Here is a 60,948-nt window from a genome sequence, read left to right as displayed (position 1 = left end):
CCAGCCAAACTGACCTTGAATGTTGACAAGGATGGGACATCCACACTTCCACTGGGCCACTTCCTCCACCACCTCCTCACCCTCGTGACTAGAGGCAGCTCCCTTAGCCTGCCCTTGTGTGCCAAGTCCTGGGCTGGGCTTATACCCCACACATCAATACCCCTCTCCAGGACTGTGGAGACCAAGGGGGGACAGAGGAATTCATAAGCATGCACTCAATCTCAAAAAAGAGAGGAAGAAAGAAATTTTGCTGTTAGTTTTTTGGTTTATTGGTTTGGTTTTTTAAGATTTATTTCCCAACATTGAAAAGAACCTCCTATGAAGCAGCTAGAAGGGACCTCCATGTGAAGGCCAGCACTTTTTCCTGGCCAAACTGCGATCTGCTGCTTTGCCAAAGAAACAACTGCCTTCATTCTTGGCTTGGTCTGCTAATGTTCTTTATGCAAAGCTGACTTGACTTATCTATCTGGGATTGTTTTGTCCTCAGACTGAAGCAACCCCACCTCCAATCCCCAGGAACCTCAGTGTCCCTCTCTTGGGGATAACTCCTGTCACCTCAGTGCAGTAGCCTGGTGAAAGCCAAGTCAATTCATGTCCTTTCCCTGTGGCTCAGAGCAGAGGAGCTCCAGGAAGGGTGGGAAAGGGATGAGAAGGAAGGGCTCATATAATGCAAGGCAATCAACAAATGATTGCTGATGCCGGGAGATGGAATGGGTGAACCAGTGGGACAGGCCCCATGTGGAGGCTGGGACTCCATAATATTCCCTAGCACGCTTGCAAAGTAGAAATTCCTAGGGCTCCATGGCTTCATTTTGATAACTTTACTCTGTTTAATAAAACTCAAACTGTTGATGTTATAGCCTAAATACTCCAGGATGCAAGGTGGCACCAGTAAAGCAAGATGTGGACATGGAACTGGAAAGTTTCTAAAAAACACCTCCTACTTGAGGAATCACGGGAGCACAGGTGCTGTGGCCAAAGTACCAAAGAAGGAGGACGATAGCATTTTCATCCTTGTTGCTTATTTTTCAGCCAGGCAGGTGCGGACTTTGAGCCGCCAGAACTCCTGGAGGCACGCGCTGGATGTCGTCCCTCGCATGTTGGCCATGGATCTCAGGGTGCAAGGGCTGATGCTCCTCCTTCTCCTCTTTCCCCTCCTCCTCCTCCTCCTGCACCGTCGGCTGCCATTTCTCATGGCCAGGGGAATTGACTCCCTCTCTGGCCGCTGCTGGATGTGTCTCTGTGCTGTCCCACACAAAGATGGATGTGCACCCAGCTCACTGCCCCGCTGGCTCCCTGGCACCCCGAAGTCCCCGCGCTGGCACAGAGCCAAGCTCTGCATGGCCATGACCAGGGAATTGAGGGAGGCGGCACTCATGACATAGGAGGGATTTTCATCCTCCTCTCCCTCCTCTTCCGTGGCCTCCTCCTGGCACATGCCTTCCTCTTCAGCCATCACTGCAAAGGACCCTGCTGCCGTCCCTTACAAAGGTGGGCTGCCATCCACCCCACTGCTCTGGCTTTTCTTCCTTCCAGACATTCATCAAGGGCCCCAGAGCTGGGTGGACAGAGGGGCAGCTGCAGAGGGCCCTGCTTCTATAGTGCCAGAGCACTCAGGGCACTGGTGACATCACAAACAGCCACTGTGACTGGGCCATGAGCGTGGCCCTGTACATGGGGTTATGGTGGGCCTGAAAAGTGCCTGGATGTAGGAGAAGCAGGAGCATGGGAGCTGAGGGACCCTTTTTCCTGGAGCCCATCCCACCTGCCATGCTGTTGTACAAGAAAGGCTGTTCCTTGGGCACGGGGACTGCCTGCCATCTCCCCTCAGGAGCCCTTGGCTCTAGCACCCTCCTCATCCCATACCTGGGGTTGCCTCAACATGACCCTGGCAATAACATTCCAAGAGCATGAAAAAACCTGCAGGTTTCCAGGAAGAAGGAAAAGCCTACCTGCTACCTTCAGTCTGAGGGTCCCCCTCATGCGGTTCTCTCCTTTACAGACAAACCTTAACACTGACTTTTTGGTTTTAATCTCTAGGGATATTTTCAGTGCTCTCACACATTGTGGTCCACTTCCTGCAATCATCTGGGAATTTCACCATGGCTAAGGCAAAGTTAAAGCACAACTCACAGAGCTCCAGTCTTGCTCACACAAGTAACACAACATGGATTAGGCTACTGTTCCAACAACATGGAATAACTGGGAAAGGGGCTGTAGGGCAGCACAGGAGCTTCATGGATTGTAGTGACATCAGTTTCTCAAGCGTAGAGAGCAATGACACAGAATGTGTGTGACTATGATCTGCTCTGCTGACCAGCTAACACTGAGCTAAGAGAAAGAAGGGATATTTTGTCCTTCAGCATCCCAGTAAACTCATGTGTATATAAGGATTTGATTAATTCTAACTGGTAGCATATGAATATTTTTGAAAAAGTCAGAAGAGACATTTGGTTAACTCTGGAATGACAAAGGACAAAATCAAAGACAGCTCCTTCAGAATTGAAAAGGAATGAGTCACAAATATCTGCTCCAAAACACAAGGCTTCAAAAATCAAGGACAAAGCACTGTTGGCAGCATCATGGTAACCCATGAGGAGTGCATGAAAGAGGTAACCCATGAGGAGTGCATTGGCTTCCAGTTCAGGCAGATAATGTGACTGGTACCACAAGAATGCAATAGGTACAAGGAGATGAACACAGAGAAGTCCTCACTGGGAGGAACAAAACCCAGGTGAATGACAGTTTATGACTTCTACCTTTACCATCCAGATAGCGTCCACTGTTGTCCCTATCAACCAAGTACTTTGGTGTTGCGCTTTCTCAGTGTGCCTGTCTCCTCTGAATCACTGGCTTTTTGCTTTTCCAGTGCTGCATTTTCATGTTCTGACTCCGCAGACAGGTCCTCTTGGCTTGTCTCTTCTACTTCACTGCAGCTCTCAGAGTGGAATCCAGCATTCTCTGCTATGACAGCAGGATCATCATCACAGCAACAGCAGCACTCCTCAGTGCTCTGGCTGGCAGGAAGGTCACTCTTCTCCTCCCTGACGAGAGTTACATCATCCTCTTTCTGCATTAAATCCTGACCACCCATTCCCGTGGTGAGATCACTTAGCAGGGTTTCAGCATAAGGATACTCCTCATCTTCCATGCCCTCCATTCTTTCTGCCAGCTCTTCTGGAGAAGGCTGGCTCAGGTCAGGGTAATCTACAAGGATTGTGTCCTGTTTGCGCTTGAAGCAATCGGAGTTGTCATAGACAGGATAGGTCTCTTCTGGATAACCTTAGGAATAAAGGGATATGCAGCTTGGAGTATTACCAGCATTTAAAAGTAGTCCTGACCTCAGTGGTGGATGTAAGTTGGCCAGGACAGTTGTTTTTTTTCTGCCAGTGCAAGTGTCAGCTCTTTAATGCCATGTACATATCACAGGGTTAAATCCATGGCAAGAATGTGCAAAGCATGTCATCTTGGGAGACAATGAAAAAAAAAAAAAAACTCACTTACTTTTAGGGAGCCAGGATATCAATCCTGACTTTCAGGAGTGAAAGCTGAGCTTTGCTGGAAGCTATGGGGGCTAACAGGTAAAAATGGTGTGTCTTAGATCTTTAAATGAGTCCTGCTTTTTTTTCTGCCTACAGACTGACTGATACATGGTTTGAACAGCATTACTGAGAAAGCTGAAAAAACAGATACATCAATGACTTTGTGCATTTCATTTTAGAAATTACATCATTAACTTGACTTTATGAACAGAGCTCAAGGCCACCGTTTATGCTTTATGTTTTGGATAATTTTTGAAAGCTTTTTAAAAAGCAAGAAATTAAGTCTGAATTTAAAATTATGATACAGAGCAGCTTAATTAAGATATCTTGAAAACACATTTATGTCGCAGGTAAACACCAAGGAATGGAAAGGACATTAAAATAAATAGTTTTAAAAAGACTTCCTGGAGTTGACTTTTACAACACTGGAGCTAACGAGGAGTGACTAATCAAAAGTATAAACTATAAATTATCTAAAAAATACTGATTCTGATTTCCAAGGGTTTTATGATTGCCATGAAATCCAGCCCAGCACAGAAAGGGGAAGATATAAACCCGAGCCCCAGCCACAGATGGAGCATACCTGAGTATTCATATGTCACTTTGGGCAGCAGATAGTGCAGTGTTTACACTAAAAGAAACGTTGGAGACCTCAGAGTCTATTTTTTCTGTTATGGTTGGGGAAAACAAAAAAAGCCAAGTAACCTCTTGCACAGTTTTGAACACTGGCTTCTGGAAAAGGAAGGCCAAAGTTAACGAAATCTTTGACAGGATCTGGAACTGTGAGTAATCTTTCTCCAATTTTCCATATAAGGATAATGGTAAGAAAGGCTCTCGCTTACCTTCCCAATCTGCCATGTAAGGAGCTTCCTCAGCTTCCTTCTCAGGAGAGATGTCATCTATGAACTTTCCTTCTTTCATAACTCTAGTAATTTCTCGGAGTTGTTGAAGTAACATTTTTTCCTGGTCTGTTGTAACATTTTGAGTCCTGCTAGAAAATATCAGGCACCAGAATTTAGTCTACTGTTATTATAATCTATGAAAAAAGTTTGAACCCAACTGTTTGCTCCATGCCAGCAGCACAGTCTGGAGAAATCTACTGAGGAGTGTGTGCTCTGCATTTCAGCTGGGTATAGTTTATCCCTTTATCCAAAAAGCCTGCATTTTAAAACAGGTGAAGGGAGGCAGGTAAAGCCAATGTGAGAGCAAGATGAAAGTGACACACAAGAAAGAGTTACACTACAAAAGACACTACAGGAATTTCTTGCCTTTAAAAGTGTGTTAGGTAACAAGAATTAGGATGCAGTGCCTTGTTTGACATATTATAAGGAAATTAAATTCTGAATCTGTGCTATGTATGTAGCTTGTGAGGCAGATCAAAATTCCTCACAGTCATTAGTTTCAAGACTCTAAAATCTCTCATTATGACTACTGAATTTGTAGTTGGACAGATCATTCTGTCATTTTAGACAGTGAACAATGCAGCCTGGTGGGGAGGTGGTGGGAAAAACAGGAAGGAAGATTTAAGAATGGAAAGAAGATGTTACATTTAACTGTAACTTGCCCTTTAGAATCAGAGGGAGAGGACTGAGATTTTTATCAGATTGAAAGCAAACTTTTGACTGGTTCTACACTGCTGGATCTAGTAATTATTACTGCTTAGGTAATACAACTGCTGCTGTAACAAAAATGCTTCCAACAGCTAAGATAATTTAATCATTACACGTTATCTTTTCTGAAAAAAAAAGGGCTTCTGAAAATCTTATGGACAAAAAGGTAGTATTTGGAGGGGGTGCTCTGCAGTCTGCTAACTCAGTAGGCCAGAAGGAGAAAGACACTGGCTGCCACCAGGGCTGAACACAGTTCTAACCAATGGTGCATGTTTCATCTTGAGTTTAAAATTATATCTTGAGGTTTAAGTCATTCTTGAGCAGTAACGCCAGTTCAAGCCACTCCCCTGGTGCTCTTCTGGTTCCAGTCAGGAGCTGTTGCCCCCAGTTACTTGAAAGGGTGGCCCTTGGCACACACAGGATGCTGAACTGTGGGTGGTATGTGAGGTCAGACAGATGATCTCTGGTGATCTCTGGTGTGGAGAGCAGACAGACAGATAATCCCCAAGAGTAGATTTACTGTGTAGGCTGCTCAGTGAATCGTACGGAAGAGATGGGGAGAGAGGAGCTGGAAGCAGGTTTTGGCTTTAGGTGGTTAATATCTATGCAAATCTCATTTTAATTACCAGAATTCTAATAAACTTGCAATGTCCCTCTTCAGGGAGGCACATCCCTCTTCAGTGTCCCTCAATGTTCCTCTTACCAGCTGCTGGGACTGGAGCAGCACTCCAAGAGGTACTTTGTGCCACTCTGCCTAAATGGGAATGAGGGTGACATGATGGCCACTCCACTAAGGGCAGCAAAGTCACACTGGCTTTAAAGTAAGATCAGCATCCTGCTGCTGGTTGGTGTGATGGTGGTGGAAGTGCTTATCCTGGGTTGGATTTTGTGCACAGCTGCAAGCACAGGTGTCTGTAACTGAACATAGCCCAGAAGCTGGTTTGATTAGCACCTACCTAGATTAAACTGCTTCACCGAGATCAGGCAAAACATCCCTTTTCTGCATTTCCACTAAGGAACACCTGGCCCCACAGTTTGAAAAGTTGATATCCCAACACTCATATATCTCCCAGGCTATCCCCCAAGCTGTGGTGGCAATCTGTTCCACAAACAGCTGAAGGTATGAGCCAGCATCTTCCCAAAAGCCTGGTTTATGCAGATGTGGAATCTGAGATGTGAATTAAGAAGCCCACAAAAAGGAATGGCTTCATCAGCCTTTGACCAAAGCTGTGACAGAATTGCTGAACTAATCCTCCTTTTACAGACAAAACTGTACCCAATTTGAATATGTATCACTTGGCTGAAGACAGAGAGGCCTATCTCTTTAGCACATTGGGCAGATAAGCTAGCTCAGATAACAGGATCAATCAATGCAGCTGCATCACTGTGGCATTTCATACAGGAAAAACCCTAATATGTGGGATACTCTCATTAGAAAACACTCCTGTCTTACTGTAACACAAGGGCTCTGTATTTCAGAACATTCCTCCAAATACCTTGCTTAAAAGGCAGATTTCCTTGCAGAGGGAGAGAAACTAAAGCCCACGTGCTATTTTGACTTTATTTAAGGCCTCTGGGAAGACTTACTGTAGGTTGCTGGCAGTGTGTAAGACATCTGGCTGCCTGCACATGGGAGATTTACCAGGATATAATGCACTTAGGAATACTAAGAGGATAACAGATGCAGAAGGTTTACAGTGCAAGAAAAGGTCATTCTTTTTGCTCTCTGTATTTGTAGTTCCAATACAAGTACTGTTTTTCATAATGGCAACACTTACACTTTATAGAGTCCCAAAGAGCTCACTAACAGGTGAAGTAAAGGTTCCTTATTCTTACTCTGAGATTAGAATATTTCCTGAAGAGACATCATGACTGCAGGGAAAATAATCTAAATAATCTAAAATGGCATCTCAGACCTGTTAACTGGTATTTTTTAGCTTTGTGATTTAAAGTAATCACTATCAAAATGCAGCTACATCCCAAAAAATGGCACCCCACAGAGCCTCTCACTCTTCCATACCACCTTTGCTCAGTTTAGGATTAAAAAAATGAAGTTTTTTCAGTTGACAGCCTGGTAAACGGGACTTTAAAAACAGGTAGGTGATCTGCATTATTTCTACCTCTTAACCAAACTACCAGAAATAGAAATTTTTGGCAGCATTACTGAGGACCTGGCCGGGCAGTTCTTTCTTCCTCTTGCTTTCTTCACCTTGCTTCTCATTCTTCCTACAACATGCTAAGCCTTATTAAAAGTACCTGTACTTGTACTTTTTGATACTTCTGCATTTCTGGAAGGTTGCTGCTCTACTTAATGGTGTAGCAATTCCAACTGGTATGCTGGTTTGGAAGGAGGTCTCCTCAGTTGGTTTGGAGGTTGGTCTTCAAACCTCATAAAAAAAAGCAAATCCCAAGTTTCTGGTTGCTACTTTCTCCAACAAAGGCTGGCTGTTACTTTGCCATACCTGTGGTAAAGGGCTCTAGTCTCATCTGGGGTCTTAGTTGAAACTTGATACCAGTTATTTCTGTCTCTGACTTTTCTGTTTTTAAGGGTTTCTGTTTAACTGCAGATCAATAAATAAAGCTCAAGTAATTTTTACTCTCTTACTCTTTCCTTTTTGTTTAAAACTATCAATATCCAGATTAAATAAGCCTAGCTCAGTACTCTAACTACACTTTCTAACCATAGGTTATTTTAATAGATTTATCCAGCATTAGTGAAATTAATGAGTAGATTAAGAAAGCTTCAAAGTGTTTGAAAACAGCTATTTGCTCCATCAGGAGGTGCCTTTCAACTCCTTTTCAAAGAGGCAACATACAAAATTCTTCATTAGATTCAGATTCTCATTCCCCCTGAGACTTTTAGACCCATCTCTATAAATAGTCTGGTTAAACAAAGAAGGGAAGTTCTACTAAATAGAGGCTTTGGGCCAATAACACAGGAGTAGAACAAATACTGGATCAGACCCTAAACCGATTTTCTCAGTAAAAAAAATATTCCATCCTGAGAATCAGCACAATATCTGGGCAGCTCATAAGCCTACTTCTGTCAGCTTAGAGGTGCATGTAGAGCATTGTGTCAGCTCTCCAGAAAAGAGATGAGTAGCAGTCAAAGCAGGATCCTTCTGTTCCACCAACAAAACCAGGGCAGTTTAGAGGGTCTCCCACTGGGACCTGGCTGAACATGGGCAAGTTGGGCACCTTGTTTGCCCGAGACAGTGCAGGGGCACTTTTGCACAAAGTGGGCAAAACTGCACTCAAAGAGAAGTGGTTCCAGGCAGAAATGAACAAAATGTGCGTGTTGAGCACAGAATTCCTACAGGATTGGTTAAAACAGGCCTTGGCTGATCCAGACAAAGTTAACATGATTTACAACCAGAACAGCTCTCACTTTTTGCCTTTGTACTTATGGTATTTCAGTTTTCCCAGTGCAGTTATGCAGTGTCCTATTGACCTGTTCTTTTTACTCCTTATGAAAAACAGAAACTTGTTTCCAGTGTTTCTTCGTAACATAGATTGATGATATCAGATTTGTAGGAAACATTAATAAACATAATAAAATTTGGAATGCTGATTTTACAACCCTTTGTCTTTTATATTTAGAAGCAAATACACGAATTTAGAGTGGAACTAAGTTATGTAATCAGATTATGATACAATTCTGCCTTAAAGAAAAATGTTATGGTTATTCTAACAGGAATTTACATAGATTATAACAGCATTTCAATTTAGGAAAATAATCCACAGAACTGGAAAAGAAAAATTCAGGATATAATTTTGGTCACATAAAACAGGCTATTTTATGTACTTTAAAAATGTAGATGGTTTATCTTCTGTTTACATATACCTGTCATTTTCTTCCAAATAACACACTGTACAAAGTGGGGAGACAGGGATAATTGCTTTCCTGGTTAAGGAAAATGAAGTTGGAAAAAATAATTTATGTTATATATAGCTACTGAAAAGAGAAAAACTGCAGAACAAGAATCGGAATGTGTAAAATCAAACTTCTATAATTTGAAGTAGCAATAAAAATGTTATTTTAATATAGATCATGCAAGAAAGTTTAATTTCCAATCTGGACTAGAACCTCTCCTAAAAATACTCTAATTTGAAACACACCTGTCATTCATAGGTCCTACTCTGTTGATCAATTTTTCCATTGCTTCTTCTGTCTCTCTCAGTCTTTCCTGGAGTTGAGTGAGCTCATAGTCAGCTGTAAAACAAAACAAAAATTCCCCAAATCTGTCAGTAGGAGCCTGGGAAATGTATCCCTGTCCCATTATCACTGGTAGCAAATGCTGTACCAAACCAAACTGGCAGTGAACAAACTAAAAGTTTCAGCTTACAGAGTTCTACCTACTTTTCCTGGCCTAAGGTGGTGAAGAATATTACAAATATTACACACAGCTAAGCATCACTAAGGCCACAATGGAACTTCAACACAGCAGGAATGGAGAAATCCATCAACAAACATCCTGTTTTTAGAAAGATCCCTATTCTGCACAGATTGTCATTACTTCGTGCAACACTGATGTAATTATTTTGCATGTCTGAGGCTTTAAAAAAAGAGGAAGGGCAGTTGGCAAAGAGAAAGGAAGTTACTTGCTCCAAGTCACTATGTAAGTGGTGACTCAGTCTTCAGGTTCCTAATCCAGTGACCTGACCCCAGCTCTGCTACAGCTTGCCATGAATGCTTTAGGAATATAAATGAAGAGCTCTAGAAAAAGGCACTGTTAGTGCTTTGGGATACACTGATGGCAAATTTAACTTACTGTAAAGTTACTTTCTCTCACCAAGCATCAGAGAAAAAAAAATACAATTACCATTGCTAATATATTGCCCAAAAATGCCAGGCACAATGCAGTACAAGTTGCACTGGAGGCACAATCTACAGCACTGAGTACATTAGGTATTCCTAATATGTGCATAAATGTCAAGAAAATTACAGCTGTGTTAAGAGAATTACCTTCCTGTTACCACTCTCTATTAAGCCCTGAGGACTTTTCTTTCCTATTACAGTTTAGGCAGCTAAACACAACACATTTAAATACTGTAATGGTAACTACTCTTCCAATCCTCAATAGTAAGCTTATTAATTTATCTAATAAGTGCCTACAAATACTTGAATCTATCTCACTAATGTTTAGGTAAAATCAAATTAACATTTCAGAATGCTATTTGCTCTCCTTACTGCATGCATGAGAACACGGCATTGCAAAAAAAGGGACAAATTAGGGAAGTACCTGATAATGGCTAAGAATTCACCAATTCAAAAAAATTAAACTAGCTTTCATGGTATCTTTCTGTGCTCTTACTAGACTATTAGGGATTATACAATAATTATAGCTGGACATCCTATTATCCATTTTTAATCATTAGTGACACAGCTTTTCAGCAAATCCATGCAGTTAATTCAGCAAACCTCATGAAAAGCCATTCATTCCAGAGGGGCTTGGGATCAGGCTGCTATCACAGCCTCATGGGCTGAATGAGATTAGAAAGTGACAGTGCAGTAATTCTTTATAACTCTTGCTCATTCCAACACAGAAGATTCTGGCTTAGTTTTTGGTTTGGATTTTTTGGGGGGCGGGGCTGGAGGGAACATCAGCTTTACAGTGCACCCAGAACTTGAAGAACTCTGTTGGAGGATTACAGAGTCGACAGCTGCACAGATACAACTCAGAGCCATACTCACTGATTTTCCTCTTCATGTTCCCGGGTGTAGCAGTGGGGCATTTCCGCTCTGCAGGAGTAGTTCTTCCCTTGGAAGCCAGCTGATGGGGACAAGAACATGGCCCTTCTATTACAACAATATGGATAGATAAGCCCCAGAAGCAATGGAGAAAAATACAGAAAGCTGTATTTTGGCATATGAAATATGCCAGAAGATAGCCATGGAAAAGCACACCCAGCAGCAAAACCATGAAAGGTGCCTGGAAGATTTTGCCAGCTGAAAACTCCCATCAGACTCTTGGAACAAATAACAACATGTGACATACACAGTACATATACTGTGTAGCCACATAAACAAGGAAAAGAACACTACATGTATATTCCAAATTAATCTAACATTACTCTAAACATGCACATCTTCCAGGGGAAAAAATCCTTAAAAAAATTTAAGAGGCCAGAGGCCAATGGATGATCAGAGAAATCCTTCCCTGCATTCTTAGCTACAGTCTTTGCTACAGCAAAACCCACAGGATACTCCAATGTTTTGACCACCAGGCAAAGGTCCAGCATAAGAATTTTTTTAAGCACAGCTGAAATGGAACAAGGTACTGACATGAGTATAAATATTTTTTTCTAAGTTTTTTAAGTAATTTCCCTGACTTTGCAATTTATGCTGTTCTTACCTTAAATAAAATGTACAGAATATATAAGAAGATGCCAAATCCATATATAGGGATAATCTGTCCCACAAGACCTCTTCCACTTCCACCAGTGCTTCCACTACCACCTCCACCTGCCTTGGCTTTGGCAACTGCTTCAGTAAGGTGAGACCTTGGGAAATGAGGGACAGCTCGGCCGTCGGGAGTGGCATGGGAATGCATCCTCGGTGGAAAGCGACTGAGCTTCCCTGCAGAAAAACACACAGTGGTCATTTCCCTTCTGTTATTTTCCACCCTTTTACCTGTAGCATAAACCTGCAGCAGGTGCAAGTGACCTGTTTTTTCTGCTTGAAAATTCACCACCACTGATGAATAAGTAACTTGCTGGACTAAGTCTGTAAACTCAGTCCTCAGTCTCTTGTGATGTGCAGTGCTAGGAGTTAGGTTTTACTTAAAGCCATTTACTCCTAGCATTTTACTCCTACACAATTAGGAGTGGAATCACACAATTAAAATCTCTTGATTTTAAGCAGAGAAAGAGCTGGCAGGGCAATTAACAAAACATGGATTCAATAGGTATGTTCTTGTCCAAATACCCAAGAGATCAGCATCTCCAGTGGGATGAAATGCCAGATTCCTACTCATTTCTCTCCTCAAGATCCCCCAGCAACATACCAATTTTCCTGTGAGCCTGTTCTTTCAATATTGCCCAAAGGCATTTAATGTATAAATGTATTAATGTCCAAACCATTATCCACCTAACACCCTGACACATGACTGCAGTGTTTGCCCAGCACAGATTTTTGGTTATTGCCATAAGAAATAGTATTTTATCTGATTTTACCAAGTGAGTAATGAAAGATGAAGAAAACTGGTGTTACCTCAAGCTGTTCTCCTTAAAAAGGTCTAAGGCAAAGCAAGTGTGAGAAAGGAGATTGAATATAGCCCAGGACATATTATCTTTGGCATTTTAGAGGGCAAAAATTTTAGAGGTTTCTAACCTTTCTAGGCGGAGCTAATTTAACACAAGAAAGGAGAGCAAGCATGAATTGAAGTACTGATGCCAGAGTAAGACTGCAGAGAGCCTGAAATGGTGCTGCAAATGATTTTACACCAGTGAAGGGAGCACAAACCCCAATAAATTCAAGTTCATGCATTATTCTATTTTCTTGCTGCCATCAATTCAACAATATTGCCGTGAAATTCACTATTTTACTCCTCTATGCAGTTGACATCTTGCTTTCCATCTCCATATCCAGCTTGGATGTGCATCTGCACTCCCCTCCACCGAGTTACTCAGCTACTCTGCCATGGAATCTGGTGGTGGGAGGAATCTGAATGGAAGCACCAGTGCTGGGGATTGCCAGGCTGGGCTGCAGCTCACCCCCTGATCCCAGCTGGAAAACTGCTCCTCCCTGGCAGACATGGCCTGGATGCTGCTGCCTGGTGCTGGGACAGGCTGCCTGTGCTTGCAGAAAGAAAATGAAAAGCAGGTTTGAAGCAGCGCTGCAAACAACTGACTTTACTTCTGTGAGTATTTGCAGCTGCAAATACTTTTATGAGACACAAGAGAAAAATTTAATTAACATTTGGTCTTGCTAGGAAACACCATCACAGGCAGCTAAATTCCTGAGCACAGAAAATTGCAGTAAACACTTACTAGGAAGTGATATCAATAATTCATGAAGTTCCACTATTAAAAACACATTTTTCTTGTAGATGATAGCACGCATTCCATGAGTTCTTTAGTGTAACTGCCAGGGTACACTACCACTGACCAAACCCACTCTCAGATTAGCCTGATTTCGAGGAAGCTGTTATCATGCACTTAAATTTTAGTGAATTATTCAAAGTCTGTGATGGAAAGCATAGCATCTTATTTACAAGAAAGTCCCCCTGCTCCAGCAGCAATGCCCTGTAGCAGTAGGTCACTGTGGAAACGAGTGTGATGTCGTGCAGATGAAGCAGCAGGGTAGGTAAACAGTTATAAAATGTCTTGTACTTATGCAAATATTATTTATTTTTTAAAAAAGAGAGAGATATTAAGAAAGCAGAAAATAACTGACAAAGGTGAAACTGTATGCGAAGTGAATAGTTTTCTAAATTATTCACAAGGCCTCATTTGTGCTTTAAAAGATTCAATTCAATTAAATACAATCAGGCCAAGAGGACAGACACTAGATATTTCATTATCTAGATAATTTTAAGGGGGAATTTCATGGCTCCTATTTCTAAATCTACCCTGTTGATTTTAAACTTCTATAATTATTTCCTTAATAAACAATACTATCTTCCATAGATTTTTTTTTTTATTGTGAAGGACCTATGCAAATTACACAGGAAATTGAGGGCACAGGCAACTTGAAAACAACATATCCACAAAGCTCATAAAGGCATAGTATATAAATGGAAAATGTAATGATTTAGGGGCACTGTGACTTGAACAAGATTCCACACTTCCAGGGTGAAACAAGCCACTTTTAAATGGAGGCAATAACATACTGTCCATGGAGAAAATCAAGTGACACTTGAGAAGCACAGAAGGGCACGTGTTGGGTCCTTGTTTGCTGCCCTACCCAGCTGCCAGTGGGGACATTTTCCTGTTGTGGGAGTGCTGTGGGAAGAGCACTAACTCCCTGTAGCTTTGGAGGGAGTGCTGCCCTGCTTTTGAAATATTTCTCAACTCCCCCGTGACAGCTCGAGGGCTGCCATCATGCAGACTGATTGCTGTGTAACTCCCACCAACCACACCCTACCCGGCTTTGCAATCTTTTTACCTAGGTTTTATCCTGGACATTTAATAATTATGTCAGTCTTAATGCTTCAAATCAATTTTGCAAACCAGCTACAGGGCAAGCAGATCATGTTTTGCTTAACCCAGTCCCTTCAATAGCCTGAAGTCCAAAAATGAAATTATGCCCCAGCAAACATTTGTGTTGCTTAAAAGGCTGTTTTCTGAATGTAGATGAAGTCCTTAATGGCATTTTCAAATGAGAATTACTGTGGGGGTTTTAATCTTGTAACAATATTAACACTCAACTGAAAAGAAGCAAATCTTAAAAACTGTGTTTACAACAGAATTAATACAATAACCAAGCAGATTATGATAGACCATTTAAGCACCTTTTTTTCCATGAAAGCTGTTACATGTTCTACTTAATGGGTTTTAGAAATTGCTACTGAGCCCAACTCAACTATTTTTATAAAGTTATTTAGACTTATGTTACTGTACTATCCAGCAGCTCTTAGTCTAGAGAATATGTCTCTCTGGCACATCATTCTCCTCAGGACAACAGCAGGCAACTGATGTGCACGTTGCACACATTCAAGTTGAGCAAGAGGGTTAGCTGAACTATCATATATTTTTTTGTAAAGCTGATGCCACTTGATTGTTTGTAAGAAAGCAAAGTCTGCTGCTGTCATGGAGCTGTAAGATTTATCTGAAACTACCTTAACTAACTTAGAGAGTAGCTTTACAAAATGCATGGCATATATTTTGAACATTAGACTTAAAATGTACTTTTAAAACTGCTAGTTTTAATTCTAATGCCTGTCTATGTAGTCAACTAGGAATGTGATACAAACACAAGTTCTTTAACTAAGCTTTGTCATATACAAGAAATTATTACTGTGAAAAAGAACAACATTCCTGTCTGGAAGATAAAATTAACTTCTATAGTTCAATGCTCACCATTTTCCTAAAAAAAGACCTCTGAAAATGACTTTATTAGAGAAAGTTCCATTCCCATGCCTAAAGCCTGTTTTGATAAAAAGCCTTCTGGTAACATTGAGTTCTAACAGTACTAAACTTTAGGCATGTTTTACTCAGAGACATTTTGCCCCCAAGACTACCATAAGCACTTTATTAACTTCAAGAATGACATGATTACCTCAAGCCCCTGAAACTCTTGCCAGGTAACTGCAGTTACCAGTGCACTGAAGAGGACAACTAATGACAGAAATATGAATTGAGCGATTCAATCAAGATTTATTCTCCAATAAAAAAATAACTTCAGGTGAAATACAGTTTGGTCTGCAGAGCAGGTGTAATGAAATCCTTGCTATCAAATTGAAAACACGGACTATAAACTCTCACCTGAAGCTGACCAGCTGAGGTGAGTTATTACATCCTCAGCCAAAGACAGGTGCTGGGGTGCAACAGGGGAAGCAATGCTGAGGGCCTGTGATCTCTGCAGGAATGATGGGAAGTACTTACAATATTGAGGATTTAAAGAGTATTTATGGTACCTACTTTAAGCATTTAACTTTTGCTGTGATTAAGCCACCCTACCATAGCACTGCTCAGAGCCAGCTGTGCTAGGATAGGTATGAACATTATTCATTTGACAGATGGCACTGAAAATAATTGGAGGACAAGTTTGTTGCTGGGTTCTTTTAAAGCTAGTTTTTCTGTCAGATCAACCTGCAGCCATGGGAAGGAGCACAACATTAACTGACAACTGCTTTTGACTACACTGCTGTGGGAAAATGGTCAAATTCCATCATCAGGTACCACTGTGGGATCAGCTGGGAGCTGTGCAGGGGCAGAAGTTAATGGGGGGGCAGATACCAACCTCCCAGAGCACCTGCTCCCATCCCTGCTTCAGGCAGGTGACTCCACTGGCCATTAAAAAAAAAAAAAAAAACATAAAAGACCTTTATGGGTTTTCAGTGTGAGGAGATGCTGCAATGGAACTGTACACCTGCAGATCTACAGCGCTGACCCACCTATTTTCAAGTTCTTAAAGACCAGAAATACACATGGTAACCGTCAAAGGGCTGTCCTGACATGGAAATCCTGTCTCTGGCTTAATGTAACATTGTTTTAGCAGTAACTTCAGCCTGAAGGTCCTCAGAAAACCCTGAAATGAAACACTAAATGGAATCTATGTTGCTGAAGAGCGCAGACACGGAAGGAAGGATGGACAAGACACTGTCACTGAACAAGTCCCTGTGGGACAGCATCCTGAAGAACTTGTAAGCTCCCTGCCAAGACTAGGGGTTATGATACCAGCTACTCTTGTGAAGTGCCTTGGGCAAAAATAACCTCTAGAGTTAAAGGCAACGGGCATAAAAAGGATGGGAGATGCTTGTACGAACCCATTCCTCGAGAACTTAGGGAGAGGACATGCAGAGTGGGAGGGCAGGCACAAAGCACACAGCTGGGGGGCTGCATGGACGTGAACCTAAAATCAGCCCCCACGTGGCCACAGCATCAGGAGAATCCGGTGCACGGAAACAAGCGTTTAAAGCGCTGGCATAGGAAACTGAACAATGAAGACGATTCAAATGAATTTTTATTTCGTATGCAACAACAAAAAAGCATTCCATACACAAAATAATAAAATAATGAAGGGATGCATTGCAATAAAAAAACAAACCAAACAAACAAACTAACAAACAACAAGAAAAAAACACCCACCAAAAACAAAGAAACAAACAAAACCAAAAAAAAAAAAAAAACAAACAAAAAAAAAAAAAAAAAAAAAAAAAAAAACAAAAAAACAAAAAAAACCAAAAAAAACCCCAAAAAACCAAAAACAACAAAACAAAACAAAAACAGCAACGAAAAAAAGTGGAATGAACATGACATTTTTCACGCAGCTTTAATACCCCGCACATAAATAAAATGATATGTTGAGGTTTTTAAGCTATTTAAGGAGAGGAGAGTAGATGACAGCGGTAACCATGAATGGATCCTCCGGCACTCCGCAGGTCGCTAAGGGATGAGCAGGGGGCAGACACGCACCGAGGGGGAACTAGGCTACGCTTCCATTGCGGGCCGCGGAGCTCCCGGCCCCTCAGGGAGCCCCCACAGCCCGCCCCGGGCTCACCCCCGGCGGCACCGCGCCGGGCGGGACAGGGGAGGAGCGGCTCTTACCCTCGGGCGGCGCGGCTCCGGGCTCCTGCCTGCCGCCGGCCCGGGGCAGGAAGGTGCGCGGCAGGAGCAGGGAGACGCAGAGCACCAGGCAGGACACGGCGGCCACCCGGCAGCACGTCCAGGCCGCCATGGCGCCGGGCCGCGCAGCCGCGCGCAGGCGCGGGGAGCCCGAGGGCAGCGCTGAGGGGAGCGCGGGAACGCGCCTCGGGAACGCGCCTCGGGGAACGGGCCTCGGGAAACGGGCCTCGGGAACGCGCCTCGGGGAACGCGCCTCGGGAACGCGCCCCGGGAACGCGCCTCGGGAACGCGCCCCGGGGAACGGGCCTCGGGAACGCGCCTCGGGGAACGGGCCGCGGGAACGCGCCCCGGGGAACGGGCCTCGGGAATGTGCTGGGATCGCCTCGGGAACGCGCCTCGGGAACGGGCCTCGGGGAACGGGCCTCGGGGAACGGGCCTCGGGAACGCGCCTCGGGAACGCGCCCCGGGGAACGGGCCTCGGGAACGCGCCTCGGGGAACGGGCCGGGAATGTGCTGGGATGGCTGTGGATCCCGCTGGAACGAGGCTGCGGCTTCGCGCAACAGCCCTGAGGCTCTGGAGGCCCTGAGGACAGGACATGGGTCTCCCTTCTCCTCCTTCCACCGCCTCAAGGGAGGCTGCAGGAAAGATGGAGAGGGGCTCTTCACGGGCACCGACAGCACCCGGAGGAGTGGCTTCAAGCTGGCTTAGATGTCTTTAGGGTTATACCTGAAAGACGTATTCTAATGTCTTTACAAATATGCCCACGGGTGAAGGAAGGTCTGGTTGCTGCTGTCTGGAATGGGTCCTAGTGTCTCTAGCGACTTTGGGCAGCGGGTTTGCTGCAGAGCGCAGACAGCTGACACAGAGAAAGGAATGAACTTTGGGGGGAAGCAGTCGGGGTAATATTCATGCGGTGGGCTGTTCGGGAAGGCTTTGCCTTCCTCCTGCCTCAGCCAGTGGGGAAAGGAAGAGGGCAACATGCGGCCGGGAATCAGGATTGAAGGAGGCTGCTCCCTCCAAGATGGAGAGGAGGAAAACCCAGGGTGTGCCTGGTGGAGTCTCTTCTTTTATTCAAATAAAGTTGAAGGACTCCTCTGTCTCCTTTTTGGACATAAACCTGTAGTGTTTGTGGATTTTCCCGGACTCGAATGACCTCAGGTAACCCCACCAGGGAATTAAATGACCTCAAGTAACCCCACGAGGTTATTCAGGCCGTTCTGTGATTTTTCCTTACCCCCCAAACCCATTCCCCAGGCTCTGGTCCCTTCTTGCTTGTGGCACTTTGAACTTTCTGGTGGAGAAGAATAAAAAAAATCTCTGTGCCCTGTTTTGTGCAGGGTCTCAGCTGGAGGCAGTGATGGCAAGGACAGGGCATGGGGTGCCCAAGGCTTGGAGCATCCATGGCAGCGTGGTTCCCATTCTCCCTGGCCTCAGGAGGGGCCAGGACCCTTCCTGTGGCCGGGCTGCTGGAGCTGGGGCAGCCAGGCTGCAAGGGCAAGAAGGCAGCTTGGATAAAAGCACTGCTTAAGGCCATGGCTAACCTGGATTCTCCATGTGGATCTGTTTCCTTCCTATGAGCATAGAAAAGTCCAGACCATATCTAAGCTTAATTCAATTTACTGCAAAGATCTAAAACATTCAAAATTAAAAATGTGCATATCTTTTCAAAAGAGGGCGTGAAATACTCTCCTTGTCAGTGCATTTGTTTAGGGTGCTGCTGTGCAAAGTCATCCTGAAACCAGCTCTCTACTGCACTAACAATAAAAAAAAATCGAAGAAGGAAGTTCAGTGTTTGTACTTGTTCATTTTCACCGACTTAAGCAAAAAACTGCCAGTCATGTCAAATTAAATTATATGGTTTTGTATTTCCATTATATTTATATTACACTGTATTACTGTAGTTGAATTAGACTATTTTCCATGGGGTCTGGGCTGTGACTACTGAATTTAACTCACTTTACGCAAGAGCTACCCTTAATTAGACTTGAGCTGAGAGCAGAATTGCTTTGACTAACGCTGCAGACCACTATGGCAGCAGAATACCACAGGCTCTTAAATGACTTCAGAAGAGATATCCACTGTGTGAACAGCTGGACCTGGATGGCCAGTTCCAGAAATCCTTCTCAGTGAGCACCTCGACCCTGGGGAGACAGCAGTCCTTGGTCAGGCCCCACCAACCCTTACAAACCAGCCTGGCTGCACTGTCTCCTTCCACAGCTCCTTCACCCATCACTTGTTCACCGGGTTTCAGGCTTCTCACAGTAGGATTTCTGCACTGTTCCTGGAAATGAGAACTGTGGCAGTTTTTGTTTTGGTGTCTGTGCCTCTTTTCTAAACTTGTCAGCAACTCTTGATGCCTCCAGAGGCCAAGTTAACAAGTAAGGGCATCAAAAGGAGCATTGCCTTGATCAGAAATGTGTCATCAGTTCACAAACAACAAACAATTCCTTCATTCCATCATGAAAAATACATTGTTGTTCTCTGGCAGTTTATAATATTCAGAAACAAGACTTACGTAGCAAAATACCCTCCAGCCAGTGTAATAGATATTCAGCAAGTATCAATAAAAAAAAAATCTCCAAAAAATATTTATTTTGAACTTCTAGACAGGAATTCTAGAAAGTAATTTAATTTTATTGCTATTTATTTAACCCTCCTGTTTTCCCACCTACCTGTCTCCCTGCTATCACATGTTTACTGACTTTCCCAGTTTCTCTTTATTGTGGGACAAAGCTGTAGGGGCAATTTAGCCAGTATGAATCAGAGGTGAGTTTTCTCCTTGTTTTTAAGCCTTTTCCTTAAGGATGTTCTAGGGCTATTTTATTTTGCAAGAAAGCTCAAAACCCAGCAAATGACAGTGGGAGTTGTGGAAATTGCAAATGTTCGTGCTGCTTTCCACACTGGCAATATCAGCATTGAAGCAACCATCCCTTTGCACAAGTATTTGTAACTTATTTTAAATTTTACCTGTTATACATCTTCAGAAGGCAGAACCTTTTCCACATGTGTAGGTAAGGCTCTGCACCAGCCACAGTTTATAGCCTAAGAAATACCAAATTTCAGATTATGTAAAGCAGTACTCAGCTGTTCTGAAAAACAGGAAAGGCATGAATGCTCGAGAATGATTGCTGATAATTCAGTGAAGAGAAAATTAATGTGAAAGAACTTGAATGAATCATTTAAACCCTGTCTTTTTATCTTTTTAAATTTTTTTTTTGGTCTGCTCATTCTTCACTTGCCACATATAAATTGCTATAAAAATGAACCATCTCCGATATAAATGTAAATCAGGAAGAGATTTCTTAACTTAATCAAACTAAGAGATGACACAAGAGCTTCCTCAATTGTCTCGGTTTTGTCAAAAGCTGTGCTATCACAGCTCCTCACCTAAATTAGGGAGGTGCTTAGGTGCATGCTGCAAGCATTCTCCCTGCAGTGTATCTTAGTAGTAAAGAGCCCAACGCTGCAGTAGTAAGGAAATGCTAACTCCAGTTAGAAGCTTGTTTTCTGAGGAAGACTGTAATTCCTTGGCAATTCCCAAAGCTGCTGATTAGCTGCAGAGCAGGCAGAACTCTGTGGCTGGGCTGCAGAGGCAGAGTTCTCTGCGAAGGTCTCCGTGGTGTGCAGCAGGAGCTCCGTGCACAGCACACCCTCGGCAGCAAAAATGGGTCACCTCCTCCTCCTCCTCCTCCTCCTCTGTGCCTTCTGAGGGCAGCCTGCAACAAGGATGTGCTTTCCTCTCTTCTGTGCGTGACCTGCAAACCTGTTTGGCGTCTCTTCAAGCCTCCCCCTGGCTGAGAGCCGGAGGGTTTGCCCCTAAATGAGCAGCGCTGGCTGCCTGTGTGCTTGCCAGCTCCGCGGTGAGCAGTTCAGGTGGCATCCTGAGCAGGTGGGATCGCCCGCGCAGTGTGATCACATTAAAGGGCATGGTTTAGCTTTAGCCCGTGGGCAGGGTGACGCCTTGCAAATAACACCCTTTCCCGGCATCTTTCTTGGTGTTATTGATCAGCAGAACGCAAAGCTCTGGTGAAGTCTGTGGCTGCTCTGTCACCAAAAGAAAAAAAAATAAAAATAAGGGGAGTAGTATTCTGCTCCAATTAATTAAACAAACTGATATAAATTCTGCGCTTAAATCGCACTTCGCATATCCATAATCTCTGCACTACATTTTATGTATACTTTACCCTTGGGTAAAAATTTGTGAGCATATAAATGCTTTCTCATATAATCTTGCTAAAGCACGCTCTTCCCTATAAATATTCATACCACTGCCAAAACATTTGCAAGCTTTCCCCAAAGGTGAAATATGTGTAATGTACTTTGCCTTCTGGGTATAAATATTATCCAATACATTTTGGTTAATATGAATACACTAATTATTCTTGTAACCCTTTTTAAAAGGGTCATCCTCATGATGTGAATTTTTTAAAAATGTAATTACAGTAATTGGATACTTAATCTAATTAAAATTGGCTTTATCTTTAATGGGAATTTTTCTAAAGAGGCAGAATGACAATTGACTTTCTGATAATCACTGTTTTCTTTCAGCTAGAGGATGCATTTAGTACAGTAGGAACCAGAGAACACGGCCTCTTTACCACATGCCATCCACCTTTAGGGCCAGTTAAACTACAGTTTTATCCATTACCAGGCAAAACTTCCACTTTACTTAGAAATAAAAGTTCTTCATGCTGAATTGATTTCATTGTGGCTCAGGTAGAGATAATTTAGGGGGTGTTTATGGTGCTGATTGGCATGCCTGAGAGAAGATGCTGCACGGGGGAAGGTGCCAGCTTCCCAAAGCCTGGCTCTGTTCAAGTGTGCAGGCACAGCCATGTACAATGAGCCCCCCTGTCTTTGGAGGTGCACCTGGATGGACCCCAGCACGCTTGGCATGCATGCAAATTCTCACTGACATCAGCAGAACTCCAGACAGTTTGGATTATCTCCTGGGCTTATAATTCAGATCAACATATCTAATGCGCGCTCTTAAAGGCACTTTCCATTTCCACTTCCACTTAAAGGCAGAGTGACAGGCAGGACTGCCACTGTTCAAAAGGGGAAAATTATTTTGAGTCCACACTGCATCTTTTACTGAGGGAAGCCAAGGAGAACGAGTCAGGAGTTGTATAGGAAGGAGTGGAGAAGTGGATTTATGTCGCTGCTTTCAGATACCCGTGACATAAACATTTATGTCTGCTATAAAGCTGCTGCACCTTTCAGGGCCTTTGCTTTACTGGAAGCCAGGCAAGGGAGAAAGGCCTTCAAGGAAAATCAATCAACTGTTTTGTAGGCTCAACTTGCCAGTGGTGTGTTCTCATATAACTAAAGACAGACATATAATTCACAGAGGAATAAATCATTGTTTTCTAAGAAGGATAATCATCTACATCTACAAAGTATTTCCTAAAGAAAGATAAGGAAAAAAGATAGGTTACATAGAATGGGCCAAATCATGACCTAGTGCAAGAAGACACCACTGATTTAGATATAGCTGTATTTGACTGTTCTCAGTGCCAGCTGGGGGATGATCTGATTGCCAGAAGAGTCTTTGGGGTTTTGTGCCTTTAGCCTGGTCTGTGCCAAAGAGAGACCAGAGCCCCTTGCAGGATGGCTGTGGCAGTTGTGACAGGAAATCTGTGTGCCCATGGCTCTGTAAATGCTCTCTGTGCCTCTCCCATGGGCCCAGGGGAGTCACCTGGAGCTGACAGACAAGAAGCACCAGCATCACATTTTCCATAGGAAGCTTTTCTTTGTGCCCAGAGAGCTCAGAGAGTTCCTGCTGAGCTCAGCCCTCTTGCAGCCCCCTCGGGCAGGCAATCAGCTAATGAACAAAGAGAGCAGGCTGGAATACTCTGCTACTTTTTGGGTCAGGGTGAATAAATGTGTGTCTGCTCCTGTTGAGCATGTGAGGAAGCAGTGGCTGCAGAGTGCTGAAGGAAAAGAGCGTGGAGGTGATGCTGTGATTGAAACACTGTGTTTCAGCACCAACCTCTATGTAGGACACATGACAGCAAGGAGGTTTCTATGAGAGCCACTTATGTACTGTGAAAAAAATCATTAATTTTGTAGTGAAATTAGCACTGATTAAACGAAACATTTCAATTAAAAGACAGGTACCAGGAAAAGCTGATCACAAAATGAGTGCCTAAGTTCAAAACAGCATCAGAAGTAACAAGGAAGCCTCAAGTTTTATTTAAGAATTGCAAGTGGTCTCAAACTTTAGCTTCCAGCTTATGAGAAACATTTGCCATGTGAAAAAATGTTGATGCTCAAAGTATTGAAAAGCATGTCATTGCCCATCAGTTTGTTTTATCAGTGATATCTTTGTGCAAGCTGAACCATTGGATAAAGAAATAAGGATATTATCTGCTAGCTTTCATTAAACTTGAAGATTCCAGGTTGAAATTGAACATGGAGGCAGTATTGAACTTTTCAGTGCACCTCTAGTGGCAAAACCCCAGTGCACTGGCAGGTGAGTGTCCTGTATGTGAGACACACAGACATGGCAGCGTGGGGAGCTCCTGCTCCCATTACAGAAAGTGCATTTTTAGGCCTGGCAGTACTGCAGAAATGCTGTGGGAGGTGAGGAAGGGAGCATTGTGGTAGCCAGCAGTGTGAAGTGCCATTTTTCCAGACCTGAAGAACTTCCTGGTTGGTGTTTTTGTTTTGAGGCCATTATTAGCTGCTCAATACAAAAGAGCTGAGAGTACAACGACTCACTAGAAAAATCTGAATTCTTCAGAAATAAATCTTTGGAGTGCCATAGGAATTCCTGTCCCTATCTACAAGGCCAGTTCCAGCTACACTTGCAGTAGCTCATGACTGAGGAATCTTGGCAGATGCCCATCTGAATACTTAGAAAAACAGAAGCAGTGTGGATTCTCAATCTGTCTTGGGTAAAATCTCTGCACTGCTGATGTGGTCTCCAGATAGGCTTATTGTGAAACTAATCTCAAACACTGCTCTAAGCATGAGAGAAAGGTATTGCTGGCTGGAGGGAAGAGATGTGTTCAGGGAGGGAAAAGAGTCTGTTGCCTCTCTTCTCTTTGCAGACATGCAAATGTTTCCCATCTATCAGTGGTGCAGTTGCAGGAAGAGACTACCAAGTAACCAACTTGGCATGCACATATCCTACAAAACCGCAGGAAAAGTTTTCTTGCCTAAAAGAAAACTGCTCCTGTCTAGGAGAAAGGTCTATGACAAAGTGCGATGTAAAAATCTAGCAGAGGAGATCAGATGTTTCTAATAAAACTTTTCTTTTATTACATCACTTTTGCTTTGACCATAGTCAAAAAAAGTGGTTGCCACTTTGCAAAATCCTGCTCTCCACAGGAATATTTCAGAGAGCAATTCAACACTATGCACAGTGAGAAATGGGGAGGTTTGGCAATTGAGTGGTAGCGACTTCCTTTGCAGCAGCTTTGATATCAAAGTGAAATTTAAGTAAAAAAAACACCTCTTGGTTTTGATTGAAAATATGAAAATATCCTGAATAAAAGGCATGGGAGAACATAAAATTTGAATAAGAAAACTAACCCAGCACCTAGAAACATGGGAATTATGCTTGGAAGTGGGGGAAATCTTTCAGCTCAGCCAGAACCACTGCTTAGTAAGTTGGTAGGATGGTCAATGCTAATTTCACAGGGTGGCTCAGGAAAGGCCAAGAAAGCAGACAAAAATCTGCAGTGCCATCTCCTTTCAGATGGAAGCTGCAATAGAAACCTCTTTACTCCTGAAATCCTGTGGGCAGAAAGCAGTTGTTCCTGTGTAACTGAATACTGGGGGCATTAAGTAAAGAATCCTGCAAAATTCCTTGGTGGGCAACCCATTTTTTTGTTTAGGGTTATGCTTTGTAAAGAAACACCAAACTGCTGGATCATTTGGTCATTCCCATCATCTCCTTTTGATAGGAGTAGCCCACAGCTCTCCACACTCCACATCCATTCTTGTTTTCTCAGCAAAATCCTCTGATAACAAAGAGCCAAGCAGCCATTTCTACACCAAAACCAAGCATCTCACCTCAACCTCAAATTTAAGAGATTGTTGGCTTTTGTACTTAACCTCTATCTTGCTCTTGAAAAGTTTCTTTCAAGGTGAAAATTTTGGAAGCACAGTTTCAGTTTTTCCAGGAGATGGCAGTGCCACTACAGAAAATAGCTGAGTGGTTGAGCTGCTAAGGTGACTGTTCTGTAATTTGCCAGTTTAAAACTCATATATAACAAGTTTTGATTTTTTTTTCTTTTAAATAGATGATCAGATAATTATACTTCAATGACTGTCAAAAGCAATAATGATAGCACTCATTACAAGTTTAAAGTGTGTCTGAATTCCCAAGGGCTCACAACAAGCATTAATTCATCTGAATGGAAACAGGAGACATAATTGGGCAGTAACTCATTTCTATCACATATAGTATATGCTATAATTAATTTTCACCTCACGTTTTCACAGTGGATGTTGAACTGCCCTCCTAACACCCATCTCCTCTGACTGGGGCAAGTGCAGGTGTTGCAGGAGTTGCACATCAGGCAAGTAGGCAGCAAACTCTGGATTCAATCCGAGGAAAAGCCACAGCACATCTGGCAGCACACGGCGAATCTGAAGTATAAAGCAGGTGAATAAATATATTGAAAATTAATAAGGAACAGAGCACTGCACCAGATGCAGTGGCATGCTAAGTACCTTGCTAAATAGATTGCAATATGCTAACTAGACTGTCTAAAATATATTCTTGCTTTCCTGAACTCTGTGAGCTGATGCCTTTAATTTTCAGATTGAGCTTGATTTCTGATTATTTTTGTTGCATCATATTTCGAGGATTTTGTATTATGATTACATGTGATTTAGTAAAAATAACAGATCAATGAAAAGATGCAGAACTTACTGTGCTTCTCTTTCCATTTACTTATTATATTTTCATAAGTCTTTCATTACAAAAAAAAGGCCTCTATTCACACTAGAAAGGCTACCTACCAGTTCAGTGAGAAGAAGGCAAGCAAAGAGTTATTCTACACCCTGCTAACATATTCATATAAAACTCATCCAATTTTGTTAAGACCTTTTGTGGAGAATCAAAAGTTAGCTAAGGTTGTATTGTAATTCCTCTTCCTGACCTGAAAGTCACACAGCTGGATTCAAGTAGGCCAGAAATATGTGCTTTATAGAAGCACCTTGTGGTTGGGGCTGTTTTTGAAGCTCTGAAAGTTTATGCTGCTGACCCTGCCCCTCGTACCAACGACCGAGTCTCCAGTAGGACCCCACGGCAGAAGACAATTTGTCACAACTGTCAAATAGCTGGCAGAAGGAAAGATCTGCCTTGTTTCATCCATGTCAGCCCCTGCCTTTCCCTTGTAACAGGGCAAGAGTTGCACACTGCTCATTAGACCCGAGAGATTCTGGTTCTGTGGGACACATCGAAATTTAAATACCCCGGAGGAAAATAATTTGCTGCTGGATCCAGCAGCACCTTTTGAAGTCGGTGTAAAAAGACTCATTAGCATCAACCAGATTGAGATTAGATCCTCGCTTCATAGTCAGCAGTAATATAACCTAATTGGCTGCTCAACATCGTATTTTGCAAATCATAGGAATTCGTGGAAAGCCACATCAACAGCAGTCTCATTTGTTAGAGCAGCAGCAGCACCTCCAACCTTTTATACAGCCCGAGAGGCACAAATGTTCTATCATTTGCATCCCTCCTAGGTGGTGCTGAACTAGGTCCCAAACTGTGTGGGAGCACCACTTCACTGGTGGGTGCTGGTAGGAAGGAGTGATAATTTGCAGTAATGGACATAACTAAGGTACAAGAAGGAAATGAAGGCACGGCATAGTAACATTTAATATGTGTAAATTTTAGTTCTCATTGTTAATGATGATGGTGAAGTAACTGGTAATGGTATTTTGCATTACATACATGATAAAAACATCAGGAAATAAGTGTACATTGCAGCTGATCCCTCCCTTATTTATCCCTTTTAATTTTCTGCTTAGTCTTTACAAAGAAACTCCCCACATAAATAAGGTATTTAAATAGTAATTTTTCAAATATAACATTCCACTTATTAAACTGTGCATCAGATGAGTAGGACAGGGTGACACTAAGAGTGGATCAAACAGGAGCTGAGGTCTTATGGCTCATCACTCTCATGTTAGGGAAAAGGGAATTATCACTCCTCCTGATTTCTGACTAAGCAGTGCTCCCACCAGCCTCATGAAGGCCATGGCATGACTCTGCACTGGTGGGTAAGAGGATGGCTGGGCAGGGCTTGAAAACTGCACTTGGGTAGAGCCACCTTGATTTATATCCACTCGGGATTTAATTCAGAGCTTGAACGAGATGTTGTCGTTTAGTACAAGCAATGCCAACGCAGGTGTCACGGACTGTGTTGTTCAGAGGTGTTATTCTGCACAATGAGCACCTAACAGGCCAGGTCACTGTGGAGTGTGGGGCACCAAAATCAGCAAAAAGACCACAGCTCGTTCCTGTCACATATGAGAAACAACCAAGTGCCAGGGGTAGAACATTTCTCATGGACACACCTGACAGCATGCAAATGTCTGTAAAACTCCAACCAGACCCTGGAAGAGCACACACCCCAAAAAAACCTGATGGAGCTGGAAGCTAAGTAGATGAATAAGACTTGAAAGCATGTTCATAGTAATCTGTTGTCACCAAGGTAGTTTTCAGAAGTAAAACTCTATACCTTTGAAGGCACATGCACCTCCCACACAAGTTTAAGTGCAACTTGCTCTGGGATGTGATGCAATGCCGTCCTTCTCATGCAAGAAATGCATGTGCAGCTCAGCACATCCACCCCTCTGCAGCCCCAGGAAGGGTTAGTTACCAAAGGACAGGCAGATCAAAGAGCAGAACGTTAACCAGGGTCTCAGGGGACTTGTTATTTCTGGGACAGTTACTCTCCATGTGTCTCTACTGAAGTCATTCAGCCTCTCTTGTCTTTCATTTCTGCTTGGTTGGAATCTTCAAATTGCTATCAGGACTTCAGCTGTAGTTCCCCATTTTATATGTTTAAAGCTCAGTTGAAGCCTCTGCGTAGACCACTACTGCTACTACTGAGAGATGGTTCCCACAAGTGAGGAAAAGAAGAATGCTACGAGTATGGCTTCTTTTAGAAAGTCCCATTCTCAGAAACTGAAGGGACAGCCTCAGAGAGAGGCACTGGGGCTGCAATAGCACCAGGGATGAAGAAAGATTCAAGGGTTTGGCAGACAGGGTAGAAGTGATAGCTTGTGATTTTTCAGTGATAGGCTGAGAAAACATTCAAGTTTAAATAATCTCTGGATATGCAGCTGTAGGGACAGTTAATACAGAGTTCCTACAGAGAGATTAAAAATCTCTCGAGAGATCTTGCAAGAATAAATAAAATTAGCCCAAAGGCCCAAATTCTGTCTGCAAATCAGGCATCATCCACCAAAATGAAAAAGCCCCTGAAGAACACAAGGTCAGCCCAGCCACATGGGCTGGCATTCCCCCCATGTGTGTCTCCCTGCCTGTCCTCCCTGCTCCCTCCAGCTCTGCCCCCAGCCCACTCTGAAGCTCATGGCTCTGCTCACACATGCAGTTACACATTGCAAAATGCCTGGGGAAAAGGCACTTGGTTGATCCCACGAGGACCAAGGCTGGATGTGCCTGATACAACTGCCATGGAAAACCTGGAAGAGCGGGCACCTGCCTCTGGGGTAGGGATGGCTGTGAGGGACTGTTTGGCTGGTGCTGTTGGCTCACACAGCAGTGACAAATGATGACAGCATGAAAACATATAAGAAAAAAAAAAGAAAGAAAGTGAAAAAATCCTAGAGTTAATAATGGATATGAGCTGATGGTACAGGTTTTCCTTACTTTCCCCTATCACATCCTTAGGCTGTGCAGCAGACTCTCACATTGTACTACAGCCTGTGACACAAACACAGCAACAAGGCTCTTCTCCTGATGGCAGACAGATCTCTGGTGGAACTGCTGCTGAACTGGGGGCAGGAGATCTGCGAGCCACAGCTTTGCAGCGTGCCCAGCTCATCTAATACAGCAGCCAAAATTTTTATGCTAGTCATTACTGCTTGCATTTGGCAAACCCCGGTATTGCCAAGTACCTGCACCTGCAAATAATTCCCTGGGAGTTGCTGGTGCAGCTTGGAGCTCAGCAGCCCCTCTGCTGGTCCATTAACTCTGGGAGATGTTTATTATGAAGCAAGAACTTATTCAACCAAATCTCACAATAGAATAGAAAGCATAAAAAAATATTAGGTCAGCACTTGGTAAAAAAATGTAAAGAATATGCTGTTTACCAGGGTAGGTCTCAATGCTGTTTAATTCATTGCAGGAGGAGACCTGACTGCACAGCTACAAGGCACTGCTTTAAGCAGACTTTTCCTCTCTGGTCTATAAGGATACTTCTGTGGGAGTTGCTCCCCTGTGCTTCAGTCATTGGGCGTACAAAACTAGGTCTCTTAAACCTTCCCAGAAACTGGTGGGATTTAGGCTGAGTGCTGTGTGTTTGAGGACATTCAGGCACCTCTGGCTGGCTGGTTGGGGCGTGGGATGCAGTGCCAGGCACAGATCCATCCTGCTGCCCTGGCACACAGTCCAAGATGTGGTGCAGCTCCTCCAGGAGTGCATCCATACACATCCATCTTCGGTAAGGGACAGTTTATAGATTGAAGCGGGGGATAATGGGAGGACGGTAATTTAAATCAGAGTAGTTAATTGCACCTAAGGATTCCTACCATCCTCTTAGTTTCCTAATTGCTAATATACTTAACACTGATTTTATCAATAGTCCATGATATATAAAATTACTTCATATCAGCTCATTAGTTAATTAATTATAGGAAGGACACACACATCAAAGCCAAATATAGACTGAGGGCCCAAGCTTCTCCTTGAACACAAGGAGCAGCTGTAATGCAGTGGTGCCAATTCCCACCACTCTGTGTGTTTTTCCAGGTACTTATTCACAGCAATGCAATTTTGCAAAGGACAGGTAAGGATATGAGGCCAACATGCCAGGATCAGCCTGTCATCTCAGCTTTTTGAGGCTTTACCTTTTGGAAGAAAGAAGTTCCTGGGTAAACTACAGCTCAGAGCTGCAGCCAGCAGATCAATGGCTACGAGAAAGTACAGAATTAAAATTTATTTATATATATGTATATACACACACATATATATACCATTTTTGAACCTCCTCCAAATAGCTGAATGAGTATGCTAAGAACTAGGATATAAAGTTAATTTTTCTATTAAAGTATTTCACTAAACCAATAGAGAAAAAATATTAGTTATAATTAGACAAGCACTCTAAACTGTGTTCAGTGACTGCCTTCTCTATGGCTGGCTTTGGTGAGAGTGAAATACCACATCTTTTTCCTATATTACACAAGAACTGGGTGAACTTAATGTTTCTGGTTACCCAGCCCAACAAACAAAGTCATTTCAAGCCACTACATTCTACTTCTAAAATAACTCTAGAAAAGGACAGGCAGCCATTAAACTGATGTGCAATAACCCTCTAAGTGATGGTCTGTCAATAACCTGGAGGTCATCCCACTCATTTAAGAATAAGGACAGATAGGACTGTTGAGTAATTTGTGGGGTTTTGCCTATTTCTTTCCTGATCAAAGTGGAGCAGGAAATGGAGGAATGCTCCTGCTCCAATGAAGAGTTTTTATTGCACAGCAATCTTCTCTTTGATTATCCAGTAAGTAAAAACTTGATTAATTCTCTATTATTAACATCATTGACAGAGCAAAATGATCACACTTTCTTCCCAACACTGGGAAATGAATGGTTTCAGTTTCCTCATCTAGGATGTGTCCCTTTTATGGAGACCCCTCTGCACAGCCTGCTCTCAGAGTCTTCCCTTCAGTTTCTGCATGTGATATACATGTATACAAAGCCAACTAAAGTGAAAAATATGAATTTTAGATTTGCAGGCTTTCAATTCATTATTTACAGAGAAACCCGAACTCCAGTGTTTGCTTCATGCTGATTATCCTTCTGGGGATTAAAAAAAATATATAAAAATGTTGCTTTTTCTTTTCCCCTAATTTTCCCATTGCTTCTCTTCCAACAGTCTATATACCCCCTTACGTGATTTTTTTTTCCTCCTATTGAAGACCAAAGTGAGGACTTCTTGCTTTTTACAGCCACAGGCTCTTTATGAGTGCCTTGTTTGTCCCATTTCTCACCCCAGCCTACAGCTACCCCTCTGGTTTCATGTGCTGATTTATTGCTAAAGACTGTATTTTCCATTAGGGGAGAAGAAGGGAGGGAGTACCAAACAAACTCCAGTGGCTGCATTCAAAGTGTAATGCTTCTTATCACAAATAATTTAAAAAATGCAAGAACCCCAATTTGCAGCTAGGAGGCCCACTTGAGGGATCAGTTAAAATTTCCTCCTTTATACGCATGCCAACTTTGACTTCAAAAAGACTTTATTCCCAAGGATAAACAACCCAATATTTGTGTAATATAATTAAGTGAAGGCATCTTTAAATGTCATACCAGCTTGTGCCATGCTTTAAATTGTTATGCATCAACAGAATTTAACGAGATGGCCAAGGATCCTGCTTCCTGCGTGAATGTGATAAGCCACAAATACTGTATAGCTCTTTAATAGATTGCCAAAATAAAGCATTTTGTATGCAAATTATTCATGGAGTGGCAAAGCTAATATAGTGCCAAAATTACGCCCACTGGTCCCCTGCAATTAGTAGTTAAGTTGAAGTATCTTCAAACTGCAGAATTTCTTTCAGTGTCTCCCAATACTTGAAACATCTTTTCATTTATGAAAATAGGAAATAACAGCTTTTATTTTCTCTTTAAGGTTTAGGGTGTGTGTGCTGTAGCAGAGAAGTGGCAAGAGGGATCTAATCAGAATAATTGCACATAGGCTACCCAGGAAATAAATATGAAAGTCCACTGACTTGCAAGAAAGTTGAAGGAGAAATATGATTTCCCCCTCCCCAGCCCATACCCCTGAAATAAAGTCTGTGACCACTGTGAAATGTGTCTCACAAAGCTAAGTGGAAAAAACCATAGCAAGACTGAGGAGAAATTACAAGCATTTACGAACAGCTGGGAACAGATTTTGGTGTGCCTCCAGGTACAGCACCTTCCCATCTCCCCCTAGAATCTCCCTGTTCAAAAAAAACACCCCCATTATCCTGGCAGCACCAAGACAAAACTTCCTTGGGCTGCACCAGGCATAAGAGCTGCCACCATGAAAGGCTCACACCTGTAAACCATTGAAGCTATAGCTTCACTGGCAAGAAATCACCTGAAATGTTCTTTTCCAGTAGATTCAGGGATAAGCCATCCATAACCAGGAGTTTCTAGTTTCAAGTTAAGTACACAAATAACCAACAGCCACATCACCTGGGAAATACTTGCAAAACTCTCAATTCTTCTGTGAAGCAATAATACTCTGCCTTGAATATTTGTTAGAGGAATCCTTTGTCAAAAACAGAAAAAAAAAAAGAAACAGGATTTCCCAGTCTCCACATTTTCAGTGAAAAACCCCTTTCCCTCTTTTCCTGCTCTGTATGACAAATGAAGGACTAGTGGGGGAAAACAGCATTGCTCCTCCATGGACAGGTTTTTTGAGAAACCTTAAACTATCAAAGTATCCAAGCTGCATTTACCCTCTTTGGTCACTGGCCAAAGCGTGTGGAGATGCAGCTCACTGAAGAAGTGGAGGCACATGTAGGTCCTGTAGATCAAGTCCCCATTCTGTAGAGGGAACTCCAGCTGTATTTTCCATTTACAACCTAATCATCAGAGTGGTGTGGTACATGCCAGGGGCCTGGGATGGTGATTTAAGGAGCCTGTGTCAAACTGCTTGGACCTAGATGGCCTTTCCATGCTAACCTGGAGGATTTACTGCCAGCAAAACAACAAATGTAATTTCACTCACAAAGTGCTCTGTGAAATGTTGTGGAATACCATAAACAACCGTGTTCAGTCCAAAAGCTGTAATCTACAGCACTCTCTTAACCTGGGGGGCAGTGGGGAGACCCAAAGCCACCGGACCTACTTCCATATATTGATATTGAGAGAAGGAAAGGACAGCAGGCCTTACAGCAGAAAACTGCAGTTCTTGGGAAAAATAAATAAAAGCAGCCACCACCACTCATAACACAGATCTTGCATTTTGTCATTTTTTATAGCGAGGCGGGTTTAAATGTGTCCCTTTTTACGGCGATGTGGGTTTTAATGTCCGCCCCGTCCAGGGCAGCGTTCCCGCAGCGTTCCTGCAGGATGAGATTTGGCAGGAGGCAAGAGGAGCACACTGCCCCAGCACTTCCATGTGTGCCTGGCCAGCAGCAGCCCCATGCCATGGCGAGCACTTGCCAGATGCTATTGGTCAGGGTCCCGCACTGACAACTTGTCATCGATTCCGCTGGAAAAAAAATTAAAAAAAAAAAAAAAGTAAAAAAAATGGCAACCAATGAAAATCAATCTTCTGATGCTCCGCTGCCTTAAATACCACTAGAGCAAACAAACAGCCCTAAACAATACAACAGAACCCATATATCAATTACCCTAAATGCTCAAGCATTTTTACTTCACAGCCTGCAACATCTGACTGTGGTACCCGCGCCCGCTGCGCAGGGATGATAATGGTGCCGCATTGTTCCCGGGCGTCTGGCGGCCTGATAAGGGCTGCCTGTGCTTAGATGATAATGAAAGTGGGCAGGCTTAACATTGTGATTGGAAAATTTCTTGGGTCTCAGAAAAAGGTTCTATTAAGCCCAGTGACCCCAATTGAATATTAATTAGCTAATTAACAGATTTATTGTTCCACGCAATTTCTGGAGAGGCGATTTTTTTTCAAGTGCCATTATTTTTTTAAATTATTTTTTGCATTGTGTATAATTGAATCTTTGCAGCTGCCAGCATCTTCTGCATGATTTGGCAAAAAAAAAAGAAAGAAAAAGCACTTATAGCTTTCTCTTTTTTTTTGAGACCCAAATGTTTCCAATCGCTTTAGCGAGAGTTTGGGGGTTGGGGGAGGGAGGGGGAAAGACACAGCTGATTTATGTTACATTCTACAGATTTATTTATTCTTAAAAGCTTAACTTAAAAATGTCCACACTTTTTTTTTTCTGTCTATTATGATTCACTGGTCTGCCTTTTAGCCTGAGGTTACTACACAGTGCAGGATTATTCCCAAAGAAGACACTGAGGTCTCTCCCCTGCCTTTCATACACATCCTTTTAGGCATGAAGCGTCTTGACTCTCCTCTTACCTGTTTGCTCCTGCTCTTTTCTGCCATGCAGATGCTTTCTGCCCAGCTGGGGAGGGCAGGGGACCCGGGCCAGCCTGGCTCTGCCCTTCCTACAGGAGGGGCCCTCCCATGGACCACACGGTTCCACACTTTTTGCAAAGTGTTTTCCTAAATACTGAATTATTGGTGAAGAGAGGAGATGTGATGTTTTACCATATGGATGATTTCTGACCGTTTCAAGGAAGGTTTTTTTGGCACAGAGTGCTCCAGGAGCTTCATGTGGAAGTGAGCAGGGGCCCACAGTGATCTGTCACAAAATGCTGTTTGTCAGGGTGGGGGGGTTGTTGCAAATTTCTTACAATTCATTTGCTGCATCATATCTTTTTCTAAAGGAGAAAGAAAAAATAATAAATAAACCACGGTATTTTTGCTGTTCAAAGGCACTAACATAAGCACTTTTAAAAGTTTCAGTATTAAAAGTCACAGATATTCTTTAATGTTACAAGCTGTAGTAGAAAATGTCAACAGAGAACAGCATTATCCTGTTACAAGTGGAAAGGACAGGAATAATCTTGCATTAGAGAATAGAGAACTCATAATTTATATGGTGCAAGAGGGCCTACAGATCCCTTTAGTCTATACACCTGGACTTAGGGCTACTTCTGATGTCCAAAGACAAGATTTGCATAATCTGCTGTAGCAAATGTGATTCAAAACCTAGACCTGGATCTTCTAACAGTGTCTTCTTTTAGGGCATGCATCTTCCTTTTATGGACATCGTGTAAGACCACCAAGACAGCTATATGTTATGGTTAAAAACTACAAAAAGTGACACCCTGACACCCTGAAGGGGCATGTGAAAGACTCTTAGGCACTTACAGAAATGAAACTACATTTGCATCGTGCCCCACAGACAGAAGAAGACAATACAAGAGAGACAAGTTTATACCTGCCATAGGTACAGGGAGATGCAAGGATGGTGAAAGTTCACAGACAGTCCCTCCTTGGTTTCTTTCCCAGACTGATGGTTTTTCTGTTATTTTTCTTTCTTTTAAATAAAACTGCCAGTGTTCAATGAAATAATTGATTTGTAGCTTTTAAGCAATTCGTGTTTCTACAGCTCACAGTTGTGTTTGGAAACTTGTGAAACAGGTCCTTGATAACTCAAGACACTTTCTGGATCCACAGAAATGCTGGTCTGCCAGATTAAATTAGTTAAAATTCTCCCAGAGTCCTGACTGCTTCAGGTGATCTGCAGTGCAGATTATGGGTTATACTTGCACAGCAGCATAAAACTCAGCTTGTTGAGTCTGAGGGGGGATTGATGCTTTCACTCAATGTCCAGAAGTAAGCTGTATGACCCAGAAGACAACAAGCCAGCAGGGGCAGCCCTGGGCCCTGCCTAAGTTTGGATCCAGCCAACAGTTTGACCAGTCATGGGGAGAAGTGCAGGTCTTGGGATGCTCCTGTGTGTTGCTGAGATAACTGAAGTATCAAATTGCAGAATCACTGAATTGTTAGGGTGGGAAGAGACCCCTGGAAATCATCCAGTCCAACCCCCTGCCAAGGCAAGGTTACCTCCAGCAGGTGACACAGGAGCACACTCAGGTGGGTCTGAATGTCTGCAGAGAGGGACACTCCAGGATCTCCCTGAGCAGCTGCCCCAGGGCTCTGACACCCACAGTGTGAACAAGTTCTTCCTCATGTTGAGGTGAAACTCCTTTAGTTTCAGTTTATGGCCACTGCTCCTTGTCTTGTTTGTGGGCACCACTGTAAAGAGTCTGGCACCATCCTCTTAGCACCAGTCTTTGAGATATTTTATGCACTTAGGAGACCCCCTCTCAGCTTTCCCTCCTCCAAACTAAACAGTCCCACAGTCTCCTCACTCAAAAGATGCTCCAGACCCCTCATCATTTTTGTGGCCTCTGCTGGACCTTCTCCAGTATCTCCTTGTCTCTCTTGTACAAAGAGACACGGCACTCTGGTGGCCTCAGTGGGGCTGACTGGGAGGGCAGGATCAGCTCCCTCAGCCTGCTGGCCACACTCTTCCCAGGGTCCCACTGACCCTCCTGGTCCACAGGGACACACTGCTGGCTCATGGTCAGCTCATCCTCCACCAAGCCTGTCAGGTATGCTCTGCAGAGCTGCTCTCCAGCAGGTCACCCCCAGCCTGTGAATCACTTGGGGTGATTCCTCCCCAGGTCAGGACCCGACACTTGCTCTTGTTGAACCTCATCAGGCTTCCCTCTGGTCTAGGTGAATCAAGAAATTTTCATGAAGTGCTGTTGACATAAACTTCTTTTTTTTTTTTTTTATTCCGATTTCTCTGCCTTTCTTACAGCTATACCCAATCCTGAAGTATGCTAGTCAAGGAAGTGGTTAAAACTCCATGTTTAAACCACATGATCATTTACTTAAAAATGTTATATGAACTACTACTGGGGCTCCAAATAAAAACACCACAAAATGGGATTTCTATTTAATCATAGAAACACAAGAAATAAGGAAAGAGAAACATAAAGCTTGCACTAGGCTTATGGAGACGTGTGAACTGTGCCAGCAAAGAGCCTGGACAAGACTCATCAAAAGGTTGGTTGATACTATTTCATATTGACTTTGACCTTCTACTCTAATGTAATTACTAGGAACAATTTAAATAACTTTCTCCTCTTTTTTTTGTTCCCAGAGGGGAAAAAAAAAAACATTTTCCATTGCTTAAAACTGGAAAACAAAATGTTTGATTGAGGTCATCTTGACATCCATTAGTGTGATAAATGAAGTGGAATTCAAGGCTGCTCCATTATCAAGGTTCATTTTAGTTGTTCAGATCTGGTTTCCCCCTCCTCTCTCCCCATTTTTTTTTTTTTTTTTTTTTAAACAACATGGCCTCAGACTCAAGGCTGATTACAATAATTACATTTTCTCTCCATAATAGTACAAATGATTCAAGGAGTTATTCAGAATGTTTCAATGTCAGCACTTAGACAAATGCTCCTTCTTTCCCAGGGATTGCATTTTTTATGCAGAATGTTAGTTAGCAGCAGCAATAACGGTGTAGTTGTCAGAAAACTGTGAATTTACGTGCCCAGTAACTACATTCACAATTGTTTGGTACTCGGCCTGGCAACAAGGCTGAATGGGATACCAGATAATTTATAACTGCTCCCCAACACAAGAAGAACAATTATATTGTGTGCAGTATAAAATGGCCATTATTTAGCTCAATTTTTAAAAATTATTTGAACAAAATGCCTATCCTTTGCAGGGCTATTTTCTCCTCGGATCTAATTAGATACCCGAGGAATAGAGGATATATAAATTTTAGCCAGCAAATATATTTATGGAATTTTAATTCGCTTCTTGTATACCTCTGCCATAAACCTTGTATGCCTTCTTTGGGAGGTTTTTAATCTTAAAGGTAAAAAAAAAAAGTCAAAAACCCAAGAGCTGTACAAAAGGTAGCTGCTGTTTTTCTGATGAGCAGCAAGACACTGGCTGTACATTTCTTCTTTCGTACCATAAAATTATTGCTGTTTTATGAGAAGAAGTTTGTTTCTGCAGACTTGACAGATTGCAGCTCCTGGTATAGAGGAACTGGGCAGAGCTTTGGAGCAGGTTGGGATCCACGGGACTTCCTGGCACTTGAGCTGAAGTTTCCACCCCCAGCCTTCATCCCCTGCCCCGAGCCTCCCCTTGGCTTTCATAATGAGCAGGTTAGACTGCTGTGGAAGGAACCTCTCAGGCAAAAATTCTCCATATAGCTGTTCTGGCATCTCACAGAAGAGGAAACAACCCCCAAAACAGTTCATAAGCTCCTGACTACAAAGATGGAAACTCCCTTTTTCACATGGGAAAGACAAGGGGTAACGGCTACGAGTTACTCCTGGGGATATTCCAGTAAGATACGACAGGAAATTTTTTCACAATCAGCCTTTGGAATAATCTCCACAGGGAAATGATAGATTCTGCAACCTCAGATGCTTTCTAAGATTCAGTTGGGTTTTTTTTTTTCCAGGTCGTGCTTTTGCCAAGAAAGGTTGGACCAGGGGATCCTTGAGGTCCCTTATTCTATGATCCTGTGAGTTTGTGACTGCCCACCTTCCTCTGAAGGTGATGGAAGCAGGGAGGCTCCACAGCGCTGAAAACACCTGGCTCTGGTTGCCACTGAGGTTTTCCTTTGCAAAACATGGGAATTTTGGTCTAGATGGCAAAACTGATTTCTATTCACTTGTCCTTGTGGCACTTGTCCTTACATTAGTCCAAAGTATTTCAGGGATGAACAAAACACACAGGTAGGGATTGAAGGAAAGTCAGGTTTCACCAGCCTCTGTATAATCCAGGTAAAAAAGGGACAGACAGATGTCAGAAAACTCAGGTTTGTTAATAACTGGGCCCAGTTGAAGACATTGTCAAAACTGAAATGTTGCCAATTTTGAAAGGAAATTATCCATGCTATTACCAAGACGGGCATTCAATCAAAGTCTAAAATTAGGCTTTCTCCTGAATGAAACCTTAAAATATCTGACATATATTAATCTAACCCAGCTGTCTGAGGGTCGGTGTCACCCATCACTGCAGAGCCAGGTCACAAAACATTGCATTAACCCCTGCCTTGGGAAGGAGGCCTTTCATGGAATTGCATCTGCATCCATCCAACTAAAGCAAAGCCAGTCACATACCTTGCAATGGAAAAAAAATGGCCAAGGGAGGCCAGGAAGGCAGCAGGCAGGGGAAGGGCTGCAGGGCTGTCCTGCCAGTATTTCAGCTGCCACAGCTCCCACCTGCCCTTCCCTTCACAGAGTCCAAGGGTACAGATGCAGGAGAGAGCTGGGATGAGAGGCTGTGCTGAGTGCAATTAATTTATATCTCCATTTAAATAAAACCCTCTCGTAGACGTAGCTTGGGAGGAGGCAGCGCCACTTGGCAAACAAAATTGTATTAAGTGCACTCCACTAGAAATGTTTATACTTTGTCCCTGAGAAATGTTTATGCTGGAGTACAGTATTTAACTTATCAATTTGAAAGTGAATGACGAGGAGAGGAGTACAGAGGTTTTTCTTCTTTCAGAAGCATTCGTTAAGTGCCTTTCATTCATGGCAGCTCCAAAGTGAGGGTAAATCGTCTGTGCCTGGAGGAGTCTGCGGTGACCAGAGTGTGCTTGTGGGGACACTCCAGCAAACACACACCCAGAAAATGAATGAAGGTTTGAGGAAATGTCTTCCTTTATGATTAAATTCCTTTCTTCTCACACTCTCCTGGTGCTGACTTGCCTCACGACCCCAAAATTATGTTAGAGCAACTGGACCATGGCTTAAGAGAGAACATTATACCCATGAGTATGAATTTCTCCCTCCCACTGAGCAAACCAGTGCTTCCGCATTTCCATCAGGGGCCAGCAACCAGCTGATTCCATCACCAGTGAGGCTGCAATATTCTGCATTTTTCTAGGGAACCTGCCTCTCCACACCTGCATGCATGAGGAGTGTGCACACAAGGAAGTGCTTGAGGTCACGCTCCTGTTTGCTGCTAACGTAAAGTCCTTGCTGGAGAGCCTGTAAAGCTTCCTGAGATGAATTCAGAGTTCTAAAGGCATTCTGGAAAGGCAATGCAGTGCTGCAGAAGATACAGTGCTCTGCAGGAAAAATCCCTTCCAATTAAATGTTGTGTTCTGCAGAAGGACAACACAGAAGTTTTACATGTTGAGCATCTTCAGGAGTCTCAAAACCAGGATTATCTTGGCCTCTCCCAGCAGCTGGCAGCTGCTTCTCCCATCACACCCCAAAAACAGCACAAAAGGCTGTGCTGCCAGACCCAGTTGCTTTTTGCTTAGTACAATGTGGGAAAGATCAACTAGAATGGGAGGAAATAAATTAAAAAAAAAAAAAAAAAAAAAGAGGAGCAGGAGGGGAACGAAGATTGCTCACTCTAACCATCACCCATAACATCATATTTGATCTTTACATGAGGCTCCCAGGGAGGCAGAGCGGTGTAGGTCTGAACCCAGGAATAACAACGTGCACTTAATAGTTCTCACTGCATGATGGAGTATGACACTGACATTTTACCAATGTGTCTTCAGAGGTTAATAGGGAAAACCAGCCTGGAGCTGACAGCCCAGGACCACCTGCCAAATGGGAACTGGTTGTTTCTAGGAGAGAAGAGACCCAAAAGAGGGAAATAGGAGGCAGAGAACAAACCACCTTGTGCAACTACATGATAGTTCAGTGGCTAAAGACAAAGAGCAAACAGAGGGTATCCTGGTGCCAGAAGGGAGGCAGTGAGGGGAATTCAGCAGCTCATGGACAAGGAGTAGGAAGAGAAGAAGAAAAGCCACACGTCCTCATGGCAGTCTCTAGCATCAAACAGGCTCCTCAACAGTGTCCCTAATGTATCTGTCCATGATATTTTTCCCTCCTCCAAAGCTTTATATACATGACCTAGGTGCCTCAATCTGCTCAGAAGTAGCAGCATTGTGAGTAAAATAATAATAATTTAAAAAAAGAATTCATGCAGAGTGTGATAAGTAAGAACAACCTCCGAGAAGCCCAGAAAACTCTGCAACTCTTGGGTACCAGCATTAAACGAGGTTTAAAAGCTTGCTGCCCTCTCTAGCCCATGTGTCAAGACCAGAGGTGGCAAAAGATTGAGGGAGAATAATTTGCAAGGGAGGGTAGTAATTTGTCAAATTCTGGGAAACTCATCACTTTGCTTTGGATGAAAACTAGCAGCAAAAATAGCTGGTAGTGATGAACAGGTTTTAAGAGGTACCTGCTCCAAAAGCACTTTGTATTATGCAGGAACAGAAAATAATTACAAATTTAAAATTATTTTGCCTTCCCCATGGTTCATTTGGTCTCCTCTCACCAAATGAACAAGAAAAGAAAAAAAAAAGAAAAAAAAAAGCTCTCTGAGAAAAGCAACATATATCCCTGCTGAGGGGGACTGTGCTGCTGCCTTTGGGACATCTTGGTCCAAAGGTTGCACATTTTTCCCCCCAGCTTATTTTAGCAAAGTTACATTTCATTGCTAAGAACAGCATTCTTCATCAACAGTTAGCACACACAGTTAGCCTTGAACTACAGGAAAAGTTGTCTCCTGCTAACGGCACGTGTCCTCAGGGATGAGAAATCCTGATCAAAAGACCACATGCCTAACCCTGCGATTATTTCTGACTCTGACATGCCGCGAGTTACAGACGTGGCATCAAATCTCAGTTCAGTGCATCGGAGGGGTTTCACTGGCAACCCTCAGGGCTTTCCAGAGCAGGGAATCCCCGACACACCTCAGGATCCACTCTGCTCCCGGCCATGGCTGCTTGCAGTGTGATCTGACCCAGCCTGGTCCAGCCTCAGTGTTTTTTTCTAGCACAAGACCAAGTGTCCAAAGCAGGCGGCGTGTGGCTGAGGTCGGGGTGCGTGGGGCTCTCCCCAAATGTCCCAGCCACAGCTGGCCTCACATCAGCCAGCCCGTGGCTGAGCAAACCCACAAACCCTCCACACAAAAAGCCCAGACCCCAAAGAGAGGCCTCTCTCTGGGGGACATCTCCCAGATGTAGGGGTGGGACGTGGCAGCAGGAATAGCTGTGTCTCAGCAGCATTCCCGGGAAGCATCAGCACCACGGCTGCCCCACAGCAGCAGAGACACAGGGTCAGGAGGACCTGGAGCACTGCCCCAAGGATGGGGAGCTGCTCTTTTATAAACCTTTCCTGCTCTAGGGCTGGGAAACCGCAGGGTCCCTCCCGTTACCCGGAGCCGGGATTTATATGGCAGGAGGCAGCGGAGCACAAGCACACGGGCTCGAGCAACTGGATACCCTCAGATTTATACTCCATTTGGGATGATAATGAGGTGGTTAATACAGAAATACAAGACAGCAATAAACCAGTGACTTTTATGGATCTCAGTGTGAATCTGAATCATCATTTGGTGAGCAGGAGATGGGTGATATACAGCAGCGTGTCCTGCCTCGCTCCTCGCGGCTCCCTGGGAGAGCAGCAGCACAAGGGAGCCTGCCAGCACCAGGGCTGATAAATCCTGCCTGCCTGTGCAGGAACACTGTCCATGGGACACGATTTGCTCATGGAATATGGGCCAACTAATCTCAATTAAAAGCATGTTCTTGTTGCATCGAGATCCCTTTTCCTCTACTCAAGTTGTGCTCGTTTTTAAACCCTTACATTCCACTGGGAATGCACATTGGCATCTGAAGGCAGGTGGTGTTGCCTGCTTTAATAAAGGGACTAAAAATTACTTGGTTTCTGGTGGGCAAGGTGCATTAACTGCCACTAAATTATCTACTTTCAGGTGACATAAATACATCTAAACTTGCATCAACCTCTTCATAACTTTGGAAAAAAAATCACAAAACTATGGAACATGTGTTGGAAATGTGTCAAAGTTCAGAAGAGTTACAAAAAAAAAATTAAAATAAATAGCAACTTGACAAATGAATGGCTTGAAAGGCCCTTTTACCTTACAATATAACACCTCCTTAAGCTGTCCTCAAAGCACAGACACTAGAGGCTGGACAAATGTTGTGGGTAGATGCACACAGCTCAGTGGTGCTGCTGCAGAGCTCCTCTTGCAACTGTGTCCTTGGCTGCTCCTGCTGACCCTGGTTGATTACTTTTGTTTTCTATCTTGGATCAGGAAAGCAAAAAAAAAATCTTAAAGAAATATCTTGCAAAGTAAAATTAGGACTTTAGGGTGTCTGGCTTAACAGCCTGGCTGCTGAGAGCAGACACTGTCAGCAGCTCCCAGCAGCAGGGCCATAAAAATCCTGAGCAGCTTCCAAAAGTATTTCTCTTTGTGCATGTATGTACATTTCTGTGAGAGAGACTAAGAAGCTGAAGTGATATTTCATTAAGGTAGCTGGAGCTAATCCTTTCCATCCCCATTCTTCTCAGAGACAGCACAGGCAGGCAGGGCTGGGCAGCAGGGTTTCTGCTACCTCCACACCCCAAACCCATCAGGAAGGGAATATAGGAGGATTTCATTTATATATGATGGAAGAAAAGAAAAAAAAAAAAACCCCAAAAGATAAAATGTTAGAAGAAATAGTCCAGAAATGCTGAAATATAAATGAAGGACTGAAGTAATCTACCCCTACTTTATGTAGTGGCATAGATTTAAAAAAAAACAACTCTGGGCTTTATTATTATTTTTATTGAGAATCCTTTTTCTTCCCAAGAAAATTGTTTATGTAGAATGTCACAAGAAGCTTCAATTTTTGTTTATATATCCATATATATGAGTGGTGGTAATTTGAAGTCCTCCAAACAATCACTTGTAAATTACAGCCTTTCTAAGCAGCAATATATATCCACAAATCAGTCCCAGGACACTGAAGCTATATATGAAAAGGTCTATTTATGTTACTCCAGGCAGAGAAAAAAAAAATTGCTCGGTTTTATATAAAAAGAAAATTTCTTATTAACATGTACAGTTAATTGGATAATAAAAAAAAAAAGAAGACCTGGGCTGACTAGAAAGTTGATCTAGTGAACTCCTGAGCAGTGTAATTTGCCAGGGCAGCAATCCCACTGCAGGTGCAGGTTTACCTGCTGCACAGCCCCAGGTGTGGCCCCTGTGCCCCACACACACACTGGGAATGCTCCTGTGGCACTGGGCATGGGCAGCCCTGCTGCTGGAGGTGGTCTGCAACTGAGCAGTCGTCAGGAGTGACTCTGCAAGAAATCCCTGCAAAACTCAGGGCACAGCCAATAACGTGAGAGGAGGTGGGATTGGAGCAGAATGCTGTAGGGCCAGACCCCTAATCCCAAATTCCACCTGTCACACCTGCAGCAGGCGGGCAGCCCTGGAGCCTCCTCCTGTGTCAGACCATCTCCAGCCACGGGAAAGAGGTTCTGGTTTGAGCTTTTGCTAACAGGGATAAAACCTGAGTTTATTTTATTTTTGTGGGGTAGCCAGCCATAACCACATATCCATGCAGGTGCTGCCCATCGCACCTTGCTGCTGAAAAAGCCCCTGCCAAGCTACCCCCATGGGACCCTGATTTGGGACATCTACAGGCAGGGTTAGCTTTGGCCAGATCAGCCCTGCCAGTGATCTGTGTGCAAGGAAAGACAACAAAGGTTCAAAGCAATGTGTGTTTGTACTTACAGCTTTCTCACAGCCTTTATCTCCTGCTGTAAAGGCAATGTTTTGGGGGCAGATGAAGCAGAAAAGTTACCACAGTGCTGCTTGGTCTTGTTTTCAGCCATAAGTTGAGTTTCCAGGACCCTGAGCCTCACCACCTGTGACAGCAGAGCCCAGATCATACACACACTTTTTAAAATATGCTTTTCCTCCAAGCAAGACTTTAGGAGAAGCTGCTCACAAAGCCAGCAAATGACATCAACCAAAGGTTCCATCCATCAAGTGGCTTCTTAAGTGGCAGGAGTACTTTATAGAGGCCAAAGCATCTATTTGCTGCACCTTTTCCCTCCATAAATTATACTCTTGGCTTCCTCAGTGGAGCGCCACTGGAAATGTGAAAGGAAACTAACAGTTGTGTTGGGTCAAACATAAGAAAATAAAAATTACTAGAAAAATGCATCCAGGGCACTTTCTCAAACACTCCGGTGAGTTTAAACATGAGCAGCCTTGCTTAGAGGGCTTTTGTCCTACAGAGCCTTTTGTGTTAGGTGAATAGTAATCCTATCCACACCAGTCTTTGCTTTTACCGTACTTTCAGGGAATTTGGACATTTCTAGGACCTTTGTCCTGGCTGTGCAGAGTGCTGGAGTACTGTGGCAGAGTACCAGAGTGGCAATTGGTGTGAGCTATTGCAGTTGGCCAGCACAGCCCGAGCACAGAGAGAACACACGCGCACACACCCCAAACCAAAATGGGGGGAAAAAAGGGAAATTCCATTAATTCTGAGTACCAACGCTTTCAGGAAGAGCACAGCTCCTTTGCAGATAGTCAAAAACAGGAGTTGTGCTTGTTGAAGGAATTGTTCACCATGAGATATCTGCTCTACTAACAAGCTGCTTTCCCTCTACGTGCCTGTGTGAGGTGAGAGCCTCCCCCTGCATCAGGCTTCAGTCAGGCCTCATCGTGCAATGTCACCAGAGTCACCCCGAATTCCCAACAGCACTGGGACGAGAAGGCATCACCCACACAGGAGGGCTGAAGGGAAAAGCCACTGGATCGTAGCAGGAGAGAGGCCCCTGTGCCAGAGCCGGGGCTTGGTGGCAGGGGCTGTCACAGCCCGGGGATGCTGCGCTGGAGCCGTGCTGGAGCCACCTGGTGCCACAGCCTGTCTGGAGCAGGAAACCGAGGAGAGCACATGCCGGGACACACGGACACTACGGGATGGAGGGATGGATGGATGGATGGATGGATGGATGGATGGATGGATGGATGGATGGGGGAGCGGGACAGCAGCGCCCCGGGCAGCTGGCGAGGCACAGAAATAACTTTACAGCCCACCAATTGTGAGGGTGCCAATTGTCCCCACTGCAAATTCATTCCCTGCGGTACCCCCAGAGCCAGGATGGGGCTACAGGGCACCCCCTGCAAAGGCCACTGTCCCAGGAGCCCTGTCACACACCAGTGAGGCAGCACAGGTCCTGCACTCTGTGTGTTATTCTGCCCAAAACTGCCCAGGGACAATCTGCAAGAGCCTTGGGTTGAGTCTGCAACCCCTCTCCCACAGTGCTGGCCAAAATCAGAGCAGAGCTGACACGTTCTGATCTTGGGGAAATTACACCCCCTCAAAAAAGGGCTCTCCCTGCTGTAGCATGGGCACATCAAATGCCATCAGGGTTGAAAGGCTTCAATAATTCAAAGGGTTTTGATCTTGGAATAATTCCTTTGCGCAGTGCCACTTGGAGCAGACTTTGATTAAAGGATATCTTGTTAATTGATGTTTAAAAGAAAGAAGGATTTTTTTTTTCTCTTTTTTTTGGTAGTTTTTGCCTTTTTAAGAGGGGTTTAGTGCTTGTGCTATCCTCACGCTGCCAGAGCAGTGTGACACTGCTGGGGATCATGGCAGCCTGGCAAGAGCCGAGCTCCTGGCCATTAATCCGGATGGCTCCATGTCCTCCAGCTCCTTCCCCCCTTCCAGCTCCAGACATTGATGAATTTTAAGCTAAAAGACCAGCTGAATTTATTATCTTCCATTAGTCTAATACAATACAATTTATTTTTAAACAGCTTCGCTCATGCAAAAGCATCCCAAAATGATTCACAGCAGATGACAGGCTCTGCATGCAAATCCAGGCAGTTTATACCCTCCTGCATGACTTGTCCCACTGGCTGGACCACAACCAGGAGGATTTAATTATCCACAAAATGGCATCATTGTGCTTAGTCCCGCAGACTGTGCAATCAAAACAAGGTAAATACGGGAAACGACACATATAGGCAGAGCCAGGGGAGAGACGAGAGTGGATTGAAGTATGAAAGAAAGGTTGAGCAAATCACACTGCAAAAAAGATGCTCAAGGGGTTGGGAGGAGAGGAAGAAGCAGAAGGAGCAAGCAAGGGCACTGTGTGGAAACCAGTGGCACAGAAAGTGGAAGCTACTATAGAAGAGCAGGGAGCTGACCCAGGACTCAGAGGGTGAGAGAAATACAGTAGCTTGACAGAACACAAATTTATTTGCATCAGTTCAGGATCTAGCCCAGTGCCATTTCTACAGACAACCAACCAGCACTTTCCAAAAAATATTTATAGAAGTTTATTTGACCAAGCCTCTCCCCTAAGTTATGGTCAGGACAGATTTACTCAAATGACAGAGGGGAAAAACTCTCACCACAACAGCCTGACTCAGTCTCTCTCCCAAAACCCAGCAGGAGGGGACGGGAACTTTGTTGACCAAACAGGGGCATCATTCCCTCCCAGAGCAAAGACCTGTCCTCCAGCCAAGGGGAATGACTTAACCACTGATTTGGCATTCCTCTCCTCACATACTATTGCAACCCTTCGCAAGAAGTCAGAACAACGCCTCAGCATCACACACTGTTATAAATGATAAGAAGCCAATTCAAAATACCAGAATTCATTTAGCAAATTAAAAAAAAAAAAAAAAAAAAAAAAAAAAAAAAAAAAAAAAAAAAAAACACAATTAAAAGCCACAATAAAATTGGACAACATCGATCGAATGCTGGGTGGGCAGAGTGACAGTAACAACGATACCATCAAACCTCGACCACACACCCTGGTTCCCGGTGTACGATTTTTATACAGTTTATCTTCCCTGAGGCTAAGTCCATTGAAAGTCCAAATATTCATGTACCTCTTTATTTCCAAGCGAGGTCTTGAAAGGGGTTCCTGTAAGTATGAAAAGACGATTCAGGAGTCTTCCCGGATCTCGTCTTTGGGGTGCTGATGTGGTCATCCTCCAGGATCCTTTATCAAGACTGATATCAGATGTCGAGCAGCTGTGAAGTGGAGGCCCATCACTGATGAATGGGCCATCTCCAGTCCGGCCATGTCATTTCTGTTGCAAATGTTGTGGTTTCACATCTTGCACCACAGGTCATGGAATCTCGGACATGCCCTGAAGTAGCTTTTAATAGACCAAATCTTTGATACACGAATTTATCCAGTCCATTTACCACACACACCATCATTTCCCCTTCACAAGGCTCACTCCCTCACCCAGGATGTGCGGACACATCCTGCACTTTCTCCAGCCCGGAGAGAAGCTCAGAAAAAGCCCACTGCCCTACCTGCTCCAAGCAGATACTCCCAACATCTCAGCCCAAACCAGCTCCCCCACCACCTGCAGAAGGTGATCATCTTGCTGCAAACCACCTGCAGCTGCTCCAGCACAACCCCCGGGGACAAGGAAAGAGGCAGCAGCAGTGTGTCAGAGACCTGCGGGATGCGCCTCAGTGTCCGGCATTCCCGGCTGAACTTGGACACGCGGGGCCGGCAGAAAGCACGGGAGGAGCAGCATCGCTGTGTAACGCAGCGGCGGAGGAGAATCGCTGTTTGTGCGCGGTGTGTAACAACTGCAGGGACAACACAGCCCTCGGGGAGCCTGTTCGGCCCCGCAGGTCACGGCGAAGTGATACACACGGTGAAGTTACACAGCTACAGCCAAAACAACGCCCTGCGCACGGCGGGTCCCCTCCCCTGAGCCAGCATATCCCTGCCACCAGCCCCACTCTGCTGCCCTTCACTAAACTGCGACCGTCCTCAGCCCTGGGGACATCACTGGGCACATCACTGGGCACACACTCACAGATTCTATATGTTTGCTCGGAAAAACAACTCTCCGGGGATGATTTCAAGTCAGACGTCCCAAAAATCAAAACAGATGAATCCCACAAGATTAATTGCATCCCACACGATTAATAGCATAAAAGCTGTCTCAAATGCCTTGATTCTATCTTTTTTTTTTCTCCCCATAAAGAAACCGACACTTATGCCATGTGAGAAATAAATTTTTCCTTCTGATTTTCTCCTTGTCTGTAGAACATTTATAAAGTGGAAAAGCCAGCGGCAAAGCATGTCAGAATTGTCTTTTAAGGGGTTAACATTTGTAAGATGAATGCTGCGAGAACTCCTTTTTTTTTTTTAATTAAAAAATATATTTCTGGAGCAAAAACACAAGCAATAAAGAGTGTTTGCCTGTTGGGAGACTTGTTTTGTAATGCAGTATGAATAACCAGCTGACAATCCGGTTTTTTTGTTTTCTGTTCGTATGGCCAATGGCCACGAGCCAGCCAACTTTATTGTCCTTGAAATGTCATGATTTTGAGTATGCACAGAATTCTTAACTGCCCAATTTACTGCATAACATCACTTTTTATTATATGGCAACAATGTGATCCTGGGCTCAAAGACTTACTAGTTAAGAAGATTATGTGTTTTCCTTTTTCTGTTTTGTTAAAGTGCCAAGTCTTGCATTTTTGGCATCTTCTAAAGAATAAAATGTCTTCTGAAATATTCTTTCCAAGCACAGAAGTTACCTCAGAGGAGCTCGGCATGGCAGGGCTTTTCAGTACTTTCTCGCTCGCTCAGAAGTTCAGACGCATTTCTTTTCCTCAAAAGCTTCCAATTTTTGTCTCTTTGTGTGTATTGACAGCAAAAAAAAAAAAAAATGTCCTTCATAAGTTTGTGTTTCTTTACTGATAATTCATTTCTCTATCTTTTTTTTTCCCCCTCCTTCCCAAGTGTTGAGTGTTTGTGCTGTGAGTGGGACTGGGCAAGAGACAGGATGAGGGGGCACGGCCTGCCTGCATCCTTGGCCACATCCCTGCATCCACAGCATCCTTGTCCTGCAAAGTTTTGGCCACCCCATCACCGGTGCTGGGAGTACACACCTCAAACTGGCAGAGTTTTAGCCAAATTCAGCTCTGGCACAAATGCAAACCCCTCCCTTTGGGGGAGATGTGTTAAGAGTGTGACAGCACTGGCTCCCCCAGGTCTGGCAGCCAGGGAGCAGGAATATGTTGAATCTGGAGAGTGCAGGGGTCCATCACTGCTGCTCTGGGTTTCAGTGTGGCAAGAAACAGTGTGACTTTGCATCCCATCTCTTCCAGCTGCCTGTGCTCCCCGGGAATGGACCCTTTTAGATGTGTTTTCATCAGCTGACATTTAAGTAGGAATAAACAACTATTATGCATGCAGTAAATATTCATGTTTTACAACACTGCCGTTGCACTGAGGAATTATTTATGAGGCTGCTGCTCCCTGGTGGGGTGAGGGGACCCGGTTCAGGGCAGCCAAGAGCAGCCCCTGGGCTGTCACTGTGGCCATGACCGAGCCACATTGTTGATGTCTGTGTCTTGCCAAAGGATGGCATTTCCTAGAGCTTGCTCTGAGGTGCAAAGGCAAGGCATCCTGCTCGGGAGGATGTTGTGTCCTGAACCTTTGCCTTCCAGCTGAGACTTTGGGGCACCTTTCCTCCTCCTCCTCCTTCTCCTCCTCTGGCAGAGGTCATTGCCTCAGCCCCCAGGGCTGCTGTGACTACACTCTGTGTGCTGCCAAGGCAAGATGCCTCACTGCATCTCTGGGCTCTGTTCAGCAAGAATTTTAAGAAATGATAAGTTTAAAAAAAATTGTGCCTAAGATACGCTCTTCTCAGAAAACCAAACTGCAAACGGAAGTCCCTCCTTCTGAACAGGAGTGCTGAACATTAAAGGAGTTACTTAGGTTAAATAACTTACTGAAAAGCCATTCTTGAAGACTGAGGCTCCTTCTGTGGCTGGGGAATGGCGATAGGGATACTTTGGGCAGTGTTCTGAACATCCACTGCCCTTGAGCCACCAACCACTTGAGGAGTCACCACTGTGATGGGAGTCCAAACCAAGGGGAGATGAGCAATCCTGCAGCTTCTGGGGTGGATGTCACCAGGGTTTGTCCTTAGAGGGTGGTAACCCATTTCTGAGCAGCACTGATGGCCACTGTACTACCACTTATATGTAATATAACTTATATGTAACTCCACTGGGATAGACAAGGATGGCAAAGTGCATAGGGAAGCATTTTGGGGGTGAAAAAAAACCTCAAATGAACTGCAGAGGGAGAGGCAGACCAGAAGAAATCAATGCTTTTCAACTGCTGGGAGGCACATGGGGCTGAAGGGTAAGCCCCAGAGCAAAACAGGTTTTGAACAACAATATTTTCATTAAATAAAATCACAGTTTTCTATGGTTTCTTCAGGGATGTCAAGACCTTCAAGAAAATGCCTGGTTCTATTCAATATAATAAAGCTATTCTCAAGATAATTTTCTAAGTAAAATAGCCCATAAAAGCTCAGGTTGCATTAGCAACATTTCTTTCCAGCAGTGTTATTATCAAGGAGTAAAACAGGCAGCTGGCCCCTCTGCTCCCCTTCAGGCAGACAGCCGGCAGCACCTTCTTCCTCTCCTCAAATAATTTAAGTTAGCAGTTAAACATTCCTTCCAGGAAGCTCCTGAAGCTTCAGGTTCACGTGGCCAGTCAGCAGTGGAGCCTGGATGTGCATTTATATTTACACTTGCACTGTTTACATCACTTATGAGGGGCTTCATGATGCTTCTGTGGCAAAACTGATCTCTGTTTTGGGCACTTGCCCTGCAATCCCTCACAAAAATCACTCAATATTTGGTACTTTCATCTGCAGCTGATCCCCTACCTCATTCCACCTTTCTGTTTCCTGCTGTTTCTCTGGGTTTGGTCCTTCCAGCCCTGCTTTCTCTCAGACCTTCACTAAAAACCTTCAGCACCACAAAACTGCCCTGCCAGATGACTCAGCCTGGCCAGAGCTGCCCTTGGCATCCCTTCAGCACTTTGCTATTAAAACCAGAGCAGGACACCCAGATGGTGGGTGTCATTCCCTTCCTTTAAGCAGTGGAAGGCAGCAGCTGCTGGAGGAGGTGGGAGGCCAGGGCCCCATAAACCAGGACAGGGTTCAGCAATGGGACACAGAGTGAGCGAATGAACAATTAAGTCAGGAGCTTTCACTGGAAAGCCACTTCCACCTCCAACAGCTCCACATTTCCTGACCTAGCTGGGACAGCCCCAGGTATGGGATCACTGACGTCGCCCATGGCCACCATGGGACATCCCCAGCTCCATCCCACTCCCTGTCAAGCACATCAGCTCCATAGGGCTGCTGGATCATTTGGGGCAGTGGCTTTTGAGTGACTGCTTGGAGGACTTTGCTCAGGGCTCCCCCACCCCGGCAGTGAGGCGTGGGACCCTCACCGTGCTGGGGGGCAGACAGAGCTGGGTGAGCCCCTGGTGTGTGGCAGGGGCTGGCGTGGGAGCAGTCCCTGAAAGCCTGAGGAAGCTGTTGGTGTTGCAGACGTCTGCCCCTGTGCCCATACGTCTGCTGATTTCCATACTGAAGACATTTACTGTACATGCCTGCCGCCAGGGAAACTGCTGTCTACCACTCAGCTCTATTACTGGAAGAGCAGCAGCAGCACTTGAGCTGCTCTCAATATTGCATTTCCAGGACCTGCTCTGTGGCTTTCGAAATCCTCCTCCCAGCTCCCCACATCCCCCCTGGCCAATTAGGGAGGATGCCTGGTGGGGGTGATGCCCCCTCCCCGTGTGGCAGTGCCGTGCCGAGGGACTGGCGCCGAGCGGCACGAACCGTCCCTTCCTGGCCTTGGGAAGCGCGGTTCACAAGCCAATGACAGAGGGATGAAATGCAAATATAGTGTTTCTTGTAAAGTAAATTAAGCTAACAACGAGGTAACAAACCGCTGTTAATATTAGATTAACTTGTTTGGCAAGATATGAAATGGGGTGAGCTGGATTGCCGGCGACGGAGTGCTCAATAGCGCTAATGCTGCTCAGGGAAGTATAACATCCCTCTGACAGACAGGGCCATGCTCCAAAAATAAAATAAATTAAGTCTGCAGGAAGAGCCAGAATCTGTGCTGCAATTACACCAGCATTAAAGATGAATGGAGACGAAGCCTAAGATTTTGATTGCCTTTAAACACTGGCTTGTTTTTTAATCTCAAAATCTGACTGCGCTGTGATCAGCCATTAGCCCCAACCGCAAAAAGAGAAAGAGACAGGAGATCCTAGATTTTAACATCTCTAGTATGAACCTAAAATTCCTCTTTGATCTACGATAAGGAGGCAAATGGCAGATAATGCAGAAGTTAAAGCCAGTTGAGTGCAGTTGGCAGCTGGGGCTGACATTGGGAACAATGGAGGCTCGGGCAGAGGGGTCACTGGCAGCCGTGTCCTCAACGTGGGGACTGAGGCACAGGCTTAAATGTCATACTATATGCCAGTGGTCACTAAACTGATTAAGCAGTGGTTATCTTTAGCAGTAAAAAGGCTATCTGCTAATACTAAATTATTAGCGGCTAAAATGCCATTTACTCTGCTCTGATTCCTTGAATGAATATTTATGCCAAGTGATGACTATAACACCATCAAAAGGTTTCCGTGCTCTGCTCCATAGAGTGGAAGTGATTATTCAACAGCAGGCCTGCACTCCAGCCCTTGTTTCTATTAAGCAAATTTGCAGCATTCAGACAAGAATTCATGATTGCATTGTCCTCCTGGGATTTTTATTTTTAAAGGTATTCCACCTCCAGTGCTCTTTGGCATTGTGGCAGGCTAGGCAGGTAGGCCTTGTCCGCTGTGCAGACACAGAAAAGAAGGATATTGCACAATTTCTCCCTTGTATTTTTTCTTTTTAAATATAAGACCACTATATATTTCCCCCATCTCATTTAGCATTGGGAAGTTGTGTCCTGCCACAGGTTTTCCCCCCATCCATCCAGTCTCCAGCTGGCGCTTTTGCATGAGCCAGCATCATGAAATTCCTCTTTATCACGAATCTTATCAGGTATCAGAGATCAGTTCTGCAGCAATGGTGACAAATCAAGAGGGCTGCCCATCAGAAATGAAACCCCTCAGCAGCAGAGCAGTGCCTGCATTTCACAGCAAGGGCAAGTGCAGGGAGGCAGTGGGAAGCCACTGCTCCTGAGTCATGGCCCACAGTGTAACTATGGTGCCTTTCTCTGAAGGACTCAATTTTTAAACTGATACCAAAACTCTCTTTTCAAATCTGAACTGAAACTGAACAGCCCCTCCAGCTTGTTTGGTGAGTGGTTTGGTTTGGTTTTATTGCTCCTCTCCTCTCCACAGCAGCTTTGCCCTGCCATTGTGTGCTGAATTACAGCAAATCCCATGGGCAGGCAGGAAGGCAGGGAGCCATCCATCCAGAGCACAGGCAGGGCAGTGGCTGTCTGGCAGCCCATTTTAAAGGAAGGAATCTAAACATTTGGGCAACAAGCTGCTCCTTCCATAGCTCCAGGGTGGCTGCCTCCACTGGACTCCACAAAAAGAGCACAAACTCTACAGTTTCCCAGAAGACAACCTCCCCCCAACCCAAGAAGCACTAAAATGGAACAGCAGTTTAAACACCACATATCCATAGGCAGCTATAAGTGGCTCTTTAATTGCTATTCCATGTTTATGGGAATAAAAAGGGATGAGGCCACACATTTTATACTGGGTCTCCCAACTCAAAACATCTGTTTTTGAAGAAGAATCACTCCACAATCCACATGTCTGAGGTAGGTCTAGATGACAGGCAATATTTTGAAGCATGCTAAGTGTCTGGTGGTGTTTTGCTTCTTGCTTAGCCATTAATTCAGCACAGGTGTACATAAAAGCATTTCATGCAACAGGCAGAGCAGCACCAAGCTGCACTGCATCTGGCATTTGCAATTCACAGAACACACACAAGCGACCCAGGACCAGCAACCAATTAAGTCACATCAGAAGAAAAGTACTCGGTGTCTATTTATTAAAGGAAAGGGGGGTAAATCTAAGAAAAAGCAAGAAGACAAAATAAATAGAATTGCAGCCATCCTTTACAGCTACTGGTGCACTATATTAAAGTGACACTCACTATACAAAGAAATGTGTTTGATACAGTCCAGTGGGTTGCACATGAATTGCATAACCTTGAAAATCATTGCACAAAGCATCGCAGCAGGAGCACAGTTCAGAATTTTTTCTCCAGGAGATGCTTCAAATCTGATCGCTTTTATTGCGTGGGAGGTCAAAGCACCTGGCACGGAGTAAGCAGAAAGGGCTGGGAGCAGGGATCTGCTGCATCAGCACCCCGTCACGTCCCAGCCCTGACATCAGCTCTCGCAGCAGCTCTGACCTGGACAAGTGATGCCCCGCGGGAAAACCCCACTGCCTAGCAAAGCCTTGAAATTAATATTCTGATCAGTGCCCAGGCACCTGTTGGCAGAGCTGCAGGGAGCCTGCTCTTGCAGCCCAGACTGGAGACAACGGCTCAGCCAGGAGGAATTCCATGGCAATGCTCGCCCTGGATCCACAAGGAGCCTCAGCCAGCAGCTCAGCAGCCTCGGTGGGATCCTGCCAGCAATGCCGGTGGTTCCCAACCATCACCTGCCCCCAGCTCATTCCCTCCCATTATACAGGGAAGCAGGTGGTTGGATGGAAGTCTCCACAACCCTGCAGCAGCTTTTCCCCCAGTTATTATGAGCGAACCCGCCTCTGCTGTGATCCATGCAGTTTCCAGGGACCTATGTACGCATTTCCAGTACTCTGCTCAGCTAAAGCACAGGAAATACAGGCTTTTGCCACATGGGAAAGAAACCACAGCAAAGATGACCAGGAAACATTCATAATTTTTAATTCACACCAGTAATAAAATTGCATTACATTTTTCATAAAATAAATGTTCCAGTTTATATACAGAAAACAGACTGTACAGAGCCCTCCCCCAGACCCCAAAAACTCACAAACATACAGGCAATGCAGTGCTCAGCTAAGCAGGCACAACTGTACATCTAAAATTGTAACTGCTTTGTGTTGGGGGGGAAAAGTACTACAATGTATATAGTCCTCTCTGGACCAAGAATTAAAAAAATATTGCAGGCAAGCTGACAGACGCCCTCGCTGCTCGTGCGGCCAAGCGCCCATCCCACAGTGCTCCAGCGAAGCAGGGGCTGTTATTGAACCTGGGACTCGAAGCTCCCGTTCAGCTGCCCTTCCTCATAGTCCATCTGACACAAGATCATGTTGTTCTTCAGGAAAAATTTGTCTCCCACGCAAAATCTGGAAGTTAAAAAAAAAAAAAAAAAAAAAAAAAAAAGGATTAGTGGGTGTGAGTATGAAGAGACATTAGAACGGGGGGAATTTGAGCACTTTGGGTGACTCTGGTGAGCAAAGTTTGATTTCCAGTTCTGGCAGTGCTTCTCCCCTTGCCATCCCAGGGTTTTGCTGCCCCTTTTCCTGGCACATCCATGCGTGGCTCCATGCCACAGGGAGCAGCTTGGGGAGCAGGTCCCACTCTCTGCAGGGTCCCGTGCCAGCTGCAGGAGGAGGTTGGGAGCAGTTAAGGGATTTGTCCCTGCAGACAAGAGATGTTGGCTCTCCAACCAGGAAATCAAGCGGGCAATATTACACGGAGCCTATTTCAAGTTTTTGCTGGTATCCACAGTTCCACAGTTCCCTCGGGTGAAGCAGTATTTACACTAATTTCCAGGCAAGGACTGGCTATTAAGTCCTCCCTCACCCCCTTGTGTACAGTGCTGAACAATAAATAGAAATTTCTCGGTGGCTGGACTCCTAACCTTTATCTTCATTGAGCGAAGGGCACTGCTCTCTATATACCATGTAAATTGTTCTGTTTGTCTTGAAGTTGACAGAGAAGCTTGTGATATTTAACAATTTTATTTGACCATTAAGGTCAAAAAAGTTCCACATATAAGATCGGAGAGGTGTGAATTGACAGCCAATAGCTTTTTCCGCCCTGCCTGCTTGCTCAGGAGTCAGAAGCTAATCTTTACTTCTTAGGATAACAAATAATGTTCTCTGCACCTAATTCAGGGGCTGGTTTTTGTCCATCCTACTGGCAGGGCAATGACAGACCAGAGCACAGGCTGCCCCAAGAACTGAGTCTGAAATCAGCCCCAGGTGCCTAAAGCAGAGAGACACCCTGGGTCAGGCACTGTGCCTCAAGGCAGCTCTGCACTAAGAGGAAGGGGTACGTACCAGCCTCTGGCCAGGCCAAATATCTACAGGGCTTTGAAGCAAGATCATTGGAGGTGACTCCATCCTCAGGAGACTTAGCAGACCTCAAATGCCCATTTTCCCCTGCTCCCAGGCAGAGCTTTGGCACTGCCTACCCCTTGTCTGAAGTGCTTCCATCACTGTAACTCAGGCAGTTTCAGGCAGAGCATCTGCATCAGGCAGAGCATCCATTTTAGCATAAAATGGAGTATTTTATGCTAAAAGAACAGGACTTATAATTTTAGACCTCCTTTATATGCCCAACACAGGCACAAGTTTTCTCCAACTGGACACCTGCAAATAAGCAGATAGATTTGCCAAGTTGGTGCAGAGGGAACTGGGCATTGGTTCACATTTTACAGGATTTCACTGAAGACTTTCTATCTTCTTCCCTCTGTGGAACATGCCCTAGTAATCCTGAAATTCACCCTTTTCTGTATATTTAAACGAAAAAGATTATTCCTAATTTCAATCAACAGCTTTTATGGTAAAAAACTGTACTGCACACACTCTCCTTAACACCACCTTCCCCAGGAGCAAGTTTACTCACAATAAATAACAGATACAGCAGCTTGCTTTTCACTACTAATCCCCACCTTAAGTGCCATATAAATCTCCAAGAAGAGAAATGCAAAAATTTCTCTCACCACCAGCATCAACAGCTGCCTCTTGCTAAACCTGGTTTTGGGTGTAGAGGAGCCAAAGGAGGAGGTGGAGAATTTGGGAGCTTGGAGGTTGTGGGGGTGTGTACAAGTGCATGGGAACTGAAATGCTCTACAAGGGTATCCTAATGTGACCTGAAGTTTTGGGAGAAGGTTTTCCAGTTTTGACTCACTGTAATGGCAAATGTTTCTACCTGCCATTCCTGCAAAGCCACCAGTAAACTGGGATCTCCTCAGCTGATGCATCACAACTGGGGACAGAGTATTTAACAGGGTGACTTCAGGCCCAGTTTCACAGTGCCAGCCCCCATGCTTGGAGCAGGGATGTTGCAGAGCCCATCTCTGGCCGATCAATTTCCAGCCAGCAGCAGTGAGAAATAGGTGCTGAACCTACTCTGCCATTTCTTAAGAGTGAGTTTCTTCTGAGCAAACCCACACTTCACATAACGGCAAGAGAAGCAGCTGGATTTCCTGCAACCCTTGTAACACTGACCTCTCAGCCAGTTACAGCAGTGATCAGTTTTTATTCAGCACTGTGATGACCATGATGACTTTAGAACAGTTTAAAGCATGTAGGCTGAGTGGTAATGCAGGACTGGATGCAAAACTGATGCTCCAGGGAATGAAAGTAATGAAAACATTGCACACCTGGTAAAAATATTAGAGATTTTTCTGTGATAGATTTTGCACTCTATACGGAGTCCAGCTATAGAAGGGTAAGCAAGCTGGAAGAGACCTAAGGAAAGGTCTTCATCATCAAATCTTTTCAGAGCTGAAGAACAAGACAGGGTTTCAGGTGAGGCTTCCAATTCAGAACTAGACCTAGCATCCACCTCTGCAATTCTGACTTTAGGGTTGCTTAATGTCAGTGTTCTCAGTCCAGCACCCAGTGCTGTCTGTTACAGGATCACTTCCATTCTGGCCTTTCAAGCCCAAATCTCTACAGAATAAGTCATAAAAATTGGTAGCCCTCTGACCTCAGCCAAAAGTAAGAATCTACACATAGCCCACCTTTCAGAACAACTCAGCCTCTTCACAAACTGAGCACATCCCTTGTGCATCACAGCAGAACTCTGCCAGAATGGGGGGATTACCTGCACTCTCCTGCCGGGCACTGACAGCCCTGGAGGTTGTCTGAAGGACACAGTGGGACCACACTGGCAATTGAAGAGGGAAGGGAGGGAGAGACCTGCTTTGGAGCCTTTGGAACAAAGGGTGAATTTCAAAAGAAATTGCTGAAAAAGAAAACTAGGCAGCACTAGGATTTTGCGGGAGAGAAGAGGGGTGACGCAGGGGTTTGATGAGAGATGCTCAGCCTGCAGCCTCCAAGGCCAACCAGCACTCCTGACTGTGCAACCCAGGGCTGCCCGAAGGGACATTTAGAATGCTCCAGCCCCAGGTTAGGCGTGGAGTTTGGGATCAACCCTCTCCTGCTCTGGAATCATCCAAATAGAGCTGATCCTGAGGGCTGAGCCCGGCAGCACTCGCAACACTCCCGAGTCTGGAGACAAATCCCAGAAGCGAGTGGTGATTGCAGCAGTGTGCAAGGAGCATCTCGGGGTAAGAGGTGGGGTCAGCTCTGTGCTCAAGAGTCACGAAACAAGACCGGGCAACTGGAAGACCCCCGCGTGGTTCCCGCCCAGAGCCCAAGGCCAGGAGCCACTAGATGTCACTGCCGCCCCGGCACTGCCACCGCGCCCGTGCAGGCGACAGCACGGTCGGCACTTGTGCGCCTGGAATAAACACCGCCGGCAAGCCAGCGAGTAAAGCCACCCCATTCCTCTCCCCCGTGCTCCGGCACCAACCCGCTGACACCAAATTCATCGCTAGGGCTGAGCCACTGCCGGAGGGTGCGGGACAGGGTCTGCCAAGGTCAGGGGGAAGCTGGCAGGGGTTTTGGCTTTCACACACACGTATGGTGGCTGCTCGATGAGAGATCCCACTGTGACTCTTTGCTAGGGGAATGTTTAAGTCAGGATTTTAGCTTGACTTTTACAGAATTGGGTTCTCCATCTTCCCACAAGTTTTGGGATCTCTCTCATACTTGCCCATGGGATGAGGCATGGCATCCTAGTTTCATCTTTGGGAAACACAACCACAGATCCAGAACAGGAACACCAGCACAGCCCTTGGACCTTGGGTAGACACTACAGCCTAAGCAAGCAGTAAGAACTGCAAGCAGTTCCAGATCTATCTTAGACAAGGATGGACAGATGGATGCATGAGAAGGTGACACATCTGGTTCTGTGGACTTCCATTCTGCCTACAATGATCAACACAGTGCTGGGAAGATTTCTCACAGCCCTCCCAAACTCAATGGCTACAGGTAGTTCAAGTGACAACCCTGTGCATGGCCCTTTATTATAGTCCCTGATGTCCATCTTCCACCCAGCACAAATACATAAGCCCCACTCAAAATTATACCACCAAGATCTCCTTTTAATTACACAACAACTAAAGGGATTTGTTCCTAGTGTTGGAAAGGGCTTAGCCTGAGTATTTTTCTCCTTCCTGCCCCTTGTCTTTATCCTTCCTCTTTTCCACCCCCGGTTTTGAGCGTGTCAGAAATGTGATTTAAGCGAGATAACGTCAGTTTGCCAGAGGAGGTCCGTTCTCCATCATCTGCCTTCTGCAAAGAGGACAGCTTCTGAAAGGACGCTGGAGCCTGTTTTATTCAGCAGCAGCTGTACAGTCTGTGTCTGTGTCCTCCCCCTTGCCCCTCCAACTCCCACCAGCTCCAAGGGGATTTGCAGTAAAAGGGCTACAGGTATTTACATGCATCCCCCAGGTCAGCCTGGCGACCCAGCCTCTGCCCTGCCACCAGGCTGTATGCCCCAGACAGGCAGCGTGCATCCAACATTTCCCCTGTTTCACGGGCAAAGGTATAAATTAGTTTGTGTGTGCAATAACTGTGTCCTCACCGCTGGTTGCAGAGCTGACAGGCAAAGCAGTCCAAATGGTAAACATTATCTCTGGCCCTCATCACCATCTCAAAGGCAGGGATCAGTTTACTGCAGGCAGCACAATTCCCGGTGGTACCAAAGAGCCTGCCAAAGAAGCACAATCATTAGAAGCCATTTTAATTAAATGGTGGAAGGACTAATTAAGTGTAATTAGCAGTATCAAATACTGTATTGCACCAATAAATAGAAGTTGCAGTCTCCATTTCACTGACCAACCA

At 44.5% G+C, this 60,948-nt stretch overlaps 2 protein-coding genes across 6 annotated transcripts in view; both read right to left on the bottom strand.

Moving 5' to 3' along the window:
- Window positions 1–245: 245 nt before the first annotated feature.
- RIC3 (RIC3 acetylcholine receptor chaperone) lies at window positions 246–17,495 on the bottom strand. 2 transcript variants are annotated; one of them, XM_066320791.1, is made up of 6 exons: window positions 17,366–17,495; window positions 11,509–11,732; window positions 10,848–10,926; window positions 9,272–9,365; window positions 4,385–4,533; window positions 246–3,282 (listed from the first exon to the last, which is right to left on the bottom strand). In XM_066320791.1, exons 1-6 carry the CDS (start codon window positions 17,493–17,495, stop codon window positions 2,795–2,797), a joined length of 1,164 nt encoding a protein of 387 aa, XP_066176888.1. In that variant the 3' UTR covers window positions 246–2,794. The 2 variants fall into 2 exon arrangements, with proteins under 2 accessions (XP_066176888.1, XP_066176889.1); XM_066320792.1 differs by having other exon boundaries at window positions 4,385–4,530.
- A 38,203-nt stretch (window positions 17,496–55,698) lies between these two features.
- LMO1 (LIM domain only 1) overlaps window positions 55,699–60,948 on the bottom strand; it is a 60,885-nt gene continuing 55,635 nt past the window's right edge. For all 4 annotated transcript variants that reach the window (XM_066320790.1, XM_066320786.1, XM_066320787.1 and 1 more), the window contains 2 exons: window positions 60,689–60,814; window positions 55,699–56,148 (listed from right to left, as the gene is read on the bottom strand). In XM_066320790.1, the coding sequence (XP_066176887.1) occupies window positions 56,043–56,148; window positions 60,689–60,814 (232 nt within the window). In that variant the 3' untranslated portion in view covers window positions 55,699–56,042. The remainder of the gene's footprint in view (window positions 56,149–60,688; window positions 60,815–60,948) is intronic.

This window comes from Sylvia atricapilla, chromosome 6, assembly GCF_009819655.1.
Source record: "Sylvia atricapilla isolate bSylAtr1 chromosome 6, bSylAtr1.pri, whole genome shotgun sequence".
NCBI lineage: Eukaryota > Metazoa > Chordata > Aves > Passeriformes > Sylviidae > Sylvia > Sylvia atricapilla.
Note: the sequence above shows the minus strand (reverse complement) of the source record. Positions and strands in the feature narration are given on the sequence as shown.

Excerpts from the sequence above, each read along its gene's own strand:
- RIC3 (XM_066320791.1), bottom strand. The coding sequence starts at position 17,495 with ATGGCGGCCTGGACGTGCTGCCGGGTGGCCGCCGTGTCCTGCCTGGTG. Across the intron at positions 9,366-10,847 it reads GAACATGAAGAGGAAAATCA|CTGACTATGAGCTCACTCAA; the intron begins GTGAGTATGGCT and ends TTTGTTTTACAG. Across the intron at positions 3,283-4,384 it reads TTACATGGCAGATTGGGAAG|GTTATCCAGAAGAGACCTAT; the intron begins GTAAGCGAGAGC and ends TTTATTCCTAAG.